This window comes from Microcaecilia unicolor, chromosome 9 (assembly GCF_901765095.1).
Source record: "Microcaecilia unicolor chromosome 9, aMicUni1.1, whole genome shotgun sequence".
Taxonomy (NCBI): Eukaryota; Metazoa; Chordata; class Amphibia; order Gymnophiona; family Siphonopidae; genus Microcaecilia; species Microcaecilia unicolor.
Window position 1 is genome coordinate 194285277 of NC_044039.1, and position 72089 is coordinate 194357365.

The 72089-nt window shown below is 41.6% G+C and overlaps 1 long non-coding RNA gene across 1 annotated transcript; it reads right to left on the reverse strand.

Annotated features, from left to right (window-relative positions):
* Positions 1-3231: 3231 nt before the first annotated feature.
* LOC115477968 lies at positions 3232-34758 on the reverse strand. Its single transcript, XR_003943407.1, has 3 exons — positions 34663-34758; positions 4115-4192; positions 3232-3303 (listed from the first exon to the last, which is right to left on the reverse strand). It is a non-coding gene; the product is annotated as an uncharacterized LOC115477968 (long non-coding RNA).
* Positions 34759-72089: the final 37331 nt, after the last annotated feature.

Consider the following 72089-nt stretch of genomic DNA (forward strand, 5'->3'; position numbering starts at 1 on the left):
AAATGCAGGACAATTTAAGAATTTTTGAAAACTTATTTTTTTTGTTCAGGCTTTCTACATATGATGCAGTTGGGGGCCAGCAGTTATTAGCTGTTATTTTTAGGGTTTTATGTAGATTTTTTTGTATTTTTGGAGCATGTGTTTTATTATTATTATTATTTATTTGGATTTTGCTCACACCTTTTTCAGTAGTAGCTCAAGGTGAATTATGTATGTTATGCTATGAACCGCTTAGGTTTAAGCAGGGTAAAAGTTTTATAAATAAATGGGTGCATAAGTGTGTTTTCGCATGGATCTGCTGTTTCTTCCCCATTTTTGTGCCTTGCATCTGATAGAATGTTTTTCTGCACCAAAAACTCAGGGGCCCTTTTACTAAACTATGGGAAAAAGTGGCCTGCGCTAATTTAGGCGTGTGAAATTGGCGCATGCTGGGCCATTTGTTACCGTGGCAGGTAAAAAGGCCTTTTTTAAAATGGGGCAGTAGATGGCTATGCGCTATTAATAAAAGTAGCATGTGGCTATTTACTGCCTGAGCCCTTTCCACCACCTATTTACTTGGCGGCAAGGGCTCATGCATTATTCATGTGGTAATCAGGCAGTGCAGTGCAGGGCAATGTGGTCTCTCTGACAATTACTGCCAGGAATGCCCCAGCCATATAAAATAGAAAATTATTTTCTGCTGCGGGAAACTCAAAATACTGCTGCTCATCTTATACATGTAGATCTCCTCGCTTCGCCAAAGCCACTCCTCTTTTATATGAGCTACATTGGTTACCAATAAGAGATAGAGAGGGGCATAATTGAACGAAAACGTCTATCTCCATGGGTGTTTATCTCCGAAAACGGGTCCGTGAAGGGGCGGACCGAACCGTATTTTCGAAAAAAATAGACGTCCATGTTTTATTCGACAATTTGTGAGCTGGACGTTTTTGTTTTTCAGTGATAATGGAAAATGAAAGCGCCCAGCTCAAAAATGAATAAATCCAAGGCATTTGTTCGTGGGAGGGGCCAGGAGTCGTAGTGCACTGGTCCCCCTCACATGCCAGGACACCAACCGGGCACCCTAGGGGGCACTTTTACAAAAACAAAAAAAAAGGTAAAAGAGCTCCCAGGTGCATAGCACCCTTCCCTTGGGTGTTCAGCCCCCCAAATCCCCCTCAAAACCCACTGCCCACAAGTCTACACCATTACTATAGCCCTAAGGGGTGAAGGGGGCACCTACATGTGGGTACAGTGGATTTGGGGGGTTTGGACGACTAAGCATTAAGCAGCACAATTGTAACAGGTAGGGGGGATGGGCCTGGGTCCACCTGCCTGAAGTCCACTGCACCCCCTAACAACTGCTCCAGGGACCTGCATACTGCTGCCAGGGAGGTGGGTATGACATTTGAGGGTGAAAATAAAAAGTTGTGAAACATCATGTTTTGTGGTGGGAGGGGGTTAGTGACCACTGGGGGAGTCAGGGGAGGTCATCCCCGATTCCCTCTGGTGGTAATCTGGTCATTTAGGGCACTTTTGGGGGCCTTATTCATGAAAAAACAGGGTCCAGGAAAAGTGCCCTAAATTCTAGCTATAAACGCATACATTTTTTCCATTATCGGCGAAAGGCGCCCATCTCTCCTCGGCCAATAACCACGCCCCAGTTCCACCTTTGCCACGCCTCTGACACGCCCCCGTCAACTTTGTACGCTTCCGCGATGGAGTGCAGTTGAAAACGTCCAAAATCGGCTTTCCATTATACCGATTTATTCGTTTTTGTGAAATAAACGTCTATCTCCCGATTTGGGTCGAAATCTAGGCATTTTTCTCTTTCAATTATAAGGTGGAGAATATCTTTCAAATTTTGCGTTTTCATTCACCGAATCCTATTTGGTCAAGCCCCAACATATGTGAATAATCTTATTGAATTACCCCCTCGTAATGCTGTTTCGTCATCTAGAGAATATCTTGTCTCACATTTCCCTATCTGTAAGAATGTGATATATAAAACAATTCACTCTGCTAATTTCTCCTTTCAAGGCACCAAAATTTGGAATTCTCTTCCTAAACCAATCAAGTTTACAGATGATTACCTAACTTTTAGAAGTCTTGTTAAAACATATTTCTTCAGTCTGGCGATTCTGAATACAAAGAACTCTATTTGAATTTTACCCACACCCTTTTCTTAATCTCGTTTCCCATCTAGTCCTGCCTAATTATGCTCTCACCTATCCACCCTTAATTATTTGCTTGTCCTTGAGATAGTGTAAATCCCTGGTTACTTACTGCACATGTATTAATTTGGCTTCTTGAACTTATTATAATTTGTTTTCTATTCTATACATTATTATGTTTTATTCACTTTATTGTTTATTTGTAAGCCACATTGAATTTGAGTCTATTTCAGGCTAACGTGGGCTATAAATGTCATTAATAGATAAATATATAAATAAACTAAGCGCACCAACTTTAGAACTACTGCTGGGTGGTCGCGCTACCCCGGCGTCATACAGTATATAGAATCTGGGATAGGGTACACTATTTACAAAGAGAATGCATTCATAACGACATTGCTCCTGTTACAAGAAAGTGATAATTCCCATAAACAACACGGGAAATGAAATGACACGAAACAAAAATGTTCCGATTGCCCATCCCTCATCTTAGGCACATTTTGAGGGGAAGAACTGAACTCCCCTCCCTCTGTATAGCTTCTCCATTGTATGAGTGAGCCTTGTTGATTTGGGGTTAATGTTCTGTGCCATTCCACATGAAGCAGACTCTAAATAACTTTCTCTCTCTCTGCTTGTCCGGGCTCTGAGACATTTTAATTTATGCTAAATCTACATGACAGTGAGCACCGCCTTTTTGGCTTTAAAGTGAAAACCAGAGGAAAAAAATGGGAAACAAATTTGTTTTTGCTTTTTTATATTTTTTTAATCATGAAAAAAGATCAACCCTTAATTTAACAGGAAAATGTGCAGACCCATATGGTTACATGCTGAGTACTGACATAAGGAGAGGGTTTAAATGAGGACAATTACACTGGAAAATCAACTTCGAGTATAAAGATTTACCTTTTTTTTTTTTCAGAAGGTATTGTGCCAGTTTCCAAAGCTGCAATTTATGTGCTGCATTCTTCAGAATAAGCAGAGAAATGGAGAGACATCAAGTTCTAGCAAAGAGCTGCCAGCAAAATGGGTTTTACAACTCATGGCATGCCAAACCCTTGACACAAACACTACCTATGAACATTGCCAATCATTCACTCTCTTCCAGTTCAAATGCACATCCTTCCAGGATGACATCCATCTCTTCTGACATCTGGATGGAATATAGCAAACAAAATGTTGCTGGTTAGAGACTTAACAGAAACATGGCTTGCTTACTGTCACTTAGCAACATAACATATGTTTGATGAGGGAATGCTAATATCGGCCTTTATTCTGCAAATCGTTTGGAGGGTAATAAAAAAAATTATGCACAGGAGTAAATATCCATGGGGCAGGGTCCAGCATACTCCATGCCAGCCTAGATATGTGTCTTGATATTCGGCTTACAGGCTCAGGAATTTTGCAGAACGGATGCTACTATCCAGAATAGCAATATACAAAACAGCAGCTAATGATGGTCTGAGCTACATAGTTGACAATTTTCTCATATGTTGCCGTGTAGATTTCTAGTAAACCATATTTACCTTGGAAAAAAAATTGAATTCTTATAAACAGAGGGATTTCCCTCCGCAATGCTGCCCCAGTGCTTTCTGCACCGCTAGTGAATGCCTGGTGCAAAATGAGCTGTCAGTCATCACCCTGACTTCCGCAGCACAGCTGTTTAAAAACAACAGAGACCAGTCACTGGTGTCATTATTGAGAGGATGCAGTGCTTTTTTTGTGCCAGTTAACAGGTAAACGATTTTCCTTCACTCGTTTTTTTTGTTTTTTTTTGGTAAGGATATTTATTAAGTCCTTGAATTTAAAGATATTGATATAGCTTGATTGACCATTTATCTCTTTTTTTTATGAGCTTTGTTTTAATGAACTGACTTGTTTCATGGATAGACTCCTCCCTTATAAATCGACCCCTCCCTTGAATTTTTACGTATTTTCTGTTGATTTTTTTAAAATAAACTCACCTTTTCAACCTCCTATGGTTTTCAAAGTGCTTGTTTTTGTTGCTTTCTATTATCTCTTGACTGTGGCTCTCCTGCTTCCTAGAAATATTTTTATGAAAAAGAAATAGAAAAATTCCGTACATGAGTTTTCAGGGTCATGGGGTTTCATTCTTTAGAAGCAACTGTAAAAGTTCATCAACATGGCTACACCACTGCACTGATAAACTATTATGCACCTTCTTCATGAAGCATCAGTGTATCTACTGAATGCCAAAATCTCCATGTGCTTTCAAGATTGTATCATAAACATCAACAAGCTTCATGTGTCTCCAGAAGGGGTGTCACCAAACTGCTTTGTTTTGTGTATAGCACATTAGAAATGAACATCACTAGGTATACCATGAGGGGCATAATCAAACGGGACACCCAAGTTTTCCTGAGGACATCCCGGCGAAGGGGCGGGGAAACCCATATTATCGAAACATGATGGGCATCCATCTTTCATTTCGATAATACGGTCGGGGACGCCCAAATCTCAACATTTAGATCGACCTTAGAGATGGTCATCCTTAGAGATGGTCGTCCCCGGTTTTCGGCAATAATGGAAACCGAGGACGCCCATCTCAGAAACGACCAAATCCAAGCCCTTTGGTCATGGGAGGAACCAGTATTTGTAGTGCACTGGTCCCCCTCACAAGTCAGGACACCAACCGGGCACCCTAGAGGGCACTGCAGTGGACTTCAGAAATTGCTCCCAGGTGGATAGCTCCCTTACCTTGGGTGCTGAGCCCCCCCCCAAAACCCACTCCCCACTCCCCCAAACTGTACAACACTACCATAGCCCTTACAGGTGAAGGGGGGCACCTACATGTGGGTACAGTGGGTTTTGAAGGGCTCACATTTACCACCACAAGTGTAACAGGCAGAGGGGATGGGCCTGGGTCCGCCTGCCTGATTTGCACTGCAGTACCCACTAAAACTGCTCCAGGGACCTGCATACTGCTGTCAGGGAGCTGGGTATGACATTTGAGACTGGCATAGAGGCTTGCATAAAATATTTTTAAAGTTTTTTTTAGGGTGGGAGGGGGTAAGTGACCACTGTTGGAGTAAGAGGAGATCATCCCTGATTCCCTCCGGTGGTCATCTGGTCATTTAGGGCACATTTTTGTGGCTTGGTCGTAAGAAAAAAAAACAGGTAAAGTCGTCCAAGTGTTCGTCAGGGACACCCTTCTTTTTTCCATTATCGGTCAAGGAAGCCCATATGTTAGGCACGCCCCAGTCCTGCCTTCGCTACGCCTCCGACATGCCCCCGTGAACTTTGGTCGTCCCGCCGATGGAAAGCAGTTGGGGACGCCCAACATTGGCTTTCGATTATGCCAATTTGGGCAACCCTGTGAGAAGGACGCCCATCTTGCAATTTGTGTCAAAAGATGGGCGCCCTTCTCTTTCGAAAATAAGCCTGCATATATGTCCTCTTTTACGAGGATATGCCCTCATTTTGGAATTCTTCAGATATGTCCTTCAGGATTTTTAATTTTTAGGGAAATGTCCTCTTTTCTTTCTTTCTTTCTTTCTTCTTTCTTTCTTTCTTTCTTTCTTTCTTTCTTTCTTTCTTTCTTTCTTTCTTTCTTTCTTTCTTTCTTGCATTTGTATCCCACCTTTTCCCACTTATTAGTAGGCTCAAAGTGGCTTACATAGTTCTGGAGAGGTGGTTACAGACTCTGGTGTGAGCAAATACGGTACAGGTAATGTTGATCTGACCAAAACACCTACCCACATAATGAGAGAAACCATTTCTGGCCTATTAGTCAATGGGGCTGCTAAAGAGAGAGAAGGGGATTGCTGATCCCCTCTCTATTCTCCTGCTGGTTGAATCTGTCAAAGGAATTGTGTTCGTGCAGCACAACTTTCACACATATCTCAGAAGCCAGCCAAAGTTGATGAGGATATCCGCTCTTTTGATAACATGATTACGCTTGGTCTTAGACTGAGTCAAACTCAAATCTGGAAGTTCTTGACAAGTAGATTGTCTACAGCTGTAGTGTAAGTAAGTCACTGTTTGATGTGTGTTCATTAACTAAAGGCTATGATTAAATTTTTCTTTAGCAAAGGCAGCAACCATTTTTAATGTTTCTGTCCTCTTTTTTGTCTCCGCACATATTGTAACCCTAAACATCACCCATATACCAGACCACATTGAGCATGATCTCAGTCCCTCAGATTTACTGACAGTAGTCTTCTTAATAACTGGATTGTGCCGGAGGAGTCATGGTATGTATTAATGCAGGCACCATATCAAGAGGTACTTGAGCATACTTTTTAATAAGGCTGTTGGTACTCAAAACAATTGGGATCTGTTGGTGTGTGTGTTTTTGCACCATCACATTTCTATGGCTGTACCCTATTGCTAAGGATATTGATATTACTGAAAAGCTTCCATGGTAACTAATTGCTAAACACATTATAATATTTATCTTCACAGTGATAGCAGACCTACCAAGGCTTCCATAAGATATTTAAAACATGCATTTTCCCTTTGAGTAATGTGAAGGAGGCCTTGAGAGAAAACATTCTTACCCTGTTGCCTTGTTGCTGTGTGAAGATCTTTTGCTTTTTTTAGGTCAGTAGATTTTGGTGATTTGGGCTTGGGTTTCTAGGGATGAGGGAGGGTGCAAGGTAGATGGGTTTTATTAGTTTAATTTTCTGTAACTGTGAACTGCTTCAAGTGATCAAAATGAGCCATGTAGGTTATATAGAAATACTAGTAAAAAAGGCCCGTTTCTTAACGCAATGAAACGGGCGCTAGCAATGTAATGAGTTCCTGCCATTAATGTTTCCACGGTTGTATTCTATTTATTTATTTATTACATTTGTATCCCGCACAATTCCCACTCATCGCAAGCTCTATGCGGCTTACATAGTAACAAATCACAAAATCATGAAGTTAACAAAATCACAAAATTATGAAGTTAATAAAATCATGAAGTTAACAATGATTTAAAGTATTATATAAAAATAAAACATAATTAGACTAAGGTAGGTAATAAGGAGTGGAGAGATAGTGAGGCAGGGAAGAAGAGGGGAGAGAAGCAGGGAAAAGGGAAGGAGAGAGGGGCGTAGGAAAGGGTACAGGAAAGAAGAAAGGGAAAGAAAAGTAGGAAAATGGTATGGAAGAAATCAGATGGTAAAGGATAAAGGGGGAGTCAAAGGTAATTGACTATTAAGTGAATGAATGTTTAAAGTAGAGAACTATTGAGTTGAATAAACTTGTTTAAATAAGTGGGTTTTCAATAATTTCCTGAAAGGAAGGTATTCACTTGTTGATCGGATATGTTTGGGTAGAGCATTCCAGAGACGACTTCCAAGATAGCAAAAGTTAGATGAATAGTAGGTTTTATACTTGATACCTCTGTATTTGGGAAGATGTAGATTAAGGTAGGTCCTTGAAGATGTAGACATATTTCTAATTGGAAGATTAAACAGATTGACCATATATGTTGGTGATTCTCCATGGATGATTTTATGGATCAAGGTAATAGCCTTAAAACTAATTTGTTCATTAATAGGGAGCCAGTGAAGATTCATGTGGGAGGGGTGTTGCACTCTCAAATCTAGACTTTCCAAATATAAGTCTAGCCACAGTGTTCTGGGCAGTCTGAAGTTTCTTCATAATTTGGACTTTACATCCAATGAAGATGCTGTTACAGACTTAACTTGATAGGATCTTGATGTAATGAATCCTTCAATCCAATTTATGGCATTACCTCCAAACCCCAATTTGTCCAAGATTCTGGTAAGAATAAATGGTCGATCAAGATGGCGGCGCTAACGGTCGTGTGAGCGCTGAGTTCCTGAGTTCAAGAGAGTTGTGGGGCCAAACAGAAGCTCTTACTCCGTCTCTTTTTAATCGAGATGGGGAAGAGAAAGGGGAAAACTCAGGCTCCTACCTCCAAGGCCTCGACGTCAACCCCAGTCTCGCGGCAGGCACCTCTTGAAAGCTTCGGAATCAGCACTCTGGGCACTCGGATTTCTACCTCGACGGGCTTGACCCCGCAGGGGCCTGAGCACAGCGCTGAGGGAGTGACGTTGAGTCCTCCCGATTTCACCCCTCCTCCACAGCCCGGAAGTAAGTTGACGCTGGCGATACCACAGCAGCTCGAGTGTGTGTCTCCTGTGGATGGAGGATCTCTCAGCGTTACTATCCCGGTGAACGGAGCAACTATGCAGGGTCAGTTTCAGGCCGCTGCACCTATTTCCCGAGGACTACCCCCTGGAGAGAGTGGATATTTGGAAAGACCAATGCGGGTGACAATGGAAGCATTGTGGGACGCAATCCAGCAGGTGAACAAAACGTTACTACAGATGAATGTTTCTATGACTGGCGAAATTAAGGAATTAAAGCAGACTTCCCAAAATTTGTCTACAGAAGTTCAGGAACATAAACAAAAACTTGGGGGTATTGAAGAAGAAGTTAAACAATTGAAGGACTTAACAGTGACTATGATAAAGGATAAAGAAATTCAAGAGAGAAAAATAGAATATTTGGAGAATAACGGAAGGAGGAATAATCTCAGGTTTTTGAGGTTTCCTAAATCTCCCTTAATCTCAGCTACTGATATGTTAAAAAAATATTTTAATGAGATATTGGGGATACCTATGGAGGCTTGCCCTCCTATTACGAGGACTCAATACATTTCGGGAACTGAGAAAGGGGAAAATCAACTACAGAATCCTCCTGGTTTAAATCTCACTGAGTTTCTGGAAACCTCTCTGGAGATAGTCACAGAGAGAACTACGCTGATTGTGTCCTTCGCTCTTGAACTGGATAGAAATAACATTTTAAGACTTTACTTTCGCCATTTAAATAATGCATTTTGGGGGCAAAAAATTCAAATTTTTCCAGATTTGGCAAGAAGCACTCAAAGAAGAAGGAAGGAATTTCTATCCTATAAAACCAGAGTGATTAATTTGGGTGTAACTTTCCTGCTAAAGTTTCCTTGTAAATGCTTCATAATATATGAAGCAAATAATTATGTATTTTTTCCCCTTTAAAATTATTACAATTCATATCATCTATGGAAACAGTTAGATCACCTGTTGCTTTGCCTCCCTAATTTAAGTGCTGTTAAGTTGGCTGTAGATATTCGAGCTGCCCCCTCCGTTAATGATTAATTCTTTTGTTTGTTGATTGTAATATTTCCTAGTATCTTGATCCTATTATTGGGGACAAATGTAAATTTAGTGTGTTATACTTTAACCATCTGGTTGTAAGTATTGGTTTTTCTTTTTTTTTTTTTTTTGCCTTTAATGTCAATTCTGTTATTTCTAAGTCTATGTATATGGATGTATGTCTTTATTATTAATAAATTTAAAAAAAAAAAGAATAGAATGGTCGACCATGTCGAATGTTCCCGACATATCAAACTGTAAGACAAGAATTTTATTTCCAAGTGATATTTCTTGCTTGAATTTAGAAATTAGGGTGATCAATACCGTTTCAGTGCTGTGGGCAGGGCGGAAACCCGACTGTGACTCGTGAAGAGTGGAGAATTTCTGTATATATCTATTAACTTGAGAAACTACTCTATTTTCCAACAATTTAACTAGGAGGGGGATGGAGGCCACTGGTCGATAATTTGTAATATCACTTATAGGTTTCTTGGAATCTTTGGGTAAAGGTGTAAGCAAAATGTTACCATGATCCGTGGGAAATAAACCTTGTTGTAGCAAAAAGTTCAGATGATTAGTAAGATCTATTATGAATCGTTCAGGAGGATCTCTCATTAAGTAGTTAGGACATGGGTCGAGATGGCAACGGGATCTGAAAAGTTTAGTGATTGTCTGAGAAACTTCATCTGTGGTGAGGATGGTGAAATTTGTCCATGATTGGTCAACTGGAACTTCATCTAGGTTGGGGTCTAGTTAATCAAGGAAGAATTCAATACGAGTTTTATCATCAAGAATCGAGCTGTGGAGATTAATAATTTTGGTGTTGAAATGACATCCTCAGCACACAGATATCCATCTCATGTCTTTTCAAACAGGAAATCTTGATGTATTTTCTATTAGATGGACATCCATTTTGGACGTTATGAGCTGGGCATCTCTATTCTGACTTGAATGTCCTTTCATAAATTGCCCCTCTACGAATCCACATACTAGAACAATGTAGTCAGCTCCTTATAGAATTACTCCCTGTTTTCTCTAGTGCTGAAATTAGGATCCAACTATCCTTCTCAGCAGAGTCCCAACTTTATTTTCAAAACATTTTCTTCCACGTTTTTGACTAAACCAGAATAGTGACTTTAAGTGAAACTCTTAAACATTTACATTGAGAGAATTTACTAAAGTATTTAAATATCTAAGATTTTACAAAGGATTGGATGAATAATAATAATAATAAAACCAATGCAGTACAACCTGTTTTAAATATCGAAAGCTCAACATTTTGCAGATGGAACTAAAGCCAGAAACACCATATTACAGTAAATTCTTTGAAACAAGAATTAGCATTTTATATAATCAGAAAATTGGCAGACTACAGTATTCTGTGGGCAGCTGTCACCTGCCTATGGAAAAAAAAAGATGAAAGCATTAGAGTAAATAAACATGAAAACACTTCTAAGAGTGACTGTTTTGAGGCTAAATTTTAATTAGATGTTCCACTGGGGAAAGTATTGGTGATCAGAAAACATGGACCATTAGATGTACTATGCAATCATAGGGCCATCTATTCTTCTAAATATCTGAGCCACCTAAACAGCTGAATAACTGGCCTGTGAATTTTTCTTTACACAAACAAAACATATCATGAATATTCAGGCATGCCCAGGAGATATTCAGATCTGTCTTGCTGAGCTTAAGATCTCTGCAAAATGTTCTGTTTGCTTTGAAATTCAGTAGAAGAGATGGCATGGAGTATCAGCAGAAAAGTGAGTGTCAATAAAAAAAACACCATCAAAACAAAAAACAGCCACCAAAATAATCGTTGCTGGTAATAACTGTAAAAGCAACTGGGAAAAGATAATAAAACAGCAGATGTGAAAGAATAAGAACAGATCAGAAAGAACACATCATTCAGATCTTAATCCTAAAAAGGAATATGTAAATGCAATGTTGTCCATAAGTGCTCGGCAAACTTAGGGCCGCTTTTACCAAGCTGCAGTAAAAAGGACCCTTTACTAGCAGTAGTGTTGTAACCAGGTACCTCTAGGTGCAGCCAAGGATAGAACAATCTCCTCCAGCCACAGGCTCCTGGTACAGTCAAGAAATAAATGTCCACCCGCAACTTCAATCTTAAAGACTTTATTTCATGCAGGTTTCTAGTAGACCTGATACACAGTTCCAACAGCAGCATTCACCTTCCATCATAAGCACATACAAGCCACCTGAAAGTGCGTGGCAAATAAGCAGTAGGCTATCAGCACATACCAGGATTCAATACAGGCTCACAGTCAGCTCCAGTCTGGGCTCTTTATCCAGTGCACAATAAGCAGTAGTTCAATTCCAAATAGAAACAATTCATTCAATTCATCATCACAGTTAAATCATAAAGCAGCAGTTTCTACCTTCTACTCTCTTTACCTTCAGGAGAGTTCAATACTTTAGGGACTCCTCATACCCAAGGGATTTCACCCTGCATCAGTTTCACTGGTAAATTCAATACTTTAGAGACCTCCCTTACTCAAGGATTTTCAGCCTGCAAATACTTTTGGGACTTCCTCAGACCCAAGGGATTTCAGCCTGCTTCAGTACTTTAGGGACCTCTCTTACCCAAGGGTTTTTAGCCTACAACTGCTTCTCTCTCCTCTGGGACTCCTTCCCACCTGCCTAATCAATCCCTGGCTTCTGCTCTCACAACCAATCATTCTCCTTCCACTAGCTTCCTCCTCACCCATACCAGCTGAGTTAAGCATTAGACTAATGATGAGCTCCTGCACACAGGGCTTCCTAAATCTCTTTCCCCCTAGTGGCAGCCCATCTACACGTCCTGCCAGCTTACACCCATGTCTTCCCCATTGCAGCTAGGAGTCCAGTCCGGGTTCCTCATCTCAACCCCTGGCTCCTTGCCTGCAATGCCTTCTGGGACTTGTATTTCAAACTGACACTGCCTTAACCCAACTATCCTGGATGTGACTTTATCACAGTGTGGTTTTTGATGTGCAACCGAGGCCCCCTTATACTGCACCGAGTAGGAAAGGTCAGAAAAAGAAATGACTGTGGCAGTAAGTTCGCACTTGTCACGTGACAATTTCGAGGACAGCGCTTACCGCCATCCATTGAGGTAGTGGTAAGGGCTTCCGTGCTAACCCAGTGGTAACTGGGCAGTGAACAGCTCTACCCCATTAGTGCCAGAGTAAAATACGGAAATACATTTCCGTAGCACTGGAAATGGTGAGCACTGGGGGCGAAATTACTTCATAATCTGGGGATCCTCCCCAGCATTGCCCCTGACCTGCTCACTTTTTGGGGGAAGTCTTGGGGGATAGTCATCCGCACTGTCCAGTTAAGTGCCACTGAATACCCCTGGTTAGGCAGCAGAAAGCTATTTAAGCAGGTAGGAGAGGCTTCTGCCCACTTAAACACTTTGAATATTGACTTCATAGTGACTATAGTGACTATAGTGAAATATAATTTACCCAAGAGTGTATGTGTGATGCACATTTATTAAGGATATCCTGAAACCATGGTCCTAGAGTACCACTTATAAATACCACTGCAATACTCTAAGCTCCAGTCTAAGTCAGTCTTGGTTTGCCCCACTGAGTCTATGGATTTGTAATTTTGCAATTCTCAGAGAAACTGGAAAAATTCAATAGGGAAAAATTAGGACAGGCTCTGCCCAACCTCTGATCACATAAAGCTATCTAGTCACCTTTATCTACCATGCTGTGTTGAACTATTGAAATCTTCTCAGTGAAAGAAGAGATGATAATGAGAAGAAAATATATTGGAAAAAAAAAGGCTTCCCTCATCAACTTGGAATGAATTCCAGGATGCCTTCCCAGAAATGGATTGGCAGTTGGACACTTGGCAGGAAGGATATATGCAAAAAGAAGATTATGGGAAGTAGTTAAGTACTGAGAAGGAGAAGTGCAGAATCTGAGGAGCTGAAAACATCCACAGGACAAAAAAATACTAGTGGTGAAACATATAGGGCCAGATATTCAAACGATAACATGATGAGTGGAGTGGAACCGGTAGACATGAATCGCTTGTTTACTCTTTTCAAAATACAAGAACTAGGGGGCACGCAATGAAGCTACTATGTAGTAAATTTAAGACCAACCAGAGAAAATAGTTCTTCACTCAATATGTAATTAAACTCTGGAATTTATTGCCAGAGAATGTAGTAAAAGCTGTTAGCTTAGCAGGGTTTTAAAAAGGTTTGGCTAATTTCCTAAAAGAAAAGTCCAAAAGCCATTATTAAGGTGGACTTAGGAAAATCTAATGCTTATTTCTAGGATAAGCAGCATAAAATCTGTTTTACTCTTTTCAGATCTTGTCAGGTACTTGTGACCTGGACTGGCCACTGTTGGAAACAGTGTACTTGGTTTGATGGACTTTGGGTCTGCCCCAGTGTGGCAGTGCTCATGTTCTTATGCTCCTTTGAAAGTTATGCTCCTAAATTGACCTCTTCTAAAATGTACTAGGGCTGAGTGTCTAACTTTATACTCAAATTTCACTAAACTCCTTAATTTAGAAGCACAGATGTCTATTTCTCCCAAAGCTGCTACAGAGCTCCAGTATCCCTTGCCAGTTTCCTTTTGGGGGAGAAACCAGCCACTGGGGATAATGAGATGACTCCCCTAATTCCTCAGACAGAGCATTGCTCAATAAGAACACTTTTCTGAAACCTGGACGTCCCAGGGTAGCAGGTTATAAGTACATACGTATTGCTATACTGGGACAGACCGAAGGTCCATCAAGCTCAGCATCCTGTCTCCAAACAGTGGCCTAGAAATAAGCAGTGGATTTTCCCAAGGTCTATTTTAATAATGGCTTATGGACTTTTAGGAAGCTATCCAAACCTTTTTTAAACCCCGCTAAGCTACCTGCTTTTACTACATTCTCTGGCAAAGAATTCCAGAGTTTAATTACACGTTGAGTGAAGAAATATTTTCTCAGATTCGTTTTTAAATTTACTACTTTGGTAGCTTCATTGAGTGCTCCCTAGTCTGAGTATTTACTCTTTCCAAACTAGGGAGTTTAATCGATTCACATCTACCCATTCCACCCATTATTTTATAGACCTTTATTGTATCTCCCCTCAGCTGTCTCTTTTCCAAGCTGAAAAGCCCTAGCCACTTTAGCCTTTCCTTATAGGGAAGTCATCCATCCCCTTTATCATTTTCGTTACCCTTCTCTATACCTTTTCTAATTCCACCATATCTTTTTGAGATGCGGTGACTAGAACTAAGCACAATATTCGAGGGTGCGGTCGCCACCATGGAGAGATACAAAGGCATTATAATGTCCTCATTTTTGTTTTCCATTCCTTTCCTAATAATACCTAACATTCTATTTGCTTCCTTAGCCGCCGCACACTGAGCAGAGGGTTTCAATGTATCATCAATGATGACACCTAGATCCCTTTCATGGTCAGTGACTCCTAACGTGAAACTTTGCATGACATAGCTATAATTCAGGTTCCTCTTTCCCACATGCATCACTTTGCACTTGCTCACATTAAACGTCATCTGCCATCTAGATGCCCAGTCTCCCAGTCTTGTAAGGTCCTCTTCTAATTTTTCACAATCTTCTCACGATTTAACAACTTTGAATAACTTTGTGTGATCAGCAAATTTAATTACCTCATTAGTTACTCCCATCTCTAGATCATTTATAAATATGTTAAAAAGCAAAGGTCCCAGCACAGACCCTGGGGAACCCCACTATCTACCCTTCTCTATTGAGAATACTGGACTATTTTAACCATAGTCTCTGTTTTCTATCTTTTCACCAGTTTTAATCCCAATAGTACACTACTTCCTATCCCATGACTCTCCAATTTCCTCTGGAGGTACTTTTGTCAAATGCCTTTTGAACATCCAGATACACAATATTGACCGGCTCACCTTATCCACGTTTGTTCACCCCTTCAAAGAACTGTAATAGATTTCCTTTCACTAAATCCATGTTGGCTTTGTCTCATTAATTCATGCTTATGAATATTCTCTGTAATTTTGTTCTTTATAATAGTCCCTGCCATTTTGCCTGGCAACGACGTCAGGCTCACCCATCTATAAGTTCCCAGATCACCTTTGAACCTTTTTAAAAAAATCGGCATTACATTGGCCACCCTACAATCTTCCGGTACCATGCTAGATTTTAAAGATAAAATTACTATTACTAACAATATAGTAATACATGGCCAAATTTCAGTGAGGATATCCTGTTTACTGATGGGTTCATCTTAACTGTTGTTGTAATCTTCCTTGGGAAGCTTGGTGTTATGAAGATTGGAAGTAAATTAAACTCTCCTTTCACTGGGCACATGACATCACATCTTTTCATCTCTTTTGTTCAAATGGATTATTTTGTTTTGAGCATGCTTCAGGGACATGTGGTTTTCATAAGTCAAAATCAGAAAAATAATTTTTTTCTTTCATGCAGATCTCTGTTCTTGGGGGGGGGGGGCAGGGCAGTAGCAAGGTGATTGCAGTGCGGCAGGGGCTGGGCAGGCCTGGGGCCGGGATAGAGGAGATTACTTGCAGCAGGAATGGGTGGGAATGGGTTAGATTCCCGTGGCACAGGTGGGGCTGGGTTAGATTCCCCTCGGGGCTGGGTTAGATTCCCCTCGGGGCTGGGTTAGATTCCGGAGGGAACAAGTTAGATTTCTGTCCTAGTGCAACTCTCTAGTTGCTACTTTTGGGTTTCTGCCAGGTACTGTGAAAATGTAATTTCCTTTGAATGTCCCCTAGGCTTTGTACTTTATGAAAGTGCAATATTTCAGCCTAACCGCATAAGCAACGCCACATAAGACAGGGCTGAGTTTTATAGTGGTCCGATTTGTTTGCTTAACTTAAGTGGTTAAGTGCTGACTCCACCCCTGGACAGCCTACAAAATCACCAGCTTTCAGTTTAGTGGTTTGTGCTGATATTTAACAGCACAAACCAGTTAAGTGCTGCTGAATATCAATGGACAGCCCCACACAAGTGATTTAACCAGCGCTGTACAGATGTATGATAAATGCACTATTACGCATAATATAGGGGATATTTATCATTCTTCCTACTAATTTCCAAGATTTAAACCACAGTTACTTTTAAAGTAAATAATGCCACTCAGCAGCCTGTTCAGACTGGTGCATGGTAGATGTTATGTCTTATGATAACATTGCTGTAGGTTCGTGGTTATCTTGTGTGTCAGCAAGAGTTGAGAGGTGTGTGTCACCAAAATGTGACAGACAGCAAGCCCTTGCTTTCCTTAACAACCATGTGTGCTAGTGGGCTGGGAAGAGCAGAGAAGGGAATCAGGTATTTGAAATCCACATAACTGGTCTTTTCTGCTTCACCATTACCCAAGTGCTCAGCGGCTGCCACCAGCACCCAACTGGAAATGTTGCAAGTCTGCTCTTCTCCAACCAGCAGCCACTGCCTTCCTTGCAATGTTTTCAGCAATAATGAAGATATATAAGGGATATTTTGTTGATCAGCCATGAACGTTAGTGTTCAGTGTGTCACGTATGTGAACATCATTATCAGGTGTGTCTCAATGGAAGAAAGGTTGCGAACCACTGCTCTAGGTATGAATGCAATAGAATTGGATTGCAGATAATTGAGTGATGAACATTTTGTGGAGCAGTCCAGAGCTACTAAGTTGATGATAGTTTGAACCCTCTGCTCAGTGTGCTGCTGTGGCTAGAAAGCAAATAGAACATAGGTATTAATAAGAAAGGAATGGAAGACAAAAATGAGGACGTTTATAATGCTTTGTATCGCTCCATGGTGCGACCGCACCTCGAATATTGTGTTCATTCTGGTTGCTGCATCTCAAACAAAAGATATGTGGAATTAGAAAAGATGCAGAGAAGGGCGTCGAAAATGATAAAGGGGATGGGACAACTTTCCTACGAGGAAAGGCTAAAGCGGGAGATAGCCAGTTATCTCTCACTGAATATTCCCAGTCAGCGCTTAGCAGATAATCAGCTATATTACTATCCACTAATATTCAGCGCATTGGCAGCTAAGTTTGGTGACCAAATTGTGTTGCCGCAATAGCAGGCCTATCTTTTGCCGGTTTCAACTTAACCAGCCACTGCTGAACATTGACTTGGCCAGTTAAGTTCAAACCTGCCAAAAATAAACTGGGATATTCAGTGCCGATCACTGGAAATGGCCCAGCATTGAGCACCCGGGCTCAACGCCGACTGTGGGAGGCAGCCCGGCAAACTCCCATGGTCTGAATATTGGCTCCAAGATGTTAATGTTTATTTTTCCTAAGCAGAGTCCAATATCCCTTTCCAATTTTAGTTTTTTTGGTGAGGGAGGGATGGGGGACATCAACCACAAGGGGACTAAAGGGGTGACCCTCACCTAATTTCTCAATGAAGCACTACATAATCGGAGCATTTTTTTTTTTTCAAAACTTAGATGTCAATCGTTTTGGACATTGACATGCTTTCACCTTCTGAACTGGGAATACACATTTAGGGGGTCAATATTCAAAGCAATTTAAGCAGCCAGGAACAGCTCCTGACCGGTTAAATCATCTGTGCAGAGCTAACTGCTAATTTTCAGCAGCACTTAACCGGTTAGTAGCTCCCTTTTTTACAGAGGTTGTCTATGATACCACTCGATGTTCAATTTCTCTGTCCAAGGCCCAGAGCTTTGGAATGCATCTTAAACTGCAATGCACCCTCCAGCACTTCAAGACATCTAAAAACCTCTCTCTTTCAGGATGCTTTCCAATAAACATTGCTTTTTTCTTTCTCCTCTTTTTAAACATGGAGGCACTGAACGAGAATCATGATTGCACACATTTCCCCTCTATGTGCTGTTCCCCACTATCCCTATCATTGTAGCTCTTCCTCCTTCCTCCCATTTCACTTTTGTGTTCTTTTCTCTCCTCAATTATTTCGGCCTGTGTGCCTCTCAGGTGGAATGTCCAATGAGCGGGATAGAAAACTTGTAATAATCTGGCAAACTTGGAACTGAAAATCAGCGTTTTGGGGGGGTGTCCCGGGCAGAGTTGGCACGTATAAAAGTCAGTCCTATCTTTATGTAGTGCCCCATAGACAGTTAAGTGCTAAATATCGCACTTAATTGGCTATGCATTAGCCAGCTCCAGAAACCCCAAATTTGATTCCAGTTCCCGAACATGGCCTGGCATTGAATTTCCAGGTTTAATGTTGGCAGCGGTCAGCAAAATGCTGATCCACCGCCGGCTGGGCTATCAGGCCCTTATATTTTAGATCTACTACTACTACTACTTATCATTTCTATAGCGCTACTAGACGTACGCAGCGCTATACACTTGAACATGAAGAGACAGTCCCTGCTTCGACAGAGCTTACAATCTATTTAGGACAGACAAACAGAACAAACAAGAGATAAGGGAATATTAAAGTCCTAGCCCTGCTCTAAAGATGCCCAGGACCACGCCCCATTGCCATATGCACATTTTAGAGTTTTAAGCATGCATATCCTGGATTTGTAAAGCAATGTTACTCACCTGTAGCAGATATTCTCTCAGAACAGAAGGCCAAGTATTCTCACAGCTGGGTGATGTCATCCAATTGGAGTCCATTGCGGACGCTGACTAGCAAGATAAGAACTTTCTAGGAGCATCCCGCATGCACTGGTGCCTTCCCACACGGACAAGTGCGCATGTCCCTCAGTCATGTTAAAAAGCTAAAGAATTCAACTCAAAGGGGAGATGGGAGGGTTATGTGAGAATACTTGGCCTGCTGTCCTCAGATCGCTGGAGAGGAGGGGAGGCACGGGGAAAGAAGAGATCGCTGGGACATGGAGAGAAGGGGAGGGCAGGGTGAGAGAAGAGATCACTCTAGAGGAGGGGACGGCAGGGGGAGAGAAGGGGAGGTAGGTGAGAGAAGGGGGGAGGAAGGGGAAGGCAGGGGAGAGAACGAGATCCATTGCGAGGAGGGAAGGGCAGGGGGAAGAGAAGAGATCGCTGGACCTGGAGAGAAGGGGGCAGGCAGGGGGAGAGAAGAGATCGCTGGAGGAGGAGGGATGGCAGGGGAGAGAGGAGAATTGCTGGCCATGGATGGATGGAGGGGAGGGCAGGGAATAGAGGCGAATTGCTGGACATGGATGGATGGATGGAGGGAAGTCAGGAAGTAGATGCAGATGGATGGAGGGAAGGGAGGAGAAATGCTGGACATGGATGGAGTGGAGGGCAGGGAAGAGAGGAGAAATGTTGGACAAGGATGGAGAGAAGGAAGACAAAGGAAGGAGATGCACACAGATGGAGGGGAAGGGAGGAGGAGAATGCTGGACATGGATGGAGGGGAGGGAAGACAGAGGAAGTAGATGCACATGGATGAAGGGGAGGAGAGTGAGGAGAAATGCTGGATATGGATGGAGGGAAAATTGCTGAATTTAAGGGCTGGATTGGAACACTTTGAACGGATAGGGATAGGGCTACAGATGGTAGACAGAACGTATAAGGATGGTGGACATGGGTGAGAGAAAAAATACAAATGGAAAGAAGACACTGCATAAAACAGAAGACACTGGGACCAAAGCGAATAGAAAAACTAAATGCTCAGACAGCAAGGTAGAAAACATTTTTTATTCAGAATTTATTAATTGGAATATGTCAGCTTTTGGAAATGTGCATCTGTGATATTTTGCATGCAAGTTTCAATCCAATTTTTCTAGTATTGCTGCATGCTGAGTCTGACTTCTTGAGGTAACTTTCCAGTTCAGTATTTTGCCTTCATATCTGTTGTGTCATGTGTTTTTCATGCGTGATCAAGATGCAGTATTCTGCTAGCGTGTAGTATTTGCAGCCCTTTTTGTTTTTTTTTTTGTTTTTGTTTGTTTCACTAGGTTGTGTACTGGGTTTTAGAGCCCGGTGTAATTACAGTGATGCCTTTCCACGCATAAGGTTGTAGGCTGATTTTTTTGTCTACATTTTTATTAGTTTATAATCAGTGTTCAGGGTTCTTACACTTATGAATGGTCCTTATATTTCCCGTACCTGGATGTCCGCAGTTACATACACTGTACTTGCAGAACAACCAGGTACATCAAAGAAGTCCAAAGTATAGTAATAAGGACGTCTTTCTTGTAGAACCGGTGAAGGACATTGATATGACAAATTGGCAAGTACAGTGAATGTTTTAGGGACTCCTTTCATGGTTCTAGAAGATGGGCGTCCTTTTTACTATACTTTGGGCGTTTTGCACTGCGATAATGGAATGTCTAAGAACATCCATACTATTTTTTCGATTATACCTACCTGATTTTGGCCGACTTCGCGAGGGCATCCTAATTCATACTTGGATGACCTTTTGAAAATGCCCCTCTATGTCATTTGTGGAGAACTATGAAGATGTGTCCTCCTTGTTCCATGGAAAAATGAGACTGAGGGACCCATGCTCGTACATTGGGAAGGAAGGCACTAGATCATGTACGGTAGGATGCTGCTAGAAAGTTCTTGATGTCGCTAGTCGGTGTCTGCATTGGGCTCCGTTGGATGATGTCACCAAGCTGTGAGAATACGAGAGCCTGCTTATCCTTGGAGAAAAATCAGGATTTAGATGTTTGTTTCAATATAAATGCCGGTTTAATGCATTATGTCTAATGTCTAAATGCCAGTTTATGCATGTCTAAAATGCAAATGATGCTTCTAAAATAAGCCCCATAATATATCAAAAACAACTATGATCAAACAGGAGATTTGTTTTCAGAAGTTAATTTTACATTTAATGATTTTTTAATATTCTCATTTGCTACAGGTCAAAACCATTTACAGGCAGTTCCTAACATTTGTGTTACAGCCAGAAATATAGTTGCTGAAATATATAATTAATAACAGTTAAATGTAGCTCATTAAAGGTGCCACACAAAGTTTCTTGGCTGGATTTATTTATAACCAGTTGCTTCCTTTTAGGGACCTTACATGAACTATTTCAAATGAAAAACACCTGGAGTTACAACAATGGAGCTCTGCCAGATGTTTTTAATCCAAGGCAGTGAACTTGTAGTCAGTCTTTTTCATATGTTGCTTTTATTGGCTTTATGTCCTCAGAATGACTTTTTTTTTTACTATGCGCAGTAGTAAAATAACACATTATGCAACTCGCTTTCAAAGGAGAACACAGTGTAATTCATAGGTTTACAATGACACGATTTTTGTAAAAACTGGATTCACTTTCTCCACATGGAACCACATGTTCGGTATCTGGCTTCCATCTTTCTTATCTTGGTTATTAGTCGTTCACAAAAGTCAACTTTAAATCTTCAGGTCATCTTGACCGAAAATGTGTTTTGGCCCAAGGAAACTGGCAGTGATGACTTATGCAATATTGCCAGAATTAAGTTTCAGGCTTGAGTTGAGAAAAAAAAATGTGCAAAAACCCTGTAAGTCAGTTTGCTTGCAAAAATTTGGGAATAGCTCATTTTTACCCCAGGATTTAATTTCTTACATTTTCAAGAAGGGGAAAACAATGTGTGCAAATAAAAAAATGCAAAAAGCATTGCAAGATTTGAGCCTGAAAGACTAAACTTTTTTGATGTTTTTTGTGTAAATGTTAACTGGTATGATTCTTTAGCACATGTGGAGGTGTATTTTCAAAGCACTTAGACTATCTAGCTTATTTTTGAAAGGAAAGGATGCTCATCTTCCGACACAAATCGGGAGATGGGCGTCCTTCTCCCGAGGTCGTCCAAATCGGCATAATCGAAAGCCGATTTTTTTTTGCGTCCTCAAACTGCTTTCCCGTCGCGGGGACGAACAAAGTTCACGGGGGAGTGTTGATATGTACTAAAGGCAGGACGGGGGCGTGGTTAAGAGATGGGTGTCATCGGCCGATAATGGTAAAAAGAAGGTCGTCCCTCACGAGTATTTGGTTGACTTTACTTGGTCCCTTTTTTTTCACGACCAAGCCTCGAAAAGGTGCTCAAACTGACCAGATGACCACCGGAGGGAATCAGGGATGACCTCCCCTTAATCCCCAGTGGTCACCAACCCCCTCCCACCCCCCCAAAAAATTAAAAAACATTTTTTCCAGCCTCTATGACAGCTTCAAATGTCATACCCAGCTTCATCACAGCAGTATGCAGGTCCCTAGAGCAGTTTTTAGTGGGTGCAGTGCACTTTAGGCAGGCAGACCCAGGCCCATCTTCCCCCCCCCCACCTGTTACACTTGTGGTGGTAAATGTGAGCCCTCCAAAACCCACCCGAAACCCACTGTACCCACATGTAGGTGCCCCCCTTCATCCCTAAGAGCTATGGTAGTGGTATACAGTTGTGGGGAGTGGGGTTTGGGGGGGGGTTAGGGGGCTCAGCACCCAAGGTAAGAGAGCTATAAACCTGGGAGGAATTTGTGAAGTCCACTGCAGTGCCCCCTAGGGTGCCCAGTTGGTGTCCTGGCATGTGAGGAGGACCAGTGCACTACAAATGCTGGCTCCTCCCATGACCAAAGGGCTTGGATTTGGTTGTTTTTGAGATGGGCCTCCTCTGTTTCCATTATGGCCGAAAACCGGTGACGACCATCTCTAAGGTCGACCTAAATGTTGAGATTTGGGGCGTCCCCGACCATATTATCAAAACGAAAGATGGACATCCTTCTTGTTTCGATACTACTACTACTACTACTTAACATTTCTAAAGCGCTACTAGGGTTACGCAGTGCTGTACAATTTAACATAGAGGGACGGTCCCTGCTCAAAGAGTTTACAATCTAAGAGACAAGGTTTCCCTGCCCCTTTGCCGGAACGTCGTTAGAGATGGACGCCCTTAGAGATGGTCGTCCCCATTCGATTATGCCCCTCTATGGAACTCTGTAAGTCTAAGTGCTTTGAAAATGAGCCCCATATTCTTGAAATGAAATTGTTTGCTTTGTCTGCCTGTCTGTGCGCAAATTGAGCTTAATTTACAACAGCGGGCTGACCACAAAAAATTAAATGAATATCTTATTCATTGATCTTTATGTGGATTTCAGCAGCACTGTTTGTCGAAGTGATACCCTTGAAATTCCATGGATGAAGTTAAATGGATAAGATATCTATTCAACTTACTTAGGGGTCCTTTTACCAAGCTGAGGTAAGCACACAGCTTAAAAGGACTTACTGCGTGGAATGCTCAGGCATCTGCGCTAAGTTCCAGGTTAGCGTGTGCACACCACATGGTAAAATATCATTTTTAGTTTCCCCGCGGAGGGGGCATGTCTAGGGGTGGAGAGTGAGCATGTCTGTGGTAATCAGCGCAGATACATTGCCGTGCGCTATCTGGTTAGTATGTGATTACTGCATGAGCTCTTATTGTTTACAAAATAAGTGGTGGTAATGGCTCATGCACTAATCTTTTTTTAATGGCCGTGCGCTAATTGGCCATTTTACTGCTGCATTAAAAATGGCCTTAGCATGCTGGAAAGACCCAGATAAGGGCGCGAAAAGGCTACTTTTCAGTGCTGCTTTGTAAAAGGGTTGCTTAACAAGGTAAGTTTCCATTTAGCAACTGTATATCTCTGCTTAAATAGATTTTTAAACACTTGTCAAATAATCCCCAAGGAAGAGACAAAAAATGAAGACTAATAATGTATAGTCAATCCCTAAGTATACTGGTGAAAAAGCGCTAGTGAACTAACCAACTACAGGCCAGTAGCATCCAGTCCCCTATTAACCAAACTAATGGAAGGGTTAGTGACCAAACAACTTACAGACTATCTAAACAAGTTCTCAATACTCCACAATTCCCAGTCAGGATTCCGGTCTAACTACAGCACTGAAACAGTACTAGTTACTCTCAAGACTAAATTTAAACAAACAATTGAAACTGGAGAGAATATACTACTTCTACAATTCGACATGTCAAGCGCTTTCGACATGGTTGATCACGGAATACTTCTACATATCCTTGAATACTTCGGAATAGGAGGTAACGTTCTCAATTGGTTCAAGGGATTCATAACCACACGATCATACCAAGTGACATCCAACTCATCTACTTGAGCCGCATGGATACCTGAATGTGGAGTCCCACAGGGATCCCCTCTCTCGCCGACTCTATTCTACTTAATGATGATACCCTTAGCCAAACTACTATCAAACCAAAACCTCAACCCATACATATACGCAGACGAAGTAACAGTCTACATCCCATTCAAACACGATCTAAAGGAAATCTCCTACAATATCAACCAAAGTCTCCAGATCATGCATTCATGGGCAGATGCATTTCGGCTGAAACTTAACGCAAATAAACCCAATGCCTAATACTCACCTCTCAACACAACAAGAACAAATTTACCCGCCATCAACACACCAAATTTGAATCTTCCAATTTCAGACACCCTAAAATTCTTGGAGTTACCATCGATCGACACCTAACACTCGAGAACCACGCGAAAAACACAACCAAGAACATGTTCCACTCTATGTGGAAATTAAAAAGAGTAAGATCTTTCTTCCCAAGGTCAGTTTTTTGCAACCTGATACAATCTATGGTGCTCAGACATCTAGACTACTGCAACGCACTCTACGCCGGCTGCAAAGAACAAATAATCAAGAAACTTCAAACAGTCCAGAACACTGCAGCCAGACTCATATTTGGTAAAATAAAATACGAAAGTGCTAAACCCTTACGAGAGAAATTACACTGGCTCCCACTTAAAGAGTGAATCACATTCAAAATATGCTCCTTGGTCCACAAAATCATTCACGGAGATGCTTCAGCCTACATGTCAGACCTGATAGACCTGCCACCTAGGAATGCCAAAAGATCATCCCGCACATTCCTTAACCTGCACTTCCCTAACTGCAAAGGTCTAAAATACAAACTAATGCATGCGTCAAACTTTACCTACTTGAGCTCACAGGTATGGAACGCATTGCCACACAACTTAAAAAACGATCTATGAAATAACGGACTTCCGCAAACTACTGAAGACCCATCTCTTAACATGGCATATCACAAAAATCAACCAATGTGAATATACAAAACTCCCCTATATAAATTCTGAACTGTTATCAATATCTGTTGCTATACTACTACCATGTCTTATCACTATCATGTTACCAAAAATCCTGCTGTAACACTATCTATTTTCCTAATATACTTCCATTACTCACGATGTATTGTAAGCCACATTGAGCCTGCAAAGAGGTGGGAAAATGTGGGATACAAATGCAATAAATAAATAAATAAATAAAATAAATAAGATGTCTGGGGAGAGCCTTTGAAAAGGCATGTTTCACTTAAATTTAATTTATACGTGTTTCCTTATTATTGGGGGTTGAAGGAGGATTCAGCATAGGCTGTAAATACAGCCAAGCAACGTATCAGTGAGTCACACCGCTAGAAAGCGGCTCACCTGAACAGCTCTATACATCATGTAATATCCTCCCAAAAACAAACCTCCAAATTTTTGTATATAAAGTGAATACTTTAACCCAAATAGTGAAAAAAATCAAATATCAATCTTTAACATATATAAGTTCTCCCCAAGCATTCTGTGTCCCCAATGTTCACCTGGAGGAAAAGCAAAATATCACTATAACAGAGCCCAGTCTTGGCTATTAACAAGACCCAATTTAACTCCCAACAAAACACTGGAATGAAGGTACCCCGCAGGAGCCAACTTATCTGAGCTGTAATTTACACTGCTTGTTCACTGAGGGGTTCAGTACGTCCTACAGAAATTTCTGTTTCAAGACAAAGCTCTTCTTCAGGGACGCCAGTGTACGTCTGCATCCATCCTTCTCTCCATAGAAGAGGTGAAGAGGGTTGTTACCTTGCAAGTGCTTAGGAAAACGCTTTGTTACAATAACAGGAAAATTTTATGTTTTCCAGATTATTTTGTGCTTGTTCAGGCACAAAGCAAGACTTTTGTGCTGATGTGCACAGCACTGCATGGTAAGCAAATTAAATTCACCTTGTCATACTCTGCAAAGCTCGGAGTGTTGCATAATGGCCAAACTACATACTATGATACTGTGACTGATGCTAAGATTTTCCTGACTAGCTTGGCAGGGCTCTTTCTCTCTCTCTCTCTCTCTCTCTCTCTCTCTCTCTCTCTCTATGTATGTATGTATGTATGCATGTATGTGTGTGTGTGTGTATATATATATATATATATATATATATATATATATATATAATTTGTGGCGACTATTCCAGATGTGGATTTTTGTAATATCTGTGACCAACCCTTCTGCTAATATGTGGATTATTTGTGCACTACAATAACCATTTTTGCCCTTGTAGTGACCATTCCAGAGGTGACTTTGAACATCTGGTAACAATCATGTGTTACTGTTATAGCATCTTATTAATCTCTGGACTCAACGTACATATAGAGGGGCATAATTGAACAAAATCGTCTATCTCCATGGGCGTTTATCTCCGAGAACGGGTCCGTGAAGGGGCGGACCGAACCGTATTTTTGAAAAAAAATAGACGTCCATGTTTTATTCGACAATTTGTGAGCTGGGCGTTTTTGTTTTTCAGCGATAATGGAAAATGAAAGCGCCCAGCTCAAAAACGAATAAATCCAAGGCATTTGTTCGTGGGAGGGGCCAGGAGTCGTAGTGCACTGGTCCCCCTCACATGCCAGGACACCAACCGGGCACCCTAGGGGGCACTTTTACAAAAACAAAAAAAAGGTAAAAGAGCTCCCAGGTGCATAGCACCCTTCCCTTGGGTGTTGAGCCCCCCAAATCCCCCTCAAAACCCACCGCCCACAAGTCTACACCATTACTATAGCCCTAAGGGGTGAAGGGGGGCACCTACATGTGGGTACAGTGGGTTTGGGGGGGCGGTTTGGAGGGCTCCCATTTACCAGCACAAGTGTAACACGTGGGGGGGGGATGGGCCTGGGTCCACCTGCCTGAAGTCCACTGCACCCCCTAATAACTGCTCCAGTGACCTGCATACTGCTGCCAGGGAGGTGGGTGTGACATTTGAGGGTGAAAATAAAAAGTTGTGAAACGGCATATTTTGTGGTGGGAGGGGGTTTGTGACCACTGGGGGAGTCAGGGGAGGTCATCCCCGATTCTCTCCAGTGGTCATCTGGTCATTTAGGGCACTTTTTGGGGCCTTATTCGTGGAAAAACAGGGTCCAGGAAAAGTGCCCTAAATTCTCGCTAAAAACGCATATTTTTCTTCCATTATCGGCGAAAGGCGCCCATCTCTGATCGCCCGATAACCACGCTCCAGTTCCGCCTTCACCACGCCTTTGACACGCCCCCATCAACTTTGTCCGCATCCGCGACGGAGTGCAGTTGAAAACGTCCAAATTCGGCTTTCGATTATACCGCTTTATTCGTTTTTGTGAGATAAACGTCTATCTCCCGATTTGGGTCGCAATATAGGCGTTTTTCTTTTTCAATTATAAGCTGGTTAATTACCTTTTTTTTTCTTTTTCATTGACTATTTGATGGTTCTGTGCTGGTGCATTGGGTAATGGGCTTATACAAATTTTCAGCTTTGGACAGTTTAAAGTTGCATTACATATTTGGCTATTCAGTTCACTTTTCTATAGGGTGTTGACTATTTTTCCACATTTATGCCATGATGGAAGAGAGGATTCAGCATCTATACATGCCGGTCCTTGGTGTAGAACTTCAAGGTTTTGCGGTTGAGAGGTCTTGGGTGATAATTAAAGGAAGGGTTGGGACAGGAGATTGACAGTTTGGATTTTGAGATTATGTTTAGGGATGGCTTTGAAAGGGTGGGTGGGTCTTTGTGTGTGTGTGTGTGTGTGGGGGGGGGGGGGTTGGTTTTCTCTCTCGTTCAATGTTTGTTTTTCTCTCAGAGCATATACCTTGTGCCAAAGTGGGGAGGATGGTACCTGGGACATTCTCCCTACTGTTACAATTGGGATCATTTCTGTTGGTAACAAAAAATAGAAGGTGTCATATAAAGATTTCAAAATTATTTCCTGGAATGTGGGTGGCATTTCATCACCAATAATGAGACACAAGATTTTGGCTGTTCTTCACAGGTATCAAGCTTCTATAATTTTGTTACAAGAAACTCATCTGACCTCTTTTGAGCACTCAAAGCTGGTTAAATGGTGGGTAGGGGAAGGTTATAGTGCCCCAGCTGTTGGGAAAAAAGCAGGGGTTATGATTTGGATATGAAAGGTATATCTATGACTAATTACAAGGGCAGATACATTATCCTACAAATTACCATTAAACACTAGCTTCTAGCCCTAATTCATATGACAAAAAAAAAGAAAAATTCCCAGAATTTACAGTCTCTTGAGGAGTTTGAGGGCCCGCTGCTTATACTGGGAGGTGACTTCAATGGGATCTGTGATCTGACTAAGACAAATATAATGCTTACCCTAATGACAAGATCAACAAAACAAAAGGAGTCCCTATATTATGTGAGATGTTGGATCTGCTGGATAGCTGGAGGGTTCTTCACACAGGGGAGCAAGATTTTACTCATTTGTCTTGTTCCCATGGTACACAATCACAGATTGATTATCTTTTACTCTCTAGAGATTTATGGGCCCTGGTTAATGTGGCAGAAATAGGGCCTTGTGAAATATCCAACCATACTATGATATGTTTAGAACTGGATATCGTACAACAGAGATGTCCCTATTGTTGGAGGTTCTCTCCAAAGCTCTATACAGACCCTCAGGTTTATATTTTTTTGAAGCAGAAGTGGTTAGACTACAAGTATTTTAATGAAGTCCATATTAATGACTCTATTTTATATTGGGAGACAGCTAAGGTGGTCATGCGAGGTGAAATCATACCATAATACATTCATGAAAAAATAATTAGAGAGGTGTGGTAGCCGTGTTAGTCCACTCTTAAAGGTTATCAATAGAAATCAAACAAAATAAAGCATGGAAAAGAAAATAAGATGATATCTTTTTTATTGGACATAATACATTTCTTGATTAGCTTTCGAAGGTTGCCCTTCTTCCTCAGATCGGAAATAAGCAAATGAGGTAGCAGATAGTATATATGAGAGAAACATCAAAGCATTACTTTGACTGTCTGACAGAGTGGGAGGGTGGGGGTATGCATGGGGACATCAAAGCATTTCATTGATATTCTAACAGAATGGGTGTTGGTAGGTGAGAGGAGGGTAATAAACAGAGAAATAAACAGAGAAATACAGCTTTATATTTTATAATGAGTTAGAAAACCCAGATCCTTATTAAGTCCTGTTTGTTGAGTGTCAAAATATTCAGTCATTCTTATTTCAAAGGTCTTAAGTTCCTGTATTGTTTTAAAATTACCTTTCAGTATTCTTACTGTGAAGTCACTGGTGCAGTGTTCTGGTCTTGTGAAGTGTTGGCCCACAGGGGAGGGGGCTTGACTGGCACCGGCTATTTTCATGTGATGTCTGTGTAGATTGAATCTTGTCTTAAGCATCTGGCCTGTTTCTCCAATATAGCATCCTTCGTTACATTTCTTACACTGAATGATATATACCACATTGGAAGATGAGCATGTAAAATAGTCCTTTATGTTGAATATTTTTCCTTTGTGAATGACTGTGGGGTCTTGTGAAATGTTTTGGCATAGTTTGCAGCTGGCTGTGTTACACGGGAACGTGCCCTTTTCTTTTTCCATATGTGTTGGAAGTTTACTTCTGATCAGCTTGTGTTTTAAATTTGGTGGCTGTCGGAAGGCCAGCACTGGTGGGGATGGGAATATCTCTTTCAGTAATTCATCTTCCTGAAGTAGTGGCTGTAGATCTCTTATGATTTTCCTCAGTTTCTCCAGCTCTAGGTTGTATGTCACAAAATAATCTCCAAGAATATTGCCTCCTCCCTCAAAACACCCAGGGAAAATCTGCTACAGTACAAAGAAAAAAAAGCCAACGACAGAATTCCCCTTGTAGTGACATTGATTTCTCTTTGGGTATGGACACAAAGGTGTTTCTTAGATGGGAGAAAGAGGGTATCCCTCACTTGGAGCATATCTTAACAGAACAATGGAATATAGTGCCATTTTCTGACGTTTTAAAGACCAATTTTAATAGACCTTCAGATTTTTTTTAGCATACTGCCAATTAAAACATCACGTTAATTCCCTGCCCTGTGAAGGACTAAAATCACACTATGGTAAATTCTTACAAGCATAGCTAAAATCTCCCTGTAATGACAGACTTTCCATTTCTGAATTACATATATGGTTGACTCAAAAATTGAGGGGGTTGATCATTCTGATTTAGTAAGAAGATGGGAGAAAGATTTGGGCGCCCAACTGACTATTGATTTTAAACATATAATAGCAGGTATACCAGCTTTGATACATGCTGCTGACGTGTGAATATCAGTTTCAAATTCTACTTCAAGGTTATGCTACTCAAAAACAAGCATGGCATTTGGGTGTTCTGAATTCTAGTGCCTGTCTTAATTTCAACAACCAGATGTGTCCTTTCTTCGTACTCTTAAGGTTATCAATAGAAATCAAACAAAATAAAACATGGAAAAGAAAATAAGATGATACCTTTTTTATTGGACATAACTTAATACATTTCTTGATTAGCTTTCGAAGGTTGCCCTTCTTCGTCAGATCGGAAATAAGCAAATTTCCGATCTGATGAAGAAGGGCAACCTTCGAAAGCTAATCAAGAAATGTATTAAGTTATGTCCAATAAAAAAGGTATCATCTTATTTTCTTTTCCATGTTTTATTTTGTTTGATTTCTATTGATAACCTTAAGAGTGGACTAACACGGCTACCACACTCCTTTCGTACTCTTGGAAATTCTTCCCCTACACAAAGATTTTGGAACAGTTTCTTAAACTTTTTAGGGATATTATTGGTCAAAATATACCTCTTTCTCTTTTGGGAGTTATGCTTGACAAATATGAGATGTTAAGGGTACAAGTATATTTGTCAGGAAAGCCTACATTGTGGGGAAAAATGTATTATGCAAAAATGGATTCAAGCTGAACCTCTTTCTTTTTGGCAATGGCGAATACAATTTCATAATCTGTTGCTGTTGGGACTAAGAGGGAAAAACCTTACTTTTAAATGCAGAAAGTTGTTCTTATCTATTTGGGAAACTTATATTCAAATTTTGACTCCTAAAGCAAGTTTTATTTTAAATTCTTTACATTTATAATTGAAAGGAGAAGTGAGAGATCCGGAGGTATAAGAGTTCAGTCTCTGGATTTCTATTTAGCTCATAATCGCAGGGTGCGTGGGAAGGGGAGATGCTAGAGGAAGCGGAGGGTGGGTATTTGCTACATTTTGGGTTCTTCTAAAATATAAAACTGTAACATTGTCATTCTGTTATACACAACTTGATATGTCACATCAAATATGTGTATTTGTTTCTTGTTGCTGCTTTTCAATTTTAAAGTATATTGAAACATAGACCCCTATATAAGGTGTGATGAGTAGCACATAATTGTGCACACCTCAATTAATGTGCGCTACTCGATTGAGCAATGAGCCAATTAGTCATGATAATTGGCCAATAAAAAACAATTATCACTAATTGGCAATAATTTTAATTTAGGCGTGCTTCTTTTAGGCGTATTTTTAAAAAAAGATGCGTAAACTCCAACACGCATAGCTGAAAAGGGGGCATGGCAATGGAAGGAGTGTAGGCATATTGGGGGTGTCAATCACAATTATGCATGTTTTTATAGAATTCAGAGGAATGCACGTACTTTTAGGCACTGACATGTACACCAGGTTCTCAGTGGCATGAATTGTGGCACATAAATGTACGCATGCTCCCCCAGCCTATGTTCCATTCTATAAAGCACATCTTACTGTAGACACGGTTTATAGAATAGCGCTATGAGTGTTTTTACAATGCACCTACATTTAAGACACCTTATATAGAATTTATCCCAAAAAAGATAACTTTGGTCATTTGCAGCTAGATTTATTAAAGTGTGCTATACTGTTAGAATGTGCTAGAGTACTTTAATGTGCATTTTTTAGTGCTGTTCCCATTTTATGCAATTTAGGGGGTAATTATCGAGATGCAGTAAAAGGTGGGCTTTAATCGTATATTTATACTTATATGGAAAGATGATCCCTTGCAGTAGTACCACAAGACTACCACTAGGGGTTACTGATGCAATTTTGAATGACAGCACCGGCAAGGTAGGTGCAGCTAGGGATCAGTCTTGCCTAGACCACTAGGGACTAGGGATTTTACAAAGGTAGACTTTATGGGAGGGGTGCTTTGAGAAAGTGGGGGCATGGGGGTGGTTCAATGCCTGGAGGTTTCCAGTGTGGCAGGGGGAATTGCTAGGGGATGGTTAGAAGCAAACACCAGTGCTAGAGGCTGTTAGTGCCATACTAGCACCGGCGTTTGCCGCTGCCCCATGATCAGAGCCCTAGAGTGCGTGAAACAATGTGCTCGAGGGCTCTGAACGCAACTAGCATGCAAATGCATGCTAAACAGGGCTAAACATATTCATCCCCAATGATCAGCGACCAGCGCGCCAAAGATTGGGTCACTGGCTGCGGCAAACCCTACACCAGCTCCGAGCTGGCATTAGGGTTTGCAGATCATTGGGGAGGAATGGTGAGCCCTGTCCAGCATGCATTTGAACCTGGGGGGGGGGGGGTTGTCGGGGCAGGGGCAGGGGTAGTTGAAGCCTGGTGGTCCCATGAACCTCTAGCCCCTGTGTTTGACAGGTTTGGGCTTTTGACAGCCCAGACCTGTCAAACAAGTGCGGGAGGATTGTGCTGAGCGCATGCTCAGGCACAATTCTCCCGCACTTCTACCCCATGATCAGAGATAATTGAGTGCTTAAATTTGCATGCAATTATCTTTGATCATCGGTGCGGTAAAGCCCCGGGCTGTTCCAGCGCTATTTTAGAGTGCTGTTTGGAACAGTGCGGGGCTTTTGATCATCTCAGTGCTAGAGCAGATTCCCTTGTCCCCACCCTTTATTCTCATAGCATCTGAAAGTAAGACACATCAGGCACCAGGTCTGTGTGGAAACTAATTCTGGAAATGCCCCCAGGGCCTTTGTACTTAGGGTATATTGCTTTTGGCTATAAACACGAGTTAATACCTAATCCAAGTACCTAATCCATCCCCCTTGGTTCTGAAACTGTTGCTTAAACTGAAACATAAAGAAGAGATTTGAAGATCATTTAATAACAACAAAAAACTTTATTGATGCTGTGATTAAAGAAATAAAATTTTGTTCAATCAAACTAAAACACTGTGCAATTGGATCACGTCCAAGAACGTAAGAATTTTAGGTCTTTCTGAATTTGTTGAAGAGGGCTTGAAGGGTGATCCTAGTGACAGAATTGTGGCTACATTTTCTCAGATTTTTGAGACCAAATAAAAGATAGAGATAAAATTTCTAGTCTCAAGAGCCAGAAGGATTTGCAAAATGTATTAAATGAATCATAGGCATAAGGTTACAATGGATAATCTGAGAAAATTGTTGTAGCCCTGGGGCTGTTACTGATACTGTAACATAAATGTTTTTAATTATGCAGTTGTGAAATTATTCTTGGATAAACAATTGTCTCAACAAAGAGAAAAGAATGGAGAAGAATGATGTAATTTTCTTCTGTTATAATCCTTGTAGGGTAAGAAGATAATTGGCAGGTATATTTCAGGATTTCTTTTTTGATGATGTTGTAGGTGCTGTTAAATGATGTTGTGAAAGTGGCAGATCATATAATTACCTGGGAATTATTTGGAAGAGTGCTTTAAGACTAGATGATGTTAGGAATGTAGCAGGGCATACAGGGCGTCTTTTACAAAGCCGTGCTAGCGATTCCCATGCGGCAAATCAGAGGAAGCCCATAGGAACTGAATGGGCTTCCTTTCGTTGGCCGCACCAGTCTGGGATTCCTTGGCTTCTTATCAGAGTATTTCCCCAAGCAAACAGAAAAAAAAATCAAAGTAAAGTTCAACTAAAGCCAGCGTTAATCACAGATCCACCCACCTGGCTGTGATGTCCTTAAAGCAGACAACCCTCACCATTAGCTCTTGGTATAAGCAGTTCCTTTTGTAATCCACAGCGCTTGCCCATTGTACAGTTCACAAAACCCTCAAAAGAAGTGGGGAAGAGTGAACTTCACCCTCCCCCTGTCAGGTAAAGTTCTATCAGTAATCAGTTCCAATCCTCACCATTCAGCAGAGCAGGAAACTCAGGAGGAGTTTAGGCTTTCTCCCTCCCAAAAGCACAGCTCTGTCAGGCACAGGAGATGAAGCAAAAAACAAAACAAACAAACAAACAAACAAAAACAACAAAAAACCACAGAGACAAAAACTGCCAGTTTAAAGTTCACTTGGAATCTTCAAATTACTTGGTGACTCTCATACACTTTCAGACAGACCCAGTGTCACTGTGGCTGAGCCCTGTCCCTCCACCCTCATACCAACAACTGGCAAACTCCCAGTACCAACCACTGGGACGGTATGATTTAACATTAGCTGCCAGGCAGTTGAGCACTGACCTGCTTGTTTAATTCATTCTGCAGCAACTTTCATTTCTTCTTCCAGGAAAGGGTAACTCTGAGGAAGTCTGGAGCTCTCCCAACCAGTCCATCTTGGCTTCCTCCTCTCCTGTCTCATCGTTCTTCTTGTCAGCCCATGTGGGCCCCTCCTCCTCCCAGCCTCGATGTGAATCCATATTATGTTCTGAGCCAGGGATACTGGGCTAACTCTGCTTCCCGGGAGTGGCTATTGGGCTGGGTTCCCTTCCAGGACCATTCCAGGTTTTCAATCTCCCTTGGGGTTCTGTACCTGGGCTGAAGAAAAGGAGTCAGATCTCCTACTGTTTTGCTTATCTTGTCCGGTTACAATATATATATATATATATAGAGAGAGAGAGAGAGAGAGAGAGAGAGAGAGAGAGCGATTAGGTATAGATATAGATTTTTTAAAAAGGTTTATGTTGCTAACTATGGGGATCTTTTACTAAGCTATGTTAGGCACTAACATGTAAAAAAAACAGAAGAAACCAGTCTTTGCAAAAAAATGTCAATGAAAACAAAACAGCGAAGGAGACTCAAAAATAGGCAGGACGATGTATCGAGTTGATATCCAGTTAAAAACAAATTTATTAGTAACTAGACAAACATCACTAAAATCAGAAAAAGTAAAAATTGATAATTAATACAATAAGAAGGTTGGTGAGTGAGACTCGACACAGCTGTGTTTCGGCCTATCAGGCCTGCATCAGGAGTCTTTTCACCATAGGTAAGTTCACTTCTAATGTAGCTCCGGATTGGTTTGCGGCAAGCCTGTTGTCGAGCGCCAATCCTTTAGTAAAAGGGCCCCTTCCAGCTAGGTAATCCTGTCCTCATGTTCAGACTGAAGCAATAAGGAGACATGGTTATGATGAGTGTTATACAGCAGTTTTACAGTGGTTGAGTGAACCAGTTAAAGACATTTCAATGTTGATCTAGCTCTTAAATGTCCCTCTTTTGGCGGGGCATTCTCTCTTATTTGTCTAATAAAGTTTCCTTTTTCCCTTGCCTTTCCCTGACATATAGTAACATAGTAAATGACGGCAGAAAAAGACCTGCATGGTCCATCCAGTCTGCCCAACAAGACAAACTCATATGTGCTACTTTTTGTGTATACCCTACTTTGATTTGTACTTGTCCTCTTCAGGGCACAGACCGTATAAGTCTGCCCAGCACTATCCCCGCCTCCCAACCACCAGTCCCGCCTCCCACCACCGGTCTGGCACAGACCATATAAGTCTGCCTAGCACTATCCCCGCCTCCCAACCACCAGTCCCGCCTCCCACCACCGGTCTGGCACAGACCATATAAGTCTGCCCAGCACTATCCCCGCCTCCCAACCACCAGTCCCGCCTCCCACCACCGGTTCTGGCACAGACCGTATAAGTCTGCCCAGCACTAGCCCCGCCTCCCAACCACCAGTCCCGCCTCCCACCACCGGCTCTGGCACAGACCGTATAAGTCTGCCCAGCACTATCCCCGCCTCCCAACCACCAGTCCCGCCTCCCACCACCGGCTCTGGCACAGACCGTATAAGTCTGCCAAGCACTATCCCCACCTCCCAACCACCAGTCCCGCCTCCCACCACCGGCTCTGGCACAGACCGTATAAATCTGCCCAGCACTATCCTCACCTCCCACCACCGGCTGGCTCTGCCACCCAATCTCGGCTAAGCTCCTTAGGATCCATTCCTTCTGAATAGGATTCCTATTCATATATACTTATGTCAATGAATATAGTAGTTCCTCCTTCTTTTGGGAGAGGAGGAGTAGCTTAGTGGTTAGTGCAGTGGCCTTTGAGCTTGGGGAACTGGGTTCAATTCCCACTGCAGCTCCTTGTGACTGTGGGCAAGTCACTTAACCCTCCATTGCCCCAGGTACAAAATAAGTACTTGTATATATGTAAACCACTTTGAATGTAGTTGCAAAATACCACAGAAAGGCAGTATATCAAGTCCCATTTCCCCTTATAGAACATTCAGCTGCTATATTTCTTAGTTTTATCTATATTCTGTCTCTTGGAAACAAATGACTGTTTCTTGACAATGAAGGTGGAACAATGAAAAGCAATCGCTGTACTTTTAAGTGTTGCACCACTCATAGTAGATGATGGCAGAAAAAGACGTGCACAGTCCATCCAGTCTGCCCAACAACATAAACTCATATGTGCTACTTTTTGTGTACACCTTACCTTGATTTGTATCTGCCATTTTCAAGGCACAGACTGTAGAAGTCTGCCCAGCACTAGCCCCGCCTCCCAACGACCAAAACGTCTGCTCCCCCTGACATCAAAACCTGGCTACGCTTATTTTGCAAAAGGATCTCTGTTCTGCAAACCTTTTGTAAAATGCTCAACAAACTACATACTCCCAACTTGGATAACCCTTTTCCTACTTAAACCTCGGCAAAATTAGACTTCATATTGCAAATATGTAGATGCAACATGTCACTTTACTGTGGGATCCTGAAGGTGAATACAGTATGATAAAACAGTAAACAGAATGCTTAGGGCAGGGAAATGGTGGAGTAGGTCATCGGTAAGCTCCCCTTTCCTCTGACATTGGAGTATTGTGTTCAGTTCTGGAGGCCATTACCTTTTAGGGATACAGTTAACCCTCAATATTTTGCCTATCACGATTACCTTAACTGCCTTTAGGTACTTGTATGGAGTGCATTTTCGCACATTTGATATATAACACATACACATTTCTGCTTTGGTCTGAAGTTGTCCCTTGGTTCATTAATAGAAGGAACGTGATGTTCTATTTCTTCCCCTAATTTGGGAGTGTACTTATTTATCGTGGAAGATGTGATGTCATTGGAGGCCGTAGAAATTATTTTAGCTGACAATGATAGTAGTGATGTCAAAGTCACTGATTTTGATAGCAGTGATTATTTGCCAAGTGAGGATGTCTCAGAGATAGAAAACTTTGGTGAGAATGACGAAGAAAGTTGTGATGAAATTCCACAGGAGACTGTGTCTTCATTACCATCGATGAGAACTATGCAAGCTGGCAGTCACGGCAGAGGAGTTTGCGGTCGTGGTAGAACTCAGCAGCAGTGGACCAGTGAAGAAAGTTCCAGAAGAATGCCAGTCTCTGATATGATTACAGCATTGGTCACCAATGGCAATTGATTGCTCCATCAGCTACCGTGAAATGCTGCCCTGCTAATATTGTCCATGAAAGGTTTGGCCCACATAATTTGGCTTTGAACGCGACTTCAATAGACAAAAGTTTCAACACTTTTGTCACAGGTGAAATGATTCAGCTCATAGTAAAGCTCACGAATCAAGGTAAGATACTGGCTGAAAAGTTCAACAAAAAATATCCAGCTTGCTTCGTGAGGTTTGAGCCTACTTGCGCCAATGAAATGTGGACATTGATAGACTCATAATTTTGCGAGGGATTTACCGTGGTTATTGTGAGCCAGTGAAAAGTACCTGGAACCTTCAGTCAGGTCATCCCATATTTACTGCCACAATGCCATGGGTTTGAATTGCTGCATTGTGTGCTATGTTTTGATGACAAGTTCCACAAGAAATGAAGAGTGGTATCTGACAACTTTGCAACTATATGCAAACATTTTCAATGACAGATGCAGAGATAACTGCACTTTGATGGTGTGACCATTGATGAAACTTTGCAGACTTTTCAAGGCAAATATCAATGCAGAGTATACATGCCTCAGAAGCTTAGGAAGTATGGCTTGTTTCATGTTCTGACAGATGCCATACATCAATAAGTGTCACGCATGCTTCTGTACACAGGAAAAGCCAAGACCACACCTCCGCAGAGTCCCTCAGTGATTGTGAAAGAGTTGTGCCAGCATCTCTATGGTTATAAGTACATAAGTATTGTCATACTGGGAAAGACCAAAGATCCATCGAGCCCAGCATCCTGTTTGCAACAGTGGCCAATCCAGGTCACAAATACCTGGCAAGATCCCAAAAATGTACAAAACATTTTATACTGCTTATCCCAGAAATAGTGGATTTTCCCCAAGTTCATTTAATAACGGTCTATGGACTTTTCCTTTAGGAAGCCGTCCAAACCTTTTTAAAACTCCGCTAAGCTAACTGCCTTTACCACATTCTCCGGCAACGAATTCCAGAGTTTAATTACACGTTGAGTGAAGAAAAATTTTCTCCGATTCGTTTTAAATTTACTACATTGTAGCTTCATCGCGTGCCCCCTAGTCCTAGTATTTTTGGAAAGCGTGAACAGATGCTTCAGATCTACCCGTTCAACTCCACTCATTATTTTATAGACCTCTATCATATCTCCCCTCAGCCACCTTTTCTCCAAGCTGAAGAGCCCTAGCCCCTTTAGCCTTTCCTCAAAGGGAAGTCGTCCCATCCCCTTTATCATTTTTGTCGCCCTTCTCTGCACCTTTTCTAATTCCACTATATCTTTTTTGAGATGCGGCGACCAGAATTGAACACAATATTCGAGGTGTGGTCGCACCATGGCGCGATACAAAGGCATTATAACATCCTCATTTTTGTTTTCCATTCCTTTCCTAATAATATCTAATATTCTATTTGCTTTCTTAGCCACAGCAGCACACTGAGCAGAAGGTTTCAACGTATTATCAACGACAACACCTAGGTCCCTTTCTTGGTCCGTGACTCCTAACGTGGAACCTTGCATGACGTAGCTATAATTCGGGTTCCTCTTTCCCACATGCATCCACATGCATCCAGAAGAAACATTACAATGGACTGTTACTGCACAAGTGTTGACCTCACTGAGGACTTGGTTACGAACCATAACCTGATAGAACAATCAACTCCAATCAGCTGCATACTCCTGAGGAAATGAAGAAGACTGACAGCAGGGTAGTTTTGAGTGGAAGGAAGAAAAGAAGTGACAGCAACGCTGCTTATTTCTGTAAAAAAAGGCCTTTTTTAAAATTTTGCCGAACATGGATGTGTAGCAAAATAAAAATTGGCGAGCGTCCATTTTGGGTCTGAGATCTTACCACCAGCCATTGATATTAGCAGTGGAGGAATAGCCTAGTGGTTAGTGCAGTGGGCTTTGATCCTGGCAACCTGGATTCAATTCCCACTGCAGCTCCTTGTGACCTAGGGCAAGTCACTTAACCCTCCATTGCCCCAGGTACAAAAAACTTAAATTGTGAGCCCCTAGGGACAGAGAAAGTACCCGTATATAATGTGTACAGAGCTGTGTACATCTAGTAGCGCTATAGAAATGAGTTGTAGTGGTAGTAAGGTCTCACACGGTAACCGTGCGGTAATCGTCTACACGCACAAAATGACGATTTCAGCCTGATTTTTGTTGTTCATCAAAAATGACATTACAGTAAGGGCAAAGTGGTAGCCAGGTGGCAACTCAAAATTGACATGTGTTGGGCGTGAGTAGGTGCCTGTGGCTTAGTAAAAGGGCCCCTCAGTAACTGTAGCAAAAAGCTCTCTCGATTGAGAGGAAGATTCCTCAATACACTTATTATAACACTCCTTTTTTTTTTTTTTTAAATACTGCTGAACAACATTGTTGCTTACACAAATTAAATGCTTCCAAATTAGGTAAGCATGGGTATTTTCTCCATTCACATTCCATCTTACGCAGAAAATGTGTTTTTACTCTCAAATTATCACTATACCAAGGAGCTCTATTCTGACACTTACTATTTGTTCCTTAGAAGCTATTTCATCTAAAGCAGATCGTAAAGCATTATCCCATATCGTAACAGCATCTTGAACATCTAAATTGCTCTACTTTGTTTCTGGTGAAATTTTGCAATTTCGGTGAGTGCTTAGACTCTAACTTATACCTAGTTCACTTGCATTCTTTCCTTACTGTTGCAGCCTACTGTTTGCGGAAATTAGGCATGGTACCCCAATTAGGTGCAGATTTTTATGATGTCATTCCATAAAGGACATGAAACAGAAGGTGTCCTTTATGGAATTGCGTCACAAAAATCTGTACCTATAGAGGCCCTTTTACTAAGGCACATTGAGGGGCATAATCGAACGGGGACGACCATCTCTAACCTCCATCTCTAAGGACGTTCCGGCGAAGTGGCGGGGAGACCCGTATTATCGAAACAAGATGGACGTCCATCTTTCGTTTCGATAATATGGTCGGGGACACCCAAATCTCAACATTTAGGTCGATCTTAGAGATGGTCATCCTTAGGTCATCCTTAGAGATGGTCGTCCCCGGTTTTCGGCCATAATGGAAACCGAGGACGACCATCTCAAAAACTACCAAATCCAAGCCCTTTGGTCATGGGAGGAGCCAGCATTCATAGTGCATTGGTCTTCCTCACATGCCAGGACACCAACTGAGCACCCTAGGGGGCACTGCAGTGGACTTCACAAATTGCTCCTAGGTGCATAGCTCCCTTACCTTGGGTGCTGAGCCCCCTAACCCCCCCCCCTTAAAACCCACTCCCCACAACTGTATACCACTACCATAGCCCTTAGGGAGGAAGGGGGGCACCTACATGTGGGTACAGTGGGTTTCGGGTGGGTTTTGGAGGGCTCACATTTACTACCACAAGTGTAACAGGTGGGGGGGATGGGCCTGGGTCTGCCTGCCTGAAGTGCACTGCACCCACTAAAAACTGCTCCAGGGACCTGCATACTGCTGTGATGGAGCTGGGTATGACACTTGAGGCTGGCAAAAAAGGCTGGAAAAAATGTTTTTTTATTTTTTGGGGGGTGGGAGGGGGTTGGTGACCACTGGGGGAGTAAGGGGAGGTCATCCCCGATTCCCTCCGGTGGTCATCTGGTCAGTTCGGGCACCTTTTCGAGGCTTGGTCGTGAAAAAAAAGGGACCAAGTAAAGTTGACCAAATGCTCGTGAGGGACGACCTTCTTTTTTCCATTATCGGTCGAGGATGCCCACCTCTTAACCATGCCCCCGTTCCGCCTTCGGTACACTGCTGACACGCCCCTGTGAATTTTGGTCGTCCCCGCAATGGAAAGCAGTTGAGGATGCAAAAAATCGGCTTTCAATTATGCCGATTTGGGCGACCTCGGGAGAAGGCATCTCCCGATTTGTGTCAGAAGATGGGCGTCCTTCCCTTTTGATAATAAGATAGATTGGCGCCTATGCGCATCCAACGTGGGTCAAATTAGAACTACTGCCTGGCTAGCACATGCCATGGGCGGTAATTCCATTTTTGATATGCGTCCAAAACACGCGGTAGAAAATATTTTCAATTTTTTACCACGTGGCATTGACCCAGCGGTAATCAGCAGTTTACATGTGTTGATGCTTACCATTCAGTTAGCGTATGAGACCTTACCACTAAAGTCAATGAGTGGCGGTAAGGTCTCAGGCCGAAAATGGACGTGCGCTGGTTTTAATTTTGATGCACGTCTGTTTTCAGCCACCAAAAAGGCCTTCATTCCAGGCGCGCTTAAAAATGGACCTGTGTGCATCCAAAACACGCGCCTACACCAGCGTAGGCCACTTTTCGGCACGCCTTAGTAAAAGGGGCCAATACTTAGGTGTGCATCTATTTCTTTAGGCACTGTTTATAGAATTTGTTTGTATGCTAGTATGATTAATGGTTATATATGTTTTTAAATTGTAAACTACTAAGGTTTAAGTGGGTATAAATGTTAACAAATAAATAAAATTTAGTCCATAATTTACTGTGGAATGTTATTGGATAAAAACTTGTAGGACCCTTAGTCACAAGTAAAATATTTGCCAGCAGAAAAGGACCTTTTAGCCCACTGAGGTGCTCATTTACTAATCTGCGGTAGCATTTTTAGCTTGTGGTGATAAATGCCAAGCTGCCCATCTCCCTGCTTCTAAAGACCCCTAATAGGAATACCCCAATCAATATCTGGCATATTAAAATCACTTATTAGTAGTACTTCCCCTTTCACAGCTATATTTTGAATGTCTTCAATTAAATCTCTGTCCACCCCTGTTTGTGAAGGAGGCCTGTATATCACCCCAATGTAAAGGGGCCTTTTACTAAGCTGTGCAAGTGTCTACACAAACCTAACGCACACCAAAATGGAGTTACCACCCGGCTACCGTGTGGCTCTTGCGGTAATTTCATTTTTATCGCACATCCGATGTGCACGGCTGAAAAATAATTTTTATTTTCGGACGAGCAAATCGGACACACGCCAAGTGGCATTTGACGTATGTAGGTCATTACCGCCCAGTTACCTCGTGAAACTTTACTGCTAGGTCAATGGATGGCGGTAAGGTCAAAGACACAAAATGGAAACGCGGCAATTTTGATTTTGCTGCACGTCCATTTTTAGCAAAAATTTTAAAAAGGCCTTTTTTACAAGCGTACTGAAAAATGGATCGGTGCGCGCCCAAAACTCACGCCTACACTACTGCAAGCCATTTTTCAGCGCACTTTAGTAAAAGGACCCCTAAACATATTTGTCATTCCCTCTCTCTAGATTAACCCACAGTGCCTCTTCCTTACCCTGTAGGTTCTGCAATTATGTGGCATTAATATTATCTTTAACATATAATACCACTTCCCCTCCCTTTCTTCCTACCCTGTCTTTCCTGAACACATTATAGCCCGGTATAACAATATGCCAGTCATAGTTCTCTGTGAACCATGTCTCTATGATTGCCACTAAATCCAAATCAGCTTGTTTCATCACAGCCTCAAGATCTAAAACCTTATTTCTCATATTCCGAGCATTAGTATATGCTGTTTTCCCGATGTTGCCCCCTTTTCCCCATTTGTGTAAAGGTATTTAATGCTTTACTTACATGATGATTTATACTTACCTGGGGGCTTTGATCACCCTGCACCAATGATTCTAGTTTAAAGCCCTCTTCAGTAGGTTAGCTAGTCTGCTGCTGAAGACACTTCTTCCCTTCTTTGATAGATGGACACCATCTCTGCTCAGCAGCCCTTGGAAAGGCATCCTATGGTTCAGAAAGCCAAAATGCTCTTTATGACACCATCTGCACTGCCACATTTTCATGTCCAGGATGGAAGCTTCTCTGCCTTGGCCTTTACCCTCAACAGGGAGAATGGACTAGAACACCACCTGGGCACCTGTCTGCATCACCCTCTCTTAGAGAGCCATGAAGATACTTTTTATACATTCGGAGGGGTACCTAGCATCATTTGTGCCAACATGGATGAGCAGCATTGGATAATAGTCATTAGGCTTGATGAGTCTTGGCAAACTCTCTAACATCTTGAATTTTGGCACCTGGCAGACAGCACACCTCCCAGGACATCATGTCTGGTCTGCAGATGGATGCCTCTGTATCCTTCAGAAGAGAATCGCCAACCACCACTACCTTTCACCTCTTAGTGGTTACTGATCCATCAACTTTGGGGATTTCAAACTCCGATTCCTCCTCTCTATGGGATGCTCTTACCACCTCCATTTCCAGGGCTGCATATCGGTTCTTCAGTTTGAGGGCAGATGGAGTCATGGTATCGATCCTGCAGGGTCTCATGATCTGAATCCAGTTATCCTCTTTCAACACAGCTTCTTCTTTCCCACTGCTGGAAGTCTTTGATGCTTCATGAATTACAGCTGATTTATCACTAACATATACTACTACTACTACTACTACTTCTTGACATTTCTAAAGTGCTACTAGGGTTACGCAGCGCTGTACAATTTAACATAGAAGGACAGTCCCTGCTCAAAGGAGCTTACAATCTAAAGGACAAATGTACAGTCAGTCAAATAGGGGCAGTCAAATTGGGGCAGTCTAGATTTCCTGAAATAGACACACTACCTAAATATTTACCAGAACATTACATTAAATTATACTTAGTACAAAAAAACGATCAGTGCATACATTATAGAACAAGAGAAAGATTTTAAGTAAGAAAATAAATGAACCAGTACACACTCTAGTGGCCACTTTCTGCTTATACGGATTTTGGTGTCAAATATTAATATACATGTAGCATGTATTAAAATATCCATATAATACAGTTAATTTCCGTAAAGGTTATTGACCTGGGTACACAAATAGTGTCACACGGAATACTACAGTTCTACATAGAAAGCCACCAAATTATGGAACTCCCTATCAATACCTGTGCTCAACATCAATTGCTAAACCCATATCTTTAAAGCCTTAAAATCCATTTTATTTAAGAAATACGTACTGAAGAAATCTTCATAAAACCGTTCTTTGAACATGACACTTCAAATATGCTTAACGTCAAACTGAATGTTCTCTTCTCTGTAACTGTGCATCAGACACGAACAGTTGTACACACGACCTAAATACCTGTTCCTTGTACCTTTGTATTTGACCGAGGTTAACACATTTCCCATTAGACAATGGTGTTCTTTTGCCGTACCATACCATACTATGTAACCGACATCCCGGTGAAATGCTACTGGCTTATTCGCCCATTCATCCACTCTATAAAAAGCCATGTAACCATTACCCCAGTCATAGGAGCTGACTGTGTGGGTGCTGTGGGTGCTTGAGCACCCCCAATATTGAGAAAATTCCTTGTATGTGTCCAAGGAAAGGCTATTTCCACTGGGCTTAGCACCTCCAATAATTCTGAAAAGTTGGCTCCTGTGACCCCAGTGTAATATGGTTGATCCCCTTACTCTGTAATCTGCTCCGAACCTCTTGAGGTGTGAGTGTAATATAAGCCCCTGGCAAAGTACAATAAAGTAACGTAAAGGATGATAACACAAGCGGATAAAGTCAGAAAAAAAAAAGAAAATCATATTGGCCCTATAATAAGACAAGGTTTGTTTCTGAGGGGCAAAGGTAGGGAAAATGCTTATCTAAAAAAAAAAAGAAAAAGCGTGTGTTAAAATAAGGGACCAACCAGTGGCAGGTCTGATAGGAGGCTGTTAGCCCTGCTGTGTGACATGGTGCCAGGAAGAGAGCAGCAGCAAAGAAGTTTCATGTGTGCCCAGTAAGGCAAAGGTGGCCCATTTGTCCTGTGTGATGTTGGTTGGAGGATAGCAACCATCAAATTGGCTTCTCATGTGGTGTTGACATATAGCTCCATTTCACAAGAAACAGGTTAATCCAGTTCTAGTTTTACACTGTTACATTTAGGAACTTAAGAAAAGCAGTGCTACAAGTTTTAAATGGCATGGAGTGAGGTGGGGCCAGGAAAAGAAGGAAGACCTGGCTGCTTCACAAAGGACAGTGAAGGGAGAAGCGAGTCTCCAGGCCTCTCACTGGATCAGAAGGAGCAGCAGCCCAGTAAAACAACATGTCTGACACAGGGCATCAAAGAGAGCAGCAACTCAGGGAAGAGAGAGAGACGGCCTGGTATTTCTCTGTACTGCCAGGAAGAGACAGGTAGCTCAGAGGGATGGGAAACGTGAAAATAGACAAATGGTACAGAAGTGAAAGACGATAAGGCGTAACAAGACCTCGAGGTGGGAGGGGGCCATAGCCCAAGGTGGGGGGTGGTAGGCATTTTGGTTGCCGCCGCCCCCTCTGCCTCCACCCCCCTCTGCTGCCCACCACCGCCATAAATACCTTGGCAACCCCCGTCAGCTGAAGACTTCATCCAGCGCTGGTCTCTGGCACTGCCGAATTGCCTGCCCTGCTCTCTTCCCCTCATGTCCGGCACGCTCCTTTTAGTGAAACTGCTCAGTTTGAGAGAAAATGGAGAAAATTTAATCTAGATGAAGACAGGCTTAACTGTAAGAAACACATGACAATGTACCACCAGGCCGTAACAACAGCCAAAAAAACAATGTTTTTCTCAACACATAGAACAAGCTGCAAATTCAACCAAGCAGTTATTTAAAATAGTAAACAACCTACTGTAAACCCCACAATAGAACAAGCCATCACGGACACAACTAACCAGCAATGATTTTGCCACTTATTTTGCCAACAAAATGAAAGGTCTTGATCGGGATCTACAGACAGTCCTATCAGCTAATGAAGAGAACGCTCCCTCTGCCCCGCCATCTGCAAAGCCATCTGGGACTCATTCAACCAGGTCAAAGGAAGGTCTTGAAAATATTCTGAAAGGTCTACGGCCTACCACTTGCCTTCTTGATCCCTGCCTAGCAAAGATTGTAAAACAAGTGAGCACAGGCCTCTTTGAAGGGGACACTAAAATTGTTAACACCTCTCTTATGGATGGGCAGCTGCCAACAACACTAAAAAGAGCTGTGATGCGCCCCCTGCTGGAAAAGAGCTTACTGAACCTGGACAAGCTTGAAAACTACCGACCAGTCTGTAACATTCCCTTCCTGGCAAAACTTATAGAACAGATAGTCCGCAGTCAACTCAATGACTGGCTAATTGAAAGTAATTGGCTAGACCCATGTCAATCTGGTTTCAGACCTGGTACGGAACAGAGACAGTTCTTGTGTCCATTCTTGATGATCTGCACAGAAGCCATGACAGGGGATCTGCCTCAATACTAATGTTGCTCGATTTCTCTTCAGCCTTCGACACTATGGATCATAATATCATGCTTACAAGACTGGCAGAAACAGGTATCAGTGGCACAGTACTTACGTGGTTCAAATCCTATCTGTTAGATAGACAACAATCAGTTCTGTTCAGCAACAGCACATCATCACCTTGGGCACTGAACTGTGGGGTGCCACAGGGATCCATACTGTCTCCCATTTTATTTAATATCTACCCCAAGCCTCTGGCTAAGCTGCTTCGGTCAACGGACACAAAATTCTACATCTATGTTGATGATGTCCAACTACTCATACCCATTGAACGAGATCTACCCACAGCTCTGAGGAAACTGACTGACTGGCTAACCACAATTCAGGAATGGGCAAACAACAGCAAACTTTGCATGAACCCAAATAAAACAGAGATTCTTTGGGTACCAAACACAAGTGGACAAATACTTGTCTTCAAAATACCGTTTGGGGAGTATGAACACCCCCTAAAATCACAGGTCAGGAATCTTGGGATACTGCTAGACTCATCAATAGCTACCTAGGTTTGGAGGATAAGCAGGTGCCCACTTTACCCTATTTTAGAAAGACAAATAGGTGTCTATATTCAAAGTTTATTAAATCTGATATACCGCCTAAAACAGACACTTCAGCAGTTCACAAAATACAAAACAACAAATTAAGGGACCCTTTTACGAAGGTTCGTTAAAAGGGGCCCTGTGCTAGCAGTAGCACGAGCTTTTGCCGTGCACAGAGTCCCCTTTTACCGCAGTGGGTGAAAAGGTGGGGAAAAAATGGCCATGCAGCAAATTTGCACTTGCTGCATGGCCATTTCAGGGGGAGTACTTATCGCCCCCCACTGAGGTGGTGGTAAGGTCTCCCACTTTAACCCAGTGGTAACTGGGCAGCGCCGATTACCACTGAGTTAGCCCCTGTGGAGATAATTTTTGAACAATTCCAGCAGCGCTGGAAATGCTGCGTGCCGGTAGCAGAACTGCCGCCTGTGACAAGTCCATTGCCGCACAGCAACCCTGTAGTAAAAGTGCCCCAAAACACATAACATACAACAAATGTACATGCTAAATCCAACAGAGACGGAACTTCAATCCCACTGTGTTCCAGGCATCACACCCTTGGCCACCAATCAATCCCAAGAACCCTCCCCAAATGCCTTCCTAAAAAAAATACAAGTTTTGAAGCCAGCATTAAACCTCTGGAATGTCATCTCCAGACGCAGACAGCCAGGCAAATCATTCCGAAGCATTGGGCCCTGAACCAGAAAGATCGCTCGCCAAATAGTATCCAGATGAATAACATGGTAAGAAGGAAGTACTAAACTATTTTGTTGACTGGACCTAAGGGGTCTCACAGAAACATACGGCACGATATGCTGCTTTAAAAAAGATGGTTCTCCTGAATATAAAAGCTTATGAATCAGCATCAATATCTTAAACGATATACGATAAACATCCGGCAACTTGTGCTCCTCTCAGAGCAATGGAGTAATACTAGATCCCGAAAGAAGTTTAACTGCCGCATTCTGAATAAGTTGTAAAAGTGTGGGGGTGAGGGGGCATTTTCAAAAGAACGTCCAAGGCAGAATTGGGACCCTGCTCATAACTTACAAAGAAAACGTCTATCTCACAGCAATTTTCAAAGAGGAAAGGCTTCCAGATTTCCTGTCTGAAAATACATGAGAAGGATGCCCTTACGCTGGAAATGTTCATCCTGAATAACTATTTTACAAACTGAAAATGATTAAATTATAAAGGGGGGAGGGGGGAACAAGGCACAGGGATGCCTGTCTGGCAGCATTCTTATGAAAATGACCACACAAACATACTTGCAGAACAGAGGAGCAGCCTCCTGGTTAGGGCAGTGGACTGCAGACCAAGGGACACAAGTTCAAATCCCACTATAACGCTATTTTTTTTGTCAATGTGATTCCTCCAGGAATAGAAAAATACCAACTGTACTGAATGTACACCACTTCAATAGCCTTCAGACTTAAAGGTGTCTTATATCTTTAGGTACAGTAAGTATTTTTCTGTTCTTGGAGGGAGCCCCAGAAAAAAAACCCAACCTACTAGCAGTACAGTAAGATTTTGAACTGTGCTCCTTGGGTTAGTGTCCACAGCACTAACCACTAGGCCAGTGATTCCCAGCTTTTCTAGCCAAGTACCCCCTAAGTCAAAGAAATTTCAATCGAGGACTCCCAAACTCTGAGCAACAGAGATTTTGAAATGGACATTTTATTGTTAAAACAATAACTATCTAGGCAACATACATAACAAACACAGGTCACTGCAACCGACATATAAACCAAAAATACATTTGGCACGATCTGTTATATTTTAGTCTCATATAAACTGTCCCCTTGACAGGTGGTGTGTTATTCTTATAAACTGAGCAAAAATGAACAATGACACTTAGTCGGGGCCTATTCATAAGGACAAGAGAAAAAGTTCTCCACAAAAGTTACCAATAATGACAATCCAGTTTCAACTTTTCTCTGGGAAAATGAAAAATGAAATCTGATTGGATATTATGGGCAAGATCTCCACTTTTTAAAAAATAAATAGATCCCACTGAACCAAAGCACCTTATTAAACACAAACCAAATGAAAATTAAAAAATAAATAGCACACAGTAATGATACAGAAGAAGAAACTGTCTTCAGAACATACAAGGAATGCAACCACAGCCACTTAAACTAAAAGTGTGGCCCATCTTAAAAAGTAGTTAAATATAGGCGCATCTCTTCCTCTCACCTCCCCACACCCAGGTCCATCAGCACCTCTCCTTCTCACCCCCTCGGTCCAGCAGCATCTCTCTCCCTCTCACTCCCCCCCATCAGGTCCAGCATCACCTCTTCCTCTCACCCCCCCCTCCAGGAACCAGGAGCAGCTCTCCCTTTCTGCTCCCCCCAATTTAAAAAAAGAAAGACCTGCCTTTTAACCGCTGTGGTAAAAGGGGGACTGGGTGAGCATCAAAAACACTTGCCCATGCCAGCTCAGGCCTCCTTTTGCCACAGTTTCGTAAAGGATCCCTAAATGAATACCTGGAGCAAGTGTTGTTGCAATAAGTCCTGTATATATACTGTATGTGTGAACTCCGTTCACTAGGCAAATCTCTCCTAATTGCACCCTTCTCCTCCATCGCTAACGCCAGACTCCATTCCTTTTGTCTCGCCGCACCTTATGCCTGGAAACTGAGCCGTTACGACTAGCTCCATCCCTGGCCACCTTCAAATCCGGGCTAAAGGCCTACCTGTTTGATGCTGCTTTTGACTCCTAACTTATCACTTGCTCGTAACCTTTATCTTGTCTTCCTCTCTTCAATAGTCCCTTTCCCTATGTGTCCTTCTGTCTGTCCTACCCTTATCCTTATTGGTCCTGTCTGTCTGTCCTGATTTGGATTGTAAGCTCTTTTGAGCAGGGACTGTCTTTTCTTTCTTCATGTCCAATTGTGAAGCGCTGTGTACAACTGGTAGCGCTATAGAAATGATTTATAGTAGTAGTAGTAGTAGGCTTTAAACAGCTAAAAAAAACACAAGTAAAAATATATATAAAATATATATGTAAGGAAAGTGCATCTGCTAAATGCATCCAGCCACAGTTAGAGGAGGCTCAAACCCAAGCGTCTCTCCCCTAGCAAGCAATACTGTCTTTGATTTCTGTGGGTTTAGTTTAAGCCTATGTGTAGATAACCAATCTGCCACCCAAGCCAACATATGATTAACATCTACAACGGCCTGAGAGTCACAAAGATCAATCGGTAATACAATCTGCATATATAAACATTGAAATTCCCAGCGACTATATAAAAAAAGCCAAAAGCACAAAAAAAAAAAAGTTAGAAGCACAGGCGCAAGAACAGGGCCCTGATGTACCCCACAACTAAATGGGGAAAAAAATCAGCGACAGAGTCCTACCAATGTACAGCACATTCCCTTTTACATAGATAAGATCGAAGCCAAGCAAGCAAAGTTCTCTAAGGTGGTCAATGTGGTCCAAAAGATCAAATGCATCAAATCCAAGGAATAAAGCAAGTCCCTGGCACCCTGATCCAAATTTCTTTATTTATTAACCGCCTTTATGAAGAGATTCACCCAAGGCGGTGTACAATAGGCTCAGTTTAACATAAAACTTATAGTTTTGTTAACAACATAACAATAGTAAAATAACCAAGAATAAACATAAATACAATAAATGAGGTCAACTTGAAAAAAGTAAATTGAAACCTAATAATAGAATTACCATGAAACAGTATCAAAAATATACACATTTAAGAGCACTGGAATTCAAATACTAGAGATATAATACAATGTTAGCACAATACTAATGATACACCTAATAAGCATGCATTAGAACATTCAACTAACATAACATTCAGTTACCGCCGGGTTAGCGCGGGAGCCCTTACCACCACCTCAATGGGTGGCTGCACTTCCCCCAAAGTGGCCGCACAGCAAGTGGTTCACTTGCCACATGGCCATTTCTTTAAAAAAAAAAGACAACTTTTTACCCGCTGGGGTTAAAGGGGACCTCAGCACACATCAAAAACACCAGCGCAGGCCCCCTTTTACCGCATCTTGGTAAAAGGACCCCTTAATCCATAAAACCAATTTTCCATTCATTTGGTCTTAAATAACTTCTTTTGTAAACATCTTTCTCTAGTATTACATTTTGTGCTTTTATACTCCCTTTACCCAAAACGTTGAGACTCAACGTCTTCTACATGAAAATACAACATAATAAAAATAATCCCTAATACAGACTGTCCTCTCTGTCCATGCTCTCACTGGAGAATGAATCAGACTGCATCAAAAGCTAAAACAAGCTGTCGGTAAGACACTCCGTCCCCAAAGCCCTCACTTTAATAACTGCATTAATTCACTAGCCAATGCAGACAAATCACAGGCAGCTCTAGCATTCTGTCAATGCACCTCCATTAAAACCAGCTTCCAGGACACATTGTTGCTTGGAATTACAAAATCTCAATTAAAAGCTTTACAGATTGCACGTAATGCAATAGCAAGAGTTCTAGTTGGGTATAACAAGTAAGAATATATATCACCAGTTTTGAAAAGCCTGGATTGTCTTTTTATAGGGTATCGCATCAAGTTTAAGATTTTATGGTTGGTGTTCAAGATTATAAAGAGTCAGATATCAAAAGTGCTGGCAGCAAAGTTACCAACCTTCAAGATGGAAATGAATCTTGATATACTGCCTTTCTGAGGTTTTTGCAACTACATTCAAAGCAGTTTACATATATTCAAGTACTTATTTTGTACCATGGGCAATGGAGGGTTAAATGACTTGCCCAGAGTCACAAGGAGCTGCAGTGGGAATTGAACCCAGTTCCCCAAGATCACAGTCCACTGCACTAACCACTAGGCTACTCCTCCACTAGCAACAATCCATGGAGAAGCCTGCCCTTGCAGATCACCAACGCGGCCGCACAGGCTTCTGTTTCTGTGAGTCTGATGTCCTGCACATACGTGCAGGACGTCAGACTCAAAGAAACAGAAGCCTGTGCGGCCACCTTGCAAGGGTAGGCTTCTACATGGAATGTTGCTAGTGGAATAGCAACATTCCATGTAGAATCTCCAATAGTAGCAACATTCCATGTAGAATCTCAAATAGGGAAATGGGACTTGATATACCACTTTTCTGAGGTTTTTGCAACTACATTCAAAGCAGTTTACATATATTCAGGTACTTATTTTGTACCAGGGGCAATGGAGGGTTAAATGACTTGCCCAGAGTCACAAGGAGCTGCAATGGGAATCAAACTCACTTCGTAAATGTGGGAGAAAATCCGCCAGAAAAGCGGAGAACTCAAACGCCCCACGGTAAAGACAATGTTGCAGAAAAAGTGGGAGGGCGACCAAGGATGCCAGAAACTGGAGGATGTTGAATAATAAACAGTTTTATTGATAATTTTGAAGACTCAAATTATCAATAAAACTGTTTATTATTCAACATCCTCCAGTTTCTGGCATCCTTGGTCGCTCTCCCACTTTTTCTGCAACAATCAAACTCACTTCCCCAGCATCAAAGTCCACTGCACTAACCACTAGGCTACTCCTCCGCTGATCAGTTATTAATAGATGTACCATCATGCCATATGATTAGATCTAATTAATATAGATCAAGTGTTTTTTAGGTCCCTCAATGTGAAACAGTATACCATTGAGATGAAGAAAAATTCAAGATACAAAACAGTTTAAAAGAGAGTTAAAGACTCATCTGTTTGCACAAACATTTGGATAGGTGGAAGAATTAAATTAAATAGGCAGAAACTGTGTTAATGGGGTAATCAATCCCTCATCTTCTTCCCTCCATCCTTTACCATTTCCCTCCCTTTCTCCTTCCCTTTCACCTATCATATCCTTGTCTACCTTCCCTATTCTAGTTCATTACGTTCTTTTCACATGTCCTTTGTAATGCCTTTCATAATGTAAGTAGTTATGATCATCACAATTTATAATACTGTTCCTACATTTCCTTGTTTTTACTGTATTCTTTACCATGTAAGATGCTTTCTTTTACTATGTAAGCCGCACTGGACCTGCTGTATGTGGGAAAGAGCGGGGTACAAATGTAATAAATAAATACATAAATAAATAAATCAATGTGCTTATATGTTCAGATTTGTCAATGTTCATCTTGAGTGAAGAGTGTGTATAAAGTTTTTGGTATCTGCAATTTCATGTGGTTGCAGCTGCAAAACTGATTTGTGGATGACAAAAGTTTGATCATGTCGCTCCTTTGTTACGATCTTCTCATTGGCTTCCTATTGACGCACAATGCAGATTTAAGCTCTGTATCTTTATCCACAAACTGTTTTATGACTTTATTCCAGATTATTTATTTGAACCATTTACATTAGGAACACCTATCCACTCATTAAGATCGAAGGATCGTTGTTGATTACAATTTCCGTTTGTAAAAAATGTGAGGTATCAATCTTATCATAGCTCCAGTCTTGTATACCGTTCAGTAAAATGTCGGAATTCTCTTCCTTTGGAGTTGAGAGTGATGGCCTTTTATTTTAGATTTTGTAAGTTGTTGAAAGCTCATTTATTTTCGACATATTTGATCTACTTTTTGACCAATTTATTGATATGGTTTGGGTTAATAAGACATTTGTATGACTGTTGTACTTTTCCTAGTGATGGTCTAGTTGTTTTTTACTTACATAGTAATCCACATTGATCCTTCGTGGAATATAATTTTTAATTGTATTGTATTGGTTTTATATATTACGAATGTGTACTTTAACTGACGAGAACAACTGGATTGTGTGGTGTATACGTTTTTAAATAAATCAATCAATCCTAAGAAGATCTACTACTATTCTCCTACTGTCTTCTGTTTGTTATGTTTATTAAACTTAATATGCAGCTTAAACTATACAGTACAAAGTGGTTTACATCTTAATAAAATAATTCATTAAAATCGATTTCCAGAACAACAAAAAAATTGATAGGAAAGCTTATGCCAGACAAAAACCCACACTCAACCCCACACATACTTCCTAATTAAAATTTAACATTTACAAAACATCTATTAAATCATTGACATCAAATTATCAAATTATTTGCAGAACCTTCAATAGTGCATCCCTCATAATTCTTCATTGAGAAAAACTTGCTTGAAAAGCAGTTTTTTAGCGAAACCTTAAACGTTTTACCATCCAATCATAGGCAGCTCAATTTAGCATTGTAGTAATAAATCCCCCCCCCCCAAAAAAAAAAAACCTGCCCTCTTATAAGTCCACTGATATAATCCTTGTATCTTTGTGGCACACTAATTTATGTTTCCTTCCTTGCTCCTTCAAAGTAATAAGACCTGTATCCCCAATTACTAGGTTCCCACAAACAGGGAAACGAGGTGTCAGATTTTGTTGTATGGAGGGATTTAGCTAGATAATTAAAAGGCCCTTTTACTATGTTGCATTAAGTGCTAAAGTACGCTTAAAAATGGCCTAGCACTGGATATGCTAAAGCGTTCTGTGTTAGTTTTGCCATTTGCGCAAGCTAACCCCCAGATTCTAAATAGTGCGCCTAGAGGGCCGCGCCAAACTCCAAGCATATTTTGTAACAGCATGCATAAGATAATTGGCTTAACAAGCCAATCAGTGTTGTTAACAGCACTTAAGCAATAATGTACACTAATTGGCAATAATTAGGATTTACACGCATAACTTCATAAGCATATTCTATAACACACTGCACCTAAATTTAAACGCGCACAGAAAAAAGGGGCACAGTTATGAGTGGGGGAAATGGGCTTTTCATGGTCATTCTGAAATTTATGTGTGTAGTTATAGAATATGGCCCAGTCTGCATAAATCTTCACTCCGGGATTTAGGTGTGTAATTTTAGGTGCTATAATATCAACTAAATGTATTCCATAGACTGTGCCTAAATCTAGGCGCTGCTTATAGAATACACTTAGCCGGCAATGTTTGCTGTGCAAATTTTTTAGGTGCCATATATAGAATCTCCCCCTAAGGGTCTCGTTTTTAGACTTACTAAAGTGTGTGGTGTTTATTTATTGGATGGGGCATGTCATGGGCGTGGAAGTGCTATTCTTCTAGTGCACGATAACTGGTCAATAGGAGGCAGTAAGTGCTCCCACGTTAATTTTTTTAAATCGCTGCATAATAATGCTAACATTAGTATATGGCGAAGATGACAAACAATGGACGACGCTCCAGATAAAAATCACTATTTATTGAATGATGAACATTCATCATTCAATAAATACTGATTTTTATCTGGAATGTCGTCCATTGTTTGAGTCATCTTCGCTGTTTTGTTTTACGCTCTATATTCCTGCGGAGAGTTGTTTCTTCTGTTTTTACATTAACATTAGTATATGGCCAGAAAGTCAACAAATAGAAAAATGCCTGTTTTACTGCCATAAGCTCATTTATAATATAGCTTAATAATACCCCGCTAGATTGCCCTAGTTGAAAAATGCTAAAAGTAGATGTTGCTTTCAGAATGTGTATGATTTTAGTTGATTCAAAGGAGGCATTCTTTGGAGGTAAGGTGTTTATGTGTTTGTTGGGTGGGAGGGGCTTAATTTGCGAAAGTAAGAGCTTATGTTTGGATTTTCCAAGGTATGCATGGTGTTTTTTCTTGTTCTGCCATGTACAGAAATAGCAGATGTAAAGTAGATCATGGGGGCGGGGGGTCATTTTATAAAACATTTTATGGGTGTAAAGTATGTTTTCTGTCGGCAAACAGGATTGAGTTAGACCCACAAGTGGGAGATAGCATCTGAAGGCTTTACAACTTTAGTGTAAAAATTCTGAGTTTGTGTGACCCTTCCTGCATGCAGCGGTCTCCTCAGTTCCTCAGTCGGGAATCCACTTTCTTCTTCAGCCTGTTTCTAAAAGCTTGGAAATGAAATATAAAGTCCAACCATCTCCAGAATTTAACAAGATCCAGCTATTCTACTCTTCTATAGTGGAGGAAACCACTATGCATAAAGCCAAAAAAATGCAGAGATTTCTTTAATATTCTTCTTGGAAAGAACTTATTTCAGGAAGAAAGTATTCCAGGACACTAAGCATTCTGTGAGAATAGCTGCATATTAACTACTGTGGCGTGCTCCCTGCCAGCCATGAAAAGCACTACTGGACTCCCTCAGGATCGCTCTCTCCTATCCATAGAGAAGAAAGAAAGACTCTACCCCAAAAGCTCCTCCTCCTTCAACAGAGATAGATTGTTGCACTCCTCCTTCCAAGGGAAGGTACTGAGCGAGTTAGGACTTCCTTCCACAAAAAGGAGGAGGCCAAACCAATTAGGGAGGCCGGACACAACTGGGCTGTAGGCCAGCGGGAAGGGTTAAGGAAAATAGGAAAAGGGGGGGCGGGACGGAGAGGGAAGACATAAAAGGGGTCAGCAGGTAAGGAAAGGTCCTTTCGAGCAGGAATCAGCAACCCAGAGGAGCTGACCCGGCCCACCCACCCACAGTGTAGGGCACAACCGTCGCAGCTAGGTGGTTAGGGAGAGGGATTAGGAAAACCTACGGTGGGTACACAGCATGGCAGCACAGAATAGTTCCTCGTGGGCGGGGACTAATAGCTGCCATTCAAGGTCAAGTTCAAGTTTACGACCGGCAAGGGTCAGGTTGAAGTTCATTTAGCGTGATCGCGTCAGTGCCTGGCTTAAACGGCTGGGGGCCCTGAGATTACGCAGGGTGCGTCCTTAAACGGGAGGCACCCTAATCACCGGGAGTGTGCTTTTACGGCACAACTGGCAGCGCGAGGAGCAAGAAACGAATGACAAGCTGTGTACCCAAGGGTTTCCTATGAGTTATGAAATTGGCAACAGAAGTAAATGCGATTTATGAGATGTAATGGAAAGTGCTTGGCTGCGGCCATAATAAATTCCAAATTTGTCAAAGAAGCAGCTGGTCCTGTGTCTTCTGTTGGTGGTAAAAGGAGAGTGGACGAATGAGCAGTGCCGAATGCCCCAGTTGATGAGTTTATAGGGCACTTGTCCACCATTCAAAAATCCTGCTCGTTGTTCACACAGTGTAGCTTAGCAGTCCCCTTTTCTTTTAGGGTAAGAGGATCTCAGTCCATCCTTTGAACTCCTTTTCTCAACAGGGTTAACAGGACAGTTACCTTGTTATTATTTCTTTCCTTTTTATCCTTGGAGAAGGAAGAAATAACCATCTGAACGTTCATGAAAGAGAAAAGCAATGCAAATTAGTTCCAAATGAATCAATGAGTTTGAACCCTTCCTTGTCCCCTCCCCCCACCCAGCTCATCCCCTTCCCCCACCCAGTTGGTTCCAAGCAGTATTAGCAAAGTCCTTCAGCAGTTCATCAAAGAAAACTCTTCTTATGGTTTATCTTTCTCTTCAACACAGTCACACATTTCAAGGAACCAAAACAAAACACTTTAACAAAATGCATTCCCTTCCCTTTTAAGAGTCGAACCCTCTTTCTCAGCAAGCCTAGGGCTCAATGGCTGATAGACCCAACTGTTTACTCATTCTACAGAAGGCTTGGACTGCAATGTGACCCACCCCAATTCTGCCAGTAACAGGGACTTCACATAAACAAATGATAACCTATGAAGAAAGGGATCTGGGTGTCCTCGTCGATAACACACTGAAACCTTCTGCTCAGTGTGCTGCTGCGGCTAAGAAAGCGAATAGAATGTTGGGTATTATTAGGAAAGGTATGGAAAACAGGTGTGAGGATGTTATAATGCCGTTGTATCGCTCCATGGTGCGACCGCACCTTGAGTATTGTGTTCAATTCTGGTCGCCGCATCTCAAGAAAGATATAGTAGAATTGGAAAAGGTGCAGCGAAGGGCGACTAAAATGATAGCGGGGATGGGACTACTTCCCTATGAAGAAAGACTAAGGAGGCTAGGGCTATACAGCTTGGAGAAGAGATGGCTGAGGGGAGACATGATAGAGGTATATAAAATAATGAGTGGAGTGGAACAGGTGGATGTGAAGCTTCTGTTCACGCTTTCCAAAAATACTAGGACTAGGGGGCATGCGATGAAACTACAGTATAGTAAATTTAAAACAAATCGGAGAAAATTTTTCTTCACCCAACGTGTAATTAAACTCTGGAATTCATTGCCGGAGAAAGTGGTGAAGGCGGTTAGCTTAGCAGAGTTTAAAAAGGGGTTGGACGGTTTCCTAAAGGACAAGTCCATAAACCACTACTAAACGGACTTGGAAAAATCCAAAATTCCAGGAATAACATGTATAGAATGTTTGTACATTTGGGAAGCTTGCCAGGTGCCCTTGGCCTGGATTGGCCGCTGTCGTGGACAGGATGCTGGGCTCGATGGACCCTTGGTCTTTTCCCAGTATGGCATTACTTATGTACTTATGTAAGAAAGGTATCCTATTTCTTTGTAGGTTAATCATTTGTTTCCTGTTTAGAGATACTGCTGACTTCTACCTTTCACCAGTTGTTAAAGGAACTGAACCTCCATCTCTTTCCCAGGATCTCTAGAGATGGATACGTCTTCATCATAAGTTCTGGTTTCCTCAGTTCAGGGATCCTCTAAGTCTAACTCACTGGGAGATTTTATACCATCTAGCACCTCCCTCGGGAACCTTTCCCCTTTGAACTGGTCCCAGCAAGTCCTCCCTATATCTCCCCCCCCCCTCCTCCTCCTCCTCCAATAATCTACATCCTCTCTCAACTTACATGCATCCCAGCGCCCTCTACTGGGAAAGTCCTTCATTACATGGAATTTCTCCCTTTTGTTTTACTGCCTTGAAATAAGAGAGAAAACTGGTGGGGCTATGGGGATTGCTTCCTTAGTTCCAGGTTCCCTCGTACACTACATAAGTTCAATACATGCATACTATCTTTCACAAGGTGCTTAGGTTCAAGCGGGATATAAAATTCATAAATAAGTAAAAAATACTCTCCTATCTCTGTATAACGTCAAGTGCAGCTAGCTTCCGTACTGGCAGAGGCAGATGAATTGTACCTACCTTATTAAGGCAGCTCATGATACCTTCAAATTTCAACCAGAAACTGTTTCTACAGTCACAGCCTGATGTCTGGTATGGTTGGAAGCTTCCAAGTTTATTTATTTAAAAAAACTTTATATATCTTCTTCTTGTCAAAAGTAATTTGGGATGGTTAAAATGCAGAACTCACACATACAAATTACAATAAATTAAAACATCAACCAGCACCACCTCTATGAAATAAAATGTAAAATCTTTTTCTGAAACCAGAAATAGTTGTTATGTTTCTCGTCTCATCTGGTGAATTACTCTGGTAAGTTGTAGGAAGATGTCAACACCAATCTAGCTGGTACTCCTAGACAAACCAAATGGCTTCTGTCTAGCTGAAGCAGGAGCCTTTCTTTTGACTAACCTTTATAAAACATTCATCCAGCCCTACCTGTGGGAGGTAGAGTTCAGTTTTTCCTATATGTTTGATGAAACATCAGGATGGACTCAAGGGACCTCTCAATTGTTTGGGATGGATATTGTTTCAGATTCACGTGTCATCCTCCACCAGGGACCAACCACCTTCTAGCCACCTCATTTCTAGCTAATGTCTTAGAACTCAACACAGGAGAAGAATCAAGGGTTCTTCTCAAGACACTTTCTCATACCAAAAAGACAGGAGGCTTACATCCAATACTCAATCTCAGGGACCTCAATCATCATGTTCTCAAGGAAAAGTCCAGAATGACCAACATTCTCTCCATTCTTCCTCTGCTCAACAAAAGAGATTGGATATACACACTCTATTTCAAACATGTATATACGCACATGTCAATCCACCTTTCCTATAAGAAATACCTCAGGTTTACACTTTGATCAAATCAGTTCAAGTACAAGGTGGCAATTGCCCACCTTCACCATTATGACCATTTGGTATTTCACTACCTGAATGATTGGCTCTCCTGGAAAAAAAACAATAGCTCTTTTTCAGTCTTTGGGATTCCTTTTCAGCTTTCAGAAATCACTCTCCCTCCCCCCAATTCAACCAATATCACTTCCTTAATAGGAGTAATTTTGGACACTGTCCAGTCCAGAGCTTTTACTCCAGAGGACAGAATCTAAATGTTCATAGCTCATGTTTGTGCTGTATGAACAGTGCCTAGGGTTATGACCAGAATGAAATTACAAATGTTGGGGCACATGGCTGCCACTGTTTATAACATCCTCAGTGAGATCATAAGCTCCAGCGGAATCAGTGCTTCCAATATTTCCTCCATGTTACACTCACCTTCATGGCTACATCTTCTGTTGCACTGGTGGATGCACAAACCCAATGTGACAGTGGCCATTCCATTTGCACCATGGCAGCATCAGTTAGCCCTCATTATAAATGCCTCAACCCAAGGGTAGTGAGTTCATCTCAACACAGGGAATGTGGTCAACTTATGAGGCAACTCTTTCCATCAACCATTTGTAATTCAGAGCACTTCTCTGTGCCCTGCAAGTGCTCTTTTGCCACTTTCACAATTCCTATGTCTTCCTTTGGATGGAAAATCAAGTAATCATGTTAATAAGTGAGGGGGGTTCAGGCTTTTTTAACCTCTGCCAAGAAGCAGCCAGAATAGGATCCCTGCAATAGCCAACCACATCTAGATATAACCATTTATATACCTGGACCACAGAATCAGTTAGCTAACAACATCACGCATGGTCCCTCAATACAGTGGTTCTCTCACAATTGGGGAACAACTCAAAATGACTTTCTTACTAGTAAAAAGAATGAAAAACTTCTCTTCTCTGATTCCATTTGTCCTTTCCTGCTCTCCCTCACACCGGGTGTTCTGGCCATTTTTTTGTACTTACCCTCCAATTCTACTAATACTGAGGGTATTACACAAGCTCCAGCAGCACAGTCAATGCACAATGATTCTCACGACACTCGACTGGCCATGACAAAACTAATTCCCTCTGCTCTACAACCTCAGAGGTCTAACTCCTTGCAGGCTACACCAGCTCCTAGCACAGTTCATACAACAAGAGAACTGACTTCTCCATCCAAACCTCAAGTCTTTAGCTCTCACGACCTGGAAACTGAGCAGTCTCTAGTGTCTACACTTGGTGTGCCACAGCCCATCCAGGACATTTTGTTACATGTTTCGAAATCTTCCACTAGATGCACATATGCTTTCAAGTGGAAGAGATTTTCAATCTGTTGCTGTCTTAACAGCCATGACCTTTTTACATGTCCTTCTAGAATAGTTCTACACTACAGACCACTTATATCCAGTGGCGTAGGAAGGGGGGGGCGGTGGGGCGGTCCGCCCTGGGTGCACGCCGCTGGGGGGTGTCGGCGCCTCGCTGGTTCCTTGCTCTCTCTGCCCCAGAACAGGTTACTTCCTGTTCCGGGCGAGAGCAAGGAACCAGCGAGGCGCCGACACCCCCCAGCGGCGTGCTCTCGGCGGATTGACCCTCCCACCCACCCGCCCCTCACCGCCTTCCAGGTATGTTCTCGTGGGCGGGGGGGGGGCGTCGCGCTGCACCCGGGGGGGGGGGGTGCGCAGCGGTGACCCGCTCCGGGTGTCAGCTGCCCTCGCGACGCCACTGCTTATATCATCTTGGTCTTCAAACCTCCTCTATCAGAGTACACCTAGGTATGTTGTCAGCATATTCCAGTGTATAATCTTCCAGTTTCACAATCACATGTAGTCACTTACTTTATGAAAGACTTACTAGATGGAATGCCTCCATTACAGAAACTCCCTTGTGCCATGGGAGTTAATTTTAGTCCTCACCTCCCTCATGAAGTCTCTTTTGAACTTCTGGAAACATTATCTCCAAAATTCCTAACTTGAATAGTAGTGTGGAGGGGCATTTTTGATATGACATCTAATTACGATTTTCGACGTTTTGCTCAAGATGTCCAAAATCCGAATAGGAAAGAAGGTCATTTTCGAAAAAGAAAACCATCTAACAAGGTTTTGTGCTTTGGACATTTTGTTTCTTGGTTCATTTTTGAAAAAAAAAAATTAGAAGTGCAAAATGTAGAGATTCATGCCATTGAGATATAGGAGAAGCCAGCATTTTTAGTAGACTGGTCCCCCAGATATCCCAGGAGAGCAATGGGGCACCCTAGAGGGCACTTCTGTACACTTCATAAAAATGCTCCCAGGTACGCATCTCATCTTTGCTCCCTTATCTTGTCCCCTGAGGGGGAGGCTGCCATGGAAGCATTGGGGGGTGTCAAGGGAAAGGAGGCTGGGACCACCATGGAGGGTGCCACTGATGTGGGCCAAATAATATTATATGCACAATTATCAGTATTTTTGCTAGTTAAATAATTAATTTTTATTGATGATTAGACTGAAGAAGCAATAATGTTGAAATATGTTGGATATTGGTTTTTGATATGTCCTCACTTTTTTGGCTAGATTGTTTTCCTGTCAGAATCTTCCTAAAACAGGCATAAAAAAAGGCATGTTTTCTGAAAATATTAAGTAGACACCTTGTTATGAAATTTATCTTCTACAAAGGCACTTTGGTAGTTACAAAATTACAAACCTTGTAGACAGCTTTCAAGTGAATTTAGTTTAATTTTTGACATACTGCCTTTTGGGCTTATGCAGCACAAACAGACTGGTTTATAATATAGCATCAAAAGTGAGAAAGAAAAATACATTATTGAAAAGAGGGATCTATGGAAGGAAGGAGGCAGGAAAGGTGAGAGAAGGGGAAGGGGAACATTGGCACTGCCATCATAAGTCTGGTGTCGAGTAGAGTTAACATGGTAAACATACAAGTTATATTTTGCATTGAAAGTTAACGCTCACCAAACGCAAGAGAAAGAAAATATGTTTTAAACATGCTTTTAAATCAAGAATGATTTGATTTGCTGTTTAGCTTAGGCAGAGTTTGAGTAATGGGGGCCAAATACACGTTTGTCTGGTGCATTTCAAGTGATGAGAAGAAACCGGTGGGAGGGTACATTGGTTCTGTGTTTTGTGTTTTCTGCATGTGCCATTGTTCACACGTATGCAGTGGTTTGAATGGGTGCATGATTGGGAAACGAGTGTGCACTCTTTTGAAAGAATGAGCACTATTATCAGGAATGTATTTTATCTGCTTTTTTTCTTCGTTAGCAACATGCAACAATATGGGATTTGTCACTGCTATTTCCCATGGCATTGCAAAAAACAGCCCACCCATAGCTAGCACTAAAACTTGAAGGGTTTTTCCTCCTCCGTGTTTTGTATAGTTCTTTTTAGAAAATGAAAGAGTGCTTCCCTCTTCTGGCAAAATGAAAAACTTATTTATTCCTTCTTTCTTAGAACTGGGACAAAACCAGGAACTCTGATTAAAATTAGAATGGTTAAGATGCTCTATTCAAGAATTTGTTTTCCTAAAAAAGATACAGTTCTTTTGATTATAACAGTAATTAAAAAGTACTTTAAGATGATTAAAGGAGGGGAAAGGATGGGAAATTAAGCTCTAACCAAGCAGTACGCACGAGATCGTGTGTTTATATGGCTCTCAAACCTTCATCTGAAGACTTCAGTTCTGTCTAAAGGGAGAGTTCACCCTGACTTCTGGAGTAGCTTTTTCCATGGGCTGTCTCTTCAGCAATGAATAGAAATTCATAGACTTGATTATAGTATAGATAAATAGCTATATACTGTATATTCCAATGTATTATATTTAGGTATCTGTCCAGTTCATTTTCAAAAGAGAACACCCATCTTCCGACACAAATCAGGAGATGGGCGTCCTTCTCTCAAGGTCGGCCAAATCGGCATAATCGAAAGCCAACTTGGCCTTTCCTCAACAGCTTTCCATCGCGGGGACGACCAAAATTCACGGGGGGGGGGGGTGTTGGCAGTGTACTGAAGGTAGGACGGGGGCATGGTTAACAGATGGGTGTCCTCGGCTGATAATGGAAAAAAGAAGGGCATCCATGATGAGCATTTGGCTGAGTTTACTTGGTCCAATTTTTTTTCACATCCAAGCCTCGAAAATGTGCCCGAACTGACCAGATGACCACCGGAGGGAATCGGGGATGACCTCCCCTTATTCCCCTAGTGGTCACCAACCCCATCCCACCCAAAAAAAAAAAAACCAAATTAAAAAACATTTTTCCAGCCTCTATGCCAGCCTCAAATGTCATACCCACCTCCATGACAGCAGTATGCAGGTCCCTGGAGCAGTTTTTAGTGGGTACTGCAGTGCACTTCAGGCAGGCGGACCCAGGCCCCCCCTACCTGTTACACTTGTGGTGGTAAATGTGAGCCCTCCAAAACCCACCCGAAACCCACTGTACCCACATGTTCGTGACCCCCCCCTTTACCCTTTAAGGGCAAAGGTACTGATGTACAGTTGTGGGTAGTGGGTTTTGGGGGGGGGGGGTTGGGGGGCTCAGCACCCAAGGTAAAAGAACTATGCACCTGGGAGCAATTTGTGAAGTCCACTTCTGTGCCCCCTAGGGTGCCCGGTTGGTGTCCTGGCATGTGAGGGGGGATCAGTGCACTACGAATGCTAGCTCCTCCCATGACCAAATGGCTTGGATTTGGTCATTTTTGAGATGGGCGTCCTCGGTTTCCGTTATCGGCGAAAACTGAGGTCGCCCATCTCTGAGGTCGGCAATCTCAACATTTAGGTCGACCATCTCTAAGGTCGACCTAAATGTTGAGATTTGAGCATCCCCGACCGTATTATCGAAACGAAAGATGGACGCTCATCTTGTTTTGATAATATGGGTTTCCCCGCCCCTTCGCTGGGCCGTCCTTACAGATGGACACCCTTAGAGATGGTCGTCCCCGTTCGATTATGCCCCTCCAAGTTGCTTTTGCAGTTGTAATCATTAATAATGTGGGCCAGCAAAGTTTGGTTTTTGATTGTGCTACAAATAGTTCTACAGTATTTAACTCACTACCTTTTTATAGTTCAAATTTGTTATTTGGATTTTGCATTAATAATTCTGCTTTTATATGGTTTGTTTCTCTGTGTTGTAATCCACTCTGAAAGTATATGTGGTAGTGAAGGACTAGAAATTAAGCTAAATTAGATACTAGTGTGACCCAGGGTTACTAGAATGACCCTAAGTGCAATTTTATTCCCTAGAGATTTCTTAAATGCTTGAGGAGTACACTATTTGATTATGAGCTATAGGGGTACCACTAGCTCTGGGAGCTGATTAGCACAATATGAGGCAATGATTTGCTAAATGGTTTCCCTAGTAGGATGGTGACAGGAATGGAGACATCAGTGTTTATGATAGTTGATGATACTTTGAAACTCTTTGCTCAGCCTGCAGCGGCAGCTAAGAAAGCAAATAGAATGTTAGGTATTATTAAGAAAGGAATGGAAAACAAAAATGAGAATGTTATATTGCCTTTGTATCGCTCCATGGTGTGACCACACATTGAATACTGCGTGTATTCTGGTCACGGCATCTCAAAAAATATATAGTGGAATTTGAAAAGGTACAGAGAAGGGCAACGAAAATAATAAAGGGGATGAGACGACTTCCCTATGAGGAAAGGCTAAAGTGGCTAGGGCTCTTCAGCTTGGAGAAAAGACGGTTGAGGGGAGATACAATAGAGGTCTATAAAATAATGAGTGGACTAGAATGGGTAGACGTGAATCGCTTGTTTAATCTTTCCAAAAATACTATGACTAGTGGGCACGCAATGAAGATACAAAGTAGTAAATTTAAAACAAATCGGAGAAAATATTTCTTCACTCAATGAGTAATTGAACTCTGGAATTTGTTGCCAGAGAATATGGTAAAAGCAATTAGCTTAGCGGGGTTTAAAAAAGGTTTGGCTAACTTCCTAAAAGAAAAGTCCATAAGTCAATATTAAGATGGATTTTGGGAAAATCCACTGCTTATTCCTAGGATATACAATACACAAACTAGTAGAAATTATAGTGGGCGTACCTCACGTTTTGTTACTATACGTATGGTGTTACTCTGGTTTAAGGGGAAGTCTCATAAAGTCACTGGGGTTGTTATAACACCAATCATGGCGGGCCCCGATTTGTGACAGTTATAATCATCGACTAACCCTTCTCCAACCACTTTTTTTGTATCTTTTTTATCCGTTTTCTTTTTTTCTATTATTCGATTGTTTTATTATGGAGGTATTTAATGTCTTCACTATCTTATAGTCCTGAAATAACTTTATCTCTTCAAGATCTCTGTGTACACACTATAAACTCATGTGTTGTTCGGTGTTGAAAAGATAGAACAAGGCTGTACTTATTTTGGCAATATCAAGTATAAAGTCATAACTTAACTTCTATATCCAGGTGTTAATGTCGCCCCGACAAGTGCCTGTTTCGCTCAACGTGGAACTGCAGTGGGGTTAGTCCTCCATTGTAAGTAGAGAGGTGTGGTATCCGTGTTAGTCCACTCTTAAAGGTTATCAATAGAAATCAAACAAAATAAAACGTGGAAAAGAAAATAAGATGATACCTTTTTTATTGGACATAACTTAATACATTTCGAAGGTTGCCCTTCTTCCTCAGATCGGAAATAAGCAAATGTGGTAGCAGATAGTATATATAAGGGAAACATCAAAGCATTACTTTGACAGTCTGACAGAGTGGGAGGGTGGGAGTATGCATGGGGACATCTAAGCATTTCATTGATATTCTAACAGAATGGGTGTTGGTAGGTGAGAGGAGGGTAATAAACAGAGAAATAAACAGAGAAATACAGCTTTATGTTTTATAATGAGTTAGAAAACCCAGATCCTTATTAAGTCCTGTTGGGTGTCAAAATATTCAATCATTCTTATTTCAAAGGTCTTACGTTCCTGTATTGTTTTAAAATTACCTTTCAGTATTCTTACTGTGAAATCACTGGTGCAGTGTTCTGGTCCATTGTAAAAACAACAACAAAAAAAAAGCCTTTGTTGGCCTTCTTGGTAATTATCTTTTACTTCCTTAAAGCTAGTCCTTATCCATGAAACACAACAGATTTTTTTGTTCAAAAGAATTAAATTTAAGAATTGGGACAAAGTACTTTTGACACAGGTATTTTTTTCATGATTTTAATTTTTCCTGTGCACATTTTTCTCTTTTAGAAATTGCAGGAAATTCAGTCTTCCAGGAATGAAGATAGGCACTATTTCAAAGAGTGTGAATTAGCTGACATGCATTATTTTTGCACTTTTCTTGCTGAAATGTAAAGCAGGTCCCTTAATATTTGTATCCCACTGCTTATTTTCTTTTCTGAGCTCCTTAAATAAAAAGCAAGAATGGAACAGGAATTTCTAAGAGCTTTCGCATGGCTTATGGCTGCCAGAGAAAACAACTTGGTCACTATCTTCTTTTCTAGCATGTCTGCCTTACGATGTGTCTGGTTTTCAGAAAACGTACACTCACTCATTCATGCTAAACCTTCCATTTGAATACTTTGAGACCGTTGTACCAAACTGTGAAACTTTCAACAGATATAGAGGTTTCCACGGCCCCACCACCACCACCGCCACACACACACACACTATCTTCTTTTCTAGCATGTCTGCCTTACGATGTGTCTGGTTTTCAGAAAACTTACACTCACTCATTCATGCTAAAACTTCCATTTGAATACTTTGAGACCGTTGTAACAAACTGGGGTTAAAAAAGTTTTGGACAAATTCCTGGAGGAAAAGTCCATAGTCTGCTATTGAGACAGACATGGGAAGCAACTGCTTGCCCTGGGATTTGAACTATGGAGTGATAACAAAGAAAAAGCATAGCTAGGCCTTCAAGACTGAGACAACAGGAGTCCTTTATTTAAATCAGACTGGACACGGGCTGTGCTTCGGCGTGAACAACGCCTGCCTCAGGGGTCCAAATTCAATATTGAGATACACAAGTAGGAAGCTCAATAAAAACAAATTCTTAGGTTAGTGTACAACTCCCCACAAAAGAAATTGCAAATGCTCCTGTAAAACACTGTCGGTGGATGCATAGAATACCATCCTGGAGCAAGTGGTGGAGGTTAAAACTGTAGCATATTTCAAGAGGGTGTGGGATAAGCACAGAGGATCCATATCTAATACAAAATAAAGTACCCCCCCCCCCCTAATATAAAACAAATTTGAACAAAAACCAAAACTTGAAGAGATAGTAGAAACATGACCTAGTGACAATTGAGTCTGTGTCTGAATAAAGGGATAATTCTGTAAATGAAAAATGACGTAAATAGTTTGTACATACTTTTCCCAGTGTGAGTAGTAGAAAATTTTCAAAATGACCATATGCTTATACTTCTGTTGTGAAATGTTTATGCACTTTCCTTTAAGTGCACATATTTTCTGGGTTATTTTATATGTCTAAGTGAACTTTTTTTTATCAAAAATTGCTCGTAAACCTAAACTCCCTTCTCAAACTGACTCCTCCCCCATGAATGTCTCTGCTCTGTTTGAGTAACGTTATGTATATACAGCTATATGCATTTCACTTTATGCATATTAAATGCACAGTTTTAAAGTGCCTATTTCTGTGAATGAAGCACCATTTTTTATAAGTCCTCCCTATGTAAAGTTGTAACTAGAAGTCCCAGTGGAACCATTGCAATAACAGAACCAGGTTTGTTTAGGAGGCTATACAAGGGACTTAGAAGGCCAAAAGCTTGTAGAAGAGCTATACTACTTTGATAGCTATTTAAATTACTACAAAGCCTAATAGTTGGATGAGGAGTAGAATAAGGGAGCTGTGAATCAGGGAAACCAAGGTTCATATCCTACATCCCCTACTGCCATTCCTTGTGACTTTAGGCAAGTCACTTCACCCATTGCCTCAGGTACTGCTTAGATTGTGAGCTCAGTTAGGGGCCGTTTTACTAAGGTGCACCAAAAAATGGTCTGCGCTGGTGTAGGCGCGTGTATTGGACGCGCACAGGTCCATTTTTCAGCGCACCTGAAAAAAAGGTCTTTTTTTTGCGGAAAATGGACATGCGGCAAAATAAAAATCAGCGCGCTTTCATTTTGAGCCTGAGACCTTACCGCCACCCGTTGACTTAGTGGTAAGGTCTTACGCGTTAATCATCAGCACGCATACACTGCCGATTTCCGCCCAGTTAGCGCCATGTGGTAGAAAATAGAAATTATTTTCTGCAGCACGTTTTGGATGCACGTCAAAATTAGAATTCCCGCCCGGGGAACATGGTAGCCGGGCGGTAGTTGTAATTTTACACGCATTGTACACGTGTAGGTGCCTACGCGCCTTAGTAAAAGGACCCTTAGGCAAGGAAATAACTTTTTTTTTAATCATTTTACTTAATTACATTCACATTTATCACATAAATGTAAGGAAATACAGAAATTAATATAAAAAGGAAAACATTTTCTCTCCACAATATATATTTACATAATTGTCCACAATTGGAAGATCCAAGCTCAGGAAAACAATCTTAAAAAAAATAAGAAAAACTCAAAATGGTTAATCTTACACTTCACATTTTCTGAGGGAGGAAGGTTAATCGGTTATTGCAGCCGGTACAGTGGTAACTGAAGGAAGTTGCTACAGAGGATTCTTCATCTGTTTCCACAAACTCTTATAATTTCTTAGGTTCAAACAAATAAGTAATAAGGAAATAAAACACTTACAAGGGAATCGCACTAGGAAGGTCCCACCTAGGGCAATGATTCCTGGCTTAAAAGCCAAGACTTCACACCTCCCAGTCTGCGATTCCCTTGATGTGTCAGGAAATATATGCATCTTTGAACCCAAAAAACTATTAACCATGTATCGGAAATACAATTTCAAAACATTGTTCCTATCTAAATCAAAAACGAAAGTCACTAATAATATAACTCTATCTATAACTTCTGAATTTTCCAAAATGTCAAACGTACATCTCTTTTCTCTGATAAAGAAGATTTTAAAGGAAATATAATTTTAGTCACCAAAAGGTGGCTATCAGTAGGTATTAGCAAAGTATCAGAGAAATATTTCTTCAAGGATTCAGTAGCTGATATATAGGATATTATAGGTAAATTTATCATTCTCAAGTTATTTTCCCTTAATTGGTTCTCCAGAAATTCCAATTTTTACAAGAAAGATAACTATTCTTCATTACCAAATTATCTGATTTTCATAGAGAAGCCATTTCCGTAATCAAAGTCTCTATTTTATATCTTGGACTTCCACTTTGTTAGATAAGTATTAATATAAATTCTTTAACTCACATATTATAGTGAAAAAATTTAAACAACTGAAGAAGAGTTGTTCACATTCTGCTGCAGTTCCTATAGTACGTCCATTATGACATTATTGGCTTCACCACAGAAACCGCTCCAGATATCTTCGGGGGGGAAGAGATCACTCTCCAATCCCCCAGTTGGTTTATTATCTGAGTCGATGCTGCGCCAGGACCTCCTCGGGTCACATGAAATCCTAACCCACTTCAGGCGTTTCCATTATTGACCTCCATAGCGAAGCAATACTATTTCCAGGTCTTGGAGGGGTCGTGCCAACAGGGGGACTCAAAGTCACTCCCTCCACTGAGATTCGGCAATAAAGCCTTGCTGTTCCCTGAAGCAAGAACCGATACCCCCGACGTTATGACCCCGAATCTCTCCAAAATAGACTGAGAAGTGGTGGGAACCCCAGCCATGTTCGAGGAGGACAGCACCATGGCTTTGCCTTTTCTCTTCCCCATTTTCTGGGGAGCGCGCCCTCTTCTTTAGGCATTCTGGTGTAAAATAGGAACTCAACTAGCGTATGTCCTCCCTCAATGCCATCTTGGATCCTCCAGGTTGGGACACTCTTTGCCTGGTTTCTCCTCAGAGGCCTGTCTGATATGGGTAACCCTACAGCATAGCCCTCTGAGTCATTGAAACACGGAAGCCCCTCCATCACTTACAAGGTGGTGTCCCTTCGGAGGGGGCAAGGAAATAACTTATCTACCTGATTGTAAGTCAATGGAGTTTCGACCTAGAAAATCCTATCCACATATATGAGAGGAGAGAGTGCAAGGTGCAAAAGTGAAGAATTGTTTATGTTCCTCTGCCTAAGAGGGCTAAATACAATGGAAGAAAATGGCAACATTGACCTGGAAGTTTTTTTTATGTATTTTTATTATTTGTCCTGTTTGGGTACCAGAAAAGCTTTTGCTCTAGGTTTTTAAATAGCACAATTTTTATTTGTTGTCCTTTCTGAATAATTATTACTCTTTGGCTTCTGGTGGTCAAAGGGTGGATCAGCCCCATGGTGATTTCTGTCTTATTCTCCCATTAATTTGTGGTCTATTTTAGGGATGAAAAAAACAAGGAGTAGGGAATCTGATGGAACTTCCAACACAAGCTGATGATAAACAAAGTCCTTTATTCTTGACTAGACATGGAACCATGTTTTGGTCTTTCTGCCTGCGTCAGAAGTCTATGGAAATATATATATAATACTATTAAACATATGATGACAAATAAAAGGTTTTACCTTGGAACAACAAAATATTAAATATAAATATATATACTAGTAAAAAAGGCCCATTTCTGTTTTAAAGGAAGCAGGCGCTAGCAAGGTTTTCCTCGGAATGTGTATGTTTGAGAGAGTGTGTGTGGGAGTGACTGTGTGAGAGAGAGTGAATGTGCGA